The sequence below is a fragment of the Trichosurus vulpecula genome, chromosome 2 (assembly GCF_011100635.1).
Source record: "Trichosurus vulpecula isolate mTriVul1 chromosome 2, mTriVul1.pri, whole genome shotgun sequence".
NCBI lineage: Eukaryota > Metazoa > Chordata > Mammalia > Diprotodontia > Phalangeridae > Trichosurus > Trichosurus vulpecula.
Window position 1 is genome coordinate 215,342,031 of NC_050574.1, and position 72,089 is coordinate 215,414,119.

A 72,089-nucleotide genomic window follows, 5' to 3' on the forward strand; every position below is an offset into this window, starting at 1 on the left:
CAGCCTGTGCAAAAATCATGGAGACCGAGATGAAATGCTGAGTTTGGAGAACATCCAGGAACCATTTTGGCTGGAGTATATGAAAAGGAAAACTATGAAATAAATCTGGAAAAGTAGTTGAGAACTAGATTTTGAATATATACGTATATGTACATATATAATGTATATGTGTGTATATACACACACATACATATTCATAAAAGGCTAGTTTAATGTTTAGCAACTCTAACAGTTAAATGCTTCATAAAGTTTAAATCAAAGGAGAAATACTTGTTGACAATAAATGTCTTCAAAAGGCCTATTCAGAAGTGACATACGTATTGTATCAAATCCAACAACCCTTATTTAAAACCTACTCAGAAAGATCCAAAAATGTGAAGGAGATTGGTCTAGTTATCCACAAAGTGGATGAAAACATATTGAACAGATTACAACACACAATAGAACAGCTTGTTTAATTCATTCATCAATATGCTTAGGTCCACCTGCTGGACAATTTACTGAACTTAGAATTAAGTAGAAGAAGATTAAAATGAATTCCATCTAGGAAATTAATTTTTTGATAATCTCATATTGTCTTCTACTATAAAAGCCTACTTTTTAAATACATTCTCCCAATGATAGTATGTAACTGAAAGGCATAGAATTCCATGATCTTAGAAGAATTAAAATGCAAAATAAAAGAACAATGGAACTATTTGTTCTAGATGTACTCTAAATAGACTTAATGTCATCGATGGCCCTTTACACATAAGAAGTGGTAGAAAAGGCATCAAGTACACTTATAAGAAGAAAAGGAGTTGAGCTGTTCGGATAGCATGAATGAGAGAATACACAATATGGCCCCAAGTAGAGGTACTTTGATACATCTGAGATAGTAAAAGAATCAAAGGTAGGCTGCTAATAGCCATCATGTTGGCCAGATGTTCTGTGTAATGTGGATGAGAAAACATGAACAGGAATCATGTGGGATGAGAATGTGTGAAGGGATTGGCATATTTGTCAGCAGAGGGAGTACCTATGCTAGTGAAATCACAGCTCCATTAGAGCAACACAAAAAATAGATTTCCTAAAAAAGTTTATACATTCATTCTAATTCTGTATAGATTAACAAAAACTGCTTCACTAAGATTATTCAGTAGATTCCTCAATAATTAACTGAACTGTGGTATAGTATGTATTATTTAAAAACCTGACTGAAAAACTCTGAAGTCTTAGGCAAATCATTTAATTTCTCAGGGCCATAGTTTCCTCAATAATAAAACCAGGGAATTTTTATAAGATCTTAGGATCATAGATTTCAAGTTAGAAAAGATCTCTGAGACCATGAATTCCACCCCGTTTATTCTTTTTTCTTCATTTTTAAATAATATTTTATTTTTCCCTAATTACATGTCAAAACAGTTTTTTACATTGTTCCAAGTTTTGAGTTCCAAATTTTAACCTTCCCTCCCTGTCCTTTTCTTCCCTAAGATGACATGTGATTCACTATAGGTCATATTTGTAATTATGTAAAAGATTTTTATATTACTTATTTTGTACAAGAAGAGAAGGAAGGAAGGAAGGAGAAAGAAAGACAGAAAGACAGAGAGAAAGAAAGACAGAGAGAAAGACAGGAAGAAAGAAAGACAGAAAGACAGACAGACAGGAAGGAAGGAAAGAAAGAAGGAAGGAAGGAAGGAAGGAAGGGAAAGAGAACATATTATGTTTCAGTCTCTATTCAGACAAGATCAGTTCTCTGGAGGCAGATACCATGTTTCATCATGGGTCCTTTGGGATTTTCTTGGATCATTGTATTGCTGAGAATAGCTAAGTCATTCACAATTCTTCAACATACAATATTGCTGTTATTGTGTATAGTGTTCTCCTTCACCTGCTCACTTCATTTTGCATCAGTTCACGTGAGTCTCTCTAGGTTTTTCTGAAATCATCCTACGTGTCATTTCTTGTGGTGAAATAATACTTCATCACAATCATATGCTAAACTTGTTCAGCCATTACCAAATTGTTGGGCATTCCCTCAGTTCTTAGCCACCACAAAAAGAACTGCCACAAGTATTTTTGTACAAATAAGTCCTTCTGCCCCCCACCTTTTTTATCTCTTTGGGATACAGACCTAGAAATGGTATTGCTGGATCAAAGGGCATGCATAGTTTTATAGTCCTTTGGGAATAATTCCAAATTGCTCTCCAGAATGGTTGGATCAGTTCACAGCCCAACCAACATTGCCTTAGCGTCCCAGTTTTCCCACATCCCTTCCAATATTTATCAATTTTCCTTTTTTGTCATATTAGCCAATCTGATTGGTGTGAGGTGGTATCTCAGAGTTGTTTTGATTGGCATTTCTCTAATTTTTAGTGATTTAGAGCATTTTTTCATATGACTATAGATCATTTTAATTTCTTCTTCTGAAAACTTCCTGTTCATATCTTTTGACCATTTGTCAATTAGGGAATAACTTGTTTTCTTATAAATTTGACTCAGTTCTCTATATATTTCAGAAATCTGCCCTTTATTGGAGATACTGGTTGCAAACAATTTCCCAGTTTTCTGCTTTACTCCTAATTTTTGTTGCATTAGTTTTGTTTCCCTTCATTCTACAAATGAGACCATTTTGGCTGAAAGTCAAGGACTACACAGATAGTAATTTTTTGAGACAGGATTTACACTTAGTTCTTCCTAAAACCAAGTCCACAATTCTATCCACTGCCTCAGAGATTGCTCTAAGATCCTTACCTGCTTTAGCATTCTATGACTTCACTTAGATTTGTACAGTGTTTTAGAAGTTCCCAAGTACTTTCAAATGCTTCACCCCATTTGATCTATGCAGTAGTCCCATGAGGTAAGCAGGGAAGGTATTGCTTTTCCCATGTGATAGATGAGAGAACAGTCCCAGAGAGCTTAAGTCCCATGGCCAGTAAATGGCAAAACTGGCACTTGACCCAAAGTCTTCTAATTCCCAGTTGATTGTTCTTTCCTGGGATATTGCATCATTTGCAGAATCATAATGAGGTTGCCTGTGCTGGATAGGTGAGGGTAGCAATAGGTATCAGAATTCCTAGGCACTTGGGTGTTGTATAGGGATGGAGATGATATGACACCCAAATGAAGCAATGAAGGAGATAAAACTGTGGTCAGAGTATAATGTAGAATGTGATCCAGCCAGAAGATGGAGAATGGAGGAGGCACCATACCAATGGAGGGAGTAAAAGCTCAAAAGAGAAGCCTATATCAATGCATAAGATGGGAGACTAGAGCAGAATGGAACTGAAGTGTTGTTAGAATAAACCAGAGTCAAAGAAGCCAAGAATAAATGATTCAAATACAGAGCAGACAGATGGTGGAATCTTCCTCTGAGAGCCTCAATTTGAACTCTGGTATATGCATTCTTTAATGATGGGTTTCTTAAAGACAGCCACGCACTCTTCTGTTCCTTAAAGGGGAAACGATATAAAATGAATTTTAAGCATTATTACACATGCAAAAGCCCATAGTAATGGGTTTTTTGGCAAATTTTTATAAGAAGGATCAAACATATAATAAAAAAATATTTATTAAATCCCTACCATACATCAAATGTGCTAAATGTTTTATGAATATTATCTCATCTGATCCTCACAACAACCCTGGGAGGTAGTTGTTGCAATTATTCCCATTTTACTATTGATGAAACTAAGGCAGATAGATGTTAAGTGACATGTCAAGGGTAACACAGTATATGAGGCTGATTTGAACTCAGGACGTCCTACCTCCAGAACTAGTACCCTATCCATTGTGACACCTAGCTTCCTAGGAGAAAAAAGACTCATAGGAAGAAAGAAGGAGAAGGAGATGGAGAAGAGAAAGTGGGAATAGGAAAGAGAGGGAAGAGAGGAAGAAAAGGCAAGGGGAGAAGAAGGTGAGGAAAAGGAAGAGGGAAGGGGGGAAGGAGAGGGGGAAATAATGTACCATGAGAGAGGATAAAGAGCTAACTCTGGAGTTAGTAAGATCTCAATTCGAATGTCTCCTCTGCCACATACTAGCTGTGTGGCACTGGGCAATTTACTTAATCTCTCTGTGCCCTAGACTAATATAAGACTATAAGGTGCAAAGAAAAAGGTGCTAAACTGCATTAGCTGACGAAATTTCTTCACCCAAGAATTCACTATACCAATGAAACCACAAGTTCAGTCTCTACCCTGTCCAGAAAGAGATAACTTGTGGTTAACCTGAGGACCCAGCTGCTTATTTGCAAGGGTTTTAATTAAATTTAATTCCCAACTTTTTTTTCTCATTGTTGGGCCTGTATGGTCGTGATTTTTTTCCCCTTTTCCTTAAATGAACCTGCACCGGACTGCATGACCCTGTATAAAGAGTGATCCTATTGTAAACCGCTGGAGCAAGTGAAAGCTATCATAGGAGCCTTGTCATTTCTGCCTTTCCTATGATGAAGAGCTCAAACTTAATTTTTCATTAATGTAGGAATTTTTTGCATCTAATTTTACAAATGATGTAAGCTTAGGGAGAAGAGAATAAGTTTAACTTGCTCATTGGGCCAGGCTAAAACTCTCTTTGCTCAATCCTTACCCATTTTACATAAGCTACACTACATGTAGCAGTAGGACAAATCGAAAGTCAGCATGTATGTCAAACAGGAGGATACCTGAGTGGAGTAATTTATACAAGGGAGCCAATTTAAGCACCTCATTTAAATTTCATGGAAATGGCCTTACGTGTCCAGCAGCTGACTCTGGAATAAGGCAAGGAGAGCCTCCTTTGCTCAGTCCCTCATTTTCTCTCCCTGACAGTGTTTAAAGTCTAGCCTCTAGCTCTCCTTACTGAAAACAAAAACCAAACAAATCACATTTAGACTCTGGTAAACTCCTTCAAGCTCATGCATTTACTTGCAAGCTAACTGCCATTTGCTCATTAGCCCAGATCTGCTTTAATCAACTTGATCTCCCTTATAGGCCTTTAGTCAGAGAGGCTTGTGGGGTACAACCCTCAGTTCGGAATTCATACTTTTTCCCTCCCTGTCCCCCAGCCTAACCAGCTTATAAAACAGTCCCAGCACAAAAGCTCTGAATTGGATTTTCTGTCCGTGAGAAGTGTGTCTGTTTATTTTAGATCTGAATCTGACTCTGAAGGAATGAAGCCCGGCCAGACCAAACAGAAAACAGGAATAATTTCAGCGGCCCTCAAAGTCTGGAGGGGCTTCTAAGTCTTTCCAGTGTCAAAGTACTGCAATTGATTTTATAGACTAAAAACAACCGGGGACTTCCTTCCTCCATTACCCTTAATACTTCCATTTTCATTGGCCAGGAAAATATACTAACTCACTTCCATTATTCACTCTGAGCTAGACAACACCTTGGAGCTGCCTCTTTTTTAAGTCCTTTTAAAAAGAATTACTATTTTTTTGAGAGACAAGGGAGATTATATAAAAGTGAAATACATCATTATTAATAATTAACTATTTTAAAATAAAGGACAGTCTGAGGCTCCTAACAGAGATCCTAGTCTTTCAGCCCCCTCAGGATAGAGAATATTACTGCCAATTGGCTGCTGGGCAAAAGGAGTCTTTGGGAAGTTCCTCTGACACCCAATCAAAATGCAACTCACAGCAGAATTTGAAAGCCTCGGGTCACCCTTTGACTCTAATAAGGTAGACTTTGTGTCCTGATGACCATGGTATTGGGCCTTGTTTATACTCAGACCTAGTTGCAGCATTTTTTTTTCTACAGCTCATCTTTTAAATGGTTTGGCCACCTTCAACTTTACACCCACTTTCTCCAGGCCGCTGTGTTTGATCATAGATTTATAGATCATTTAACACGACTGACAGCCATTGCACCGACAGCCTTGCTGTCATTAAGCGGCAGCTACTGTCAAGAGTTCAGGAGCAGGCACAGCAGGATGATGAAAAGAAGCAAAACACAGAGGCTACCTCACTGTCACCACAGCGAAAAGGAGCATCTGGTGCACGAGTGGTGGCCCACAGAAAGGGCACTGCCGATAGCGGACATGGTTCGGCTGGGGCTTTGCGGTTCAGATGCTCTCACCGTTATTTAGGAGGTGCTAGAGATTCTGCTGTATGCTTCTAATGGGATTTTTGCCTTCAATAAAAAAGCAAAATTGAGAATTAAGGGAGGATAAAGTAGCAAGGCATTGGGAAAGGAGAAGGGTAGAAATGATTTATTTCGCAAATGCAACAAAATTTCAAGATTAAATACTCAATCCATGGAATTATCACTCATAGTAGAAATAAGCCAATCTGTCAAAGTAATTATTTTCTTAATAATGGGGGTTCACATACCACATCCGAAATAAAAGTATTTATTTTCTTCAAATATTACGTTTATCTCATAGAGATTTCATTTTTTAAAAGTAGGGTAGCACCTCATTTGCATAGGGCATCCCAGTATTCGTGCTTTGATAATCCAAACTCTTTGAATCATATAGAAATTTGTCTTATTCCTCCAGTTCTACTAAGCAGAAATATATGTATGTGAGCACAATTATTGTTTGCTGAACAAACTACATTTCCTCCCATTATTTTTTAGTGTGTAATATTAGAGGTATCTTTGCCATTAAGGTAGCCATTAAGGAAAATGCTACTGAATCTCCCAAGTGAAATGATGCTGCCACTCTGTTCATCAATTCTTTCCCAGGAAACTTGAGACTTTTACAACTTAACATAAATTAATCTGTCTCCATTAAAATGGGCTACATTTTAATATGAATTAATGATCATCAAATCAAAATCTCTTCAGGCAGACCGGGTTAACTTTTCATTCTGATTCTTGGCAGAACCACAAGAACAGTCAATGACTCTGAGTAATTTGAGAAGCACCTTTCTGAAAAGGGGACATGTAAAAATGAACTGCTGAAAATTCACATAATTTAGGGAAGGGACCCAAAAAAGAAATGTGATCCTTATATTAATGAGTAAGGGTATCCCTGGTAGCCAGTTATTCACTGCAAGGAGACTGCTAAGAAGTCCGGGGAGGATGTGACTGATACATTTTACTAAAGGGTACTCTAGTAATTGGCTAGTGCCAAACACATATGAGGGGAAACTAACACACATACAAGGTGGCTGTGCTCCAAAAATTTGCTTGTAAGTTAATAATCTGGAATTTGACAGATTTTCCCCATAGAATTCTCCCAATACTCAAATGAATCTAAGATATTATAAATTTGAAAGTTCCCTCCAGTAACGGAGATTACAACCCATTTATACCTTCTTAGCAGTTATGGCTGTGTCTACAGTCTCCCAAAAGTCACCAAGGGGAGAAGGGGAAGAACAAAGTGCTAAAGAACTACTTTGCTTTTTTCCCCAACATTGCTAGTGTGAAAACAGTGCACTATATCTCTGTACCTATCATCTTTTGCTCTTGCCACATGATCAGCCCATCTTTCTTCCAGTCACACAATTCCTTGATGGTATCTTTTACTCATATTCTTCTTTGAAGTTGTTTGTTACTTATATATTGCAGACTGCTCACACTCACCATTATGTTTCCATTGCTCTGTGTGTGAGGCTCATCTTTAGTTTTTTGGAGGCAGTGACATTGCATACTTTATTGTCCTGTAGCAACACTGGAAAGACATTAGGATTAGAAAGATGCATCTTTGCTCTCATGGGAAGCTTGGGGACAGTAAGAGTTTTGCAGTTTCCCCAAAGCAATACAAGTCACTCTTCTCCTTTTGAACTCTGGGTCATTTCCATATTACCTGCCCCATATATACAAAATTTTGGATAAATTCTAGAGGATGACTATTCAGATGTATATTGAAATTTGGGCAATAGATATTCTTCATCTACTTGGTGTTTCCTGTGCGGAATGGCAGGACAAACTCCTTTGAGTGATTATGTATGTCCTCCAAGAATCTCTATAATGCCTTGGGTCTTAAGAAATCAACAAAAAATGTCATCTATAAACAGGAACATCTGCAGAGCTTCATTATCCATGGGGAATACTTCCTCAGCCTGGACTCTGTACTGAACATAACTTCCATTACACTGGCAAAAATTTTTTGCTAAGCATATATCTCTGTGTTTTGTGCATCACCAAATGCAGTGTGTCAGGCACTTACTGAGAAGGTGGCTATATTTGTGGATCATATCTTCTTAGAAATCCTACTTCTAAGGTAGAGTTTCATTCTACTGAATCAAATAATTTACAATAAACCAAATGTAAACCAAATGAGATCTTATATTGTCTACATCTTTCAGTGAAGTTTGAGAAAATAATTATATGCTCCCATTGTTGAATATCACTTGTAAAAACATGCTAGGTCCCTTCTAATTCCTTCATCTATGATGGCCTTAGTTTATATATAATCTCCACAAAAAATTTGAATAGATGTTTTCTATGGAAATAGTGTTACAAATGATACATTCCCATAAACATCCACCTAGAGGTAGAACTGACAAAGAAATTAAAGCTTCAGAGAAAACATTTGGAAGAAGAATTTGTACCACACAATGAACACCAAACCTGACCTAAGTAACAGACTAATTGAAAAATAGAATGGATCAAACAGAAGTTACTGGCTCTAAGAAATAACAAGAAATATTCGAACAAAAATCAAAAGATGAAAAAAATAGAAAAAAATGTAAAACATTTCATTTTAAAACAAATGACCTATAAAAAACAGATCAGGGCAAGACAATCCAAGAATCATAGAAAGACATGACCAAAAATAAAAGAGTTTAGATACCATATTTCAAGAAATTATATTGTTTTAAAAAAACCTGCCTAGATCTCTAATAATCAGAGAACAAAGTGAAAATAGAAATAATCTATCCATCACCTCCTGAAGGGTACTCCAACATGAAAATTCACTGGAATGCCATAGCCAAAACACAAAACTTATAGGCCAAAGAGAAAATTTGGCAAGCAGTCAGAAATAAGTAATTGAAGTGCTGAAGAACAAGGGTCAGGATCATTCAAAATTTAGCAACTATTTCTATGAGGGAACAGAGAGCATAGAAGACAATATTTTACAAGGCAAAAAGATATAAGGTTAAATTTTTAAAAACAGAATATCATCCTATAGGAGGAAAATGGATCTTTAATGAAAGAGAAGAATTCTGAGAATTTCTGATAAAATCATCAGAACAGAGTGGAAACACTGAAATACAATAATAGCAGTAGAAGAAAACATTAAATAGAAAATATGAGTGAATATGTGGGAACAACTAAATAAGGATGAAATATTAAAATTCTAATGGAGGACATGACAGCAATTTTCTCAAAGAATTCTGAATTTGTCAAAGGTAATACAGAGAGTTAAGACAGAGAGCCTAAATAACCTAACCTTAAAGAATGTGTGCATCAAAGAACAATTCATACAATTATTAAATAATTTCATGAAAAATGACAATGAGACAACATTCTAAATTTTTGAATGTTGCCAAAGTAGTCCTTAGAGAAAAAAAATGATATCTCTAAACACTTACTAACAGCATGTGATTGATCCCTTACAGGGAGTAAGGTAAGAAGAAATAGGGGAGAAAATACCACAGAGATCAGGGTAGCAACCAATAGGTTGTATTAACCCAGTGCTGCTACCCCACATTGAGCTGTTACAAAGTACAAACAGTTCCACTATGCCTGGAAAGTCATAGTGTACATCTGACATCTTCTGATTATTTGCCTAGGAATTAAAGACAGATAAGATAGCCTGTTTCCTCTTCTTTAGTGACTGTCATTATCAAATGATCCCAGAGGAATCAAAGGAATGAAGTAGGGAGGGGCTTCCTATCATAGATATAGGGCAGGACATTCTTAATTCAGTACTGTAGTCCCTGAGTAAGGTGATGAATCTTTGTTCACTTAACTAAGGTTAAATTTCCTTAATTCCACATGGACTTCTTCCTTAAAGGGCTTCCAGTATATGTGGGCAACCTCAGAAGTTAAGCTTAGAGAAAATATAATTGAACTTGAGACCTAATTGGACTGGAAGAATTAGGATTTCTGAAGAATGGCCCTCCCTTGACCTTACCTCCTCTATCTTCCTCATGCCTGTCATTGAGGTTAAGAAGACACTCTCAGTTCTACATCTATTTTTTCTATTTGCATATGGACTTCCAAAGACATAGGATCCAGGTGAGTCTATCCGACTTTTTTCTCTTCTTTTCGTTGTTGAATGGCAAAACAGCCTCCAGACCAGGGGTCCTGCAACCTTGAGGCCACATGTGGCCTTCTAGATCCTTAAGTGCAGCCTTTTGACTGAATCCAAATTTTGTAGAACAAAAGTAGGTTCCCCACCCCTGCTGTAGACTGTGGTTTGTTTCCTATTCTTTTTTTCTCCCTCAGTATAAAGCACATGGATAAGATCCATAAATGTCCAGCTATACTGAGAATAGATAATACAGTGCCATTGTTACTGTAGGAACAATGATGAAGTTTATATTTCTAGGATTGTCTTCATTATAATGTGAGGAATTATTGATAGACTTGTTTGCTCTTGAGGAAATGATTCCATGAATGCTTCATGTGTTTAATTAGTTCATTTTATACTAGATTAATATGTTCATTACTAAGCTAAGAATGTCTCTTTAGTTTATGTTCTGGTAATCTACAAAACATATAGCTTTGTTAGCACACTAAGACCAAGGCTAAAAGATCCCAGGTATCTTAGCACTCTAGGAGAGTTGAGGGCATATCAGACTCATTAGCTGTTGGGTGTTGGAAGCCATCTTTTTTCTACCCAGCAAATCCTCAGGGTGGGAGCCTGTATAGAGCATGTAGTGGGAGGTGGGGGAGGTGGCCCATTCATCAGTTTATATAGAGAAGACATTCAAAAATCAGGCATTTATAACTGTTAAAAAGTACAAAGTTTGCTTCAAAGAATCTGGCCATTATTTTAGTTGCATTTTCCAAAGGAATTGACCTGATTCACTTATTTAACATAACATTGCTTAGTGGCCTTAACTGGGGACTATCTAAAATAAACTGGATGACTTGCTTCAGTTAAGTAGGACTTGGCAGAACCCAGTAGGGGTCCTGATGACCCATTGGATTCTTATAACATTGACTGCTTTCTCTCTCTCATCCTGTCAGCATATCATACAGTGAGCCCATTTTACATGGCTATACATTGGGAGCATGAGGTGCTCTGTAGCTTATTTACTCACAACAGACACAACAGGAGTTATAATCAAAGGAATGATGAGGATGCACAGTTGTTAAGGGAAATGGAACAGATGGTTAGAACAAATGACTTGATGCTCTTGGGTGACTTCAAATGTTCAGGTATTTGTCGGGGAAAATATGCAGAGCAGCAAATGTCCTCAATAATCTTTTTAATGTCACAGTAGATAATTTTCTTTCAGAAATGGTGGGAAACTAAAGGAAAAAAGAAGCAAATCTATATGAGAAATTGTTTGACAATAGAAGGCAATGGTCACATTGGAAAAGAAAGGGTTGGAGGGTAGGGCATAGTGAGAATTAAGGGACTATCCACAAGTCACAACCAAATATTATTCTTCATTCTTCATATACAATTTTTATGTTAATGCACTAATATTGTAAGGGAATATGTTACTCTTTGCTGTTCCTCCTCCAACAGAAACACACACCTTTAGGAAAGAGATTTATACTAAGCCACCTATGTACTTATCCAGTTTCCCTTCTAACCAATAAGCATGCATTTTAGAAATGATTGGTTGAGGTAGATGGTCATACAATGAACAGAGGGCTAAGCTTGGCATCAGGAAGGCTCAAGTTCAAATGTGACCTCAGACAATTACTAGCTGTGAGATCTTAGGCAAGTTATTTAACCTCTGTTTGCCTCAGTGTTCTCAACTGCAGAAAAAAAAAAAAAACTACCTTGCAGGATTGTTGTGAGGATCAAATGAAATATTTTTTTTGTTAAAAAAGCACTTAGCACAGTGCCCGAAACATAGTAGGCACTATACAAATGCTTGTTTCCTTACCTTTATTATTGTATTTCAGTGTTCCAAAGGCAATGAAAATAACAAACATTTCCATGTGGAGATTTAAACTAAGACTGTAGCTCCGTCAGCACCATAGCCTAATCAAATGAGCTAAAAAGCCACAGACTGAGATGTAAGGTAGTATAATGAATACATCAGAGCATGATGTGGCATTATAACCATGAAGAGTTAATAAACTTTTGGAAGACAAACTCTCTGGAACTAAAGGGCATAATGACAAACATGAAGTTTTTCATTAAAAAAAACACATCTGAAATTACCAAGGAATTGAACAGCTTAGGGCAAATTGATTATTTTAGTTATTGATTGATTTTTAAATCAGTCATCCTTATTCAGTATTCATCATACTTCAAACTTTAATTAAGGAAATAAACCAAACTCATCGATGTTAGAAGCATCTTGCCCTTGAACTAGACTCAAAAGTAACCACAGATCGATTTGGCTAAGTGTCATACAGGAAAAGTTTCCTTAAAAGAACCTTTAAATAGAGAAGGCTTGCAGGGAAGAATTATCATAGATTCAGAACTGGAAAGAAACTTAGAATATATCCCATTGAACCCATTCTCTTAACTTTTAAAAACAGACCCAAACAGTTGAGTTGAGTGGCTTGTCCAAGATGACAGAGGTAGTAATTGGCACAGAAGTGATTTGAAATCAATTCCTCTTACTCTAAATAAAGAGGTTGTTTTTGGGTTTGTTTTTTATTCGTTTTTCCCACTGTACTCTTTACTATATTGCTTCTTTCTTTAGCAATCAAAAGCCAAGTTCAGATGGAACCTTGGGAAGGAGATAATGAATGAGCCAAACTTACTGATGCTAAAGCAGAAAATGCTACAGGTCTGAAGGATGATGATGTACCAAAGGAAACTATTGCCAAGAGAAATAGAAAAGAAAAGAACAACAATGAGAATGACAAAAAGAATCATGGAGACTTCCATAAATTGATTACAGCATGTTTAGAACGTCTGTAGAAATTCATTTTCTTATAGCCAACTGGATCACTATCCTCTTAAAAAGTCACAAATGGAGGCCCTGCTTATCAACACCAAGTAAAAATGCCTTACTTTTCAGACAATCAACTTCTCTCTCATGGATTATTAATTCTATATGGAAATTCTATATTCTACAACTATTTTATACATTTTGGTCAGCCAGTTGGTCAAGTGGTATTTATTAAGCACCTTTTGTGAGGCAGATATGTGGCACAGTTAATAGAGTGCTAAACCTAGAATAAGGAAGACATGAGTTCATATCCAACCTTGTAATAACTTAATAGATACATGTGACCACAGGCAAGTCATTTAATCTCCGTTTGTCTCAGTTTCCCCAACTGTAAAATGAGGATGATAATAGCACCTATGTTACAGGGTTGTTTTGTAGACCAAATAAGAGAATATTTGTGAAACACTTTCCACAGTTTCGTTGTGAAGGTCAAATGAAATGTTTGTCAAGCATATAGCATAGTGCCTGACACAAAGTAGGTACTATATACATATTTATTTTCTTCCTCTTCCTTTCCCAGGCACTGTGCTAAGTCTTGCGGACACAAAGGCAAAAAGCAGTATTCGCTTTCAAGGAGCTCACAGTCTAACGGGGAAACCACATGCAAACAGCTATATTCAAACAAGAGATATGAGGGATGGACTGCAGGTAATCATGGAGGGAAAATCCTAAGATTAAGGAGGAAAAGCTTCCATTAGAAGGTGAAACTTTACCTGAGATTTGAAGGAAGCCAGGAGGTAGAGATGAGGAAGGAGAATATTACAGGGTTAGGGAACAGTGAATCAAAATAATTAGAGTCTGTGATGGAGTAAGTTGTTCAAGAACAGTCAAGAGTCTATAAGAAGGAATGTAAGATGAATGGAATGGTAAGAAGGGTCCAGATTATAAAGATCTGAAAACCAAAGGATTTTACATTTGATTCCAGAAATAATAGGTACCAGAATATATTGGGTGGAGGATGACATGATCAAATCTACACTTTAGGAAAAATCAATTTGAAAGCTAAGTGGATGTTGTTGTTGTTTATCCTTGGTTTTTGAAGAGGACCAATGGCATCATGGGTGATACCTTTCCTTGTGTGTGAGTTGGATTTAAGTGAGGCAGAACTATACAAAGTCTTTAGTCTCACCCTTTCTTCCAGATTCATCAAAATCCAGTGGCAAGACAAAAGTCTTGATGGCCTGGGATGCAGTAGATGACCTTGGCATCTTTGATGTCTGAACAAGCTGTAAGGGTTACACAGTACCAGCTTCAGCCACGTTCATGGACATTGGAACAAACTGTTCTTATATGCCCTTTCTGCCCAGCGGAGTCTTTACATGCTTGAGGTAGACATCCCCCTAACTCGCCAATGGGTTTAAAGCCTGTTGGTTACCCTCAATTTAGTTTATCACATCTGCTAGGATAGTTTTATTGGGGTATTGACACTGTACATGCTACAGCTTCTTGGAGACACAGGTGAGAGTTGGTTGACAGGTGGACACCAAAGGTGGCTGAGCAGCTCAGAGATGCTAGTGTAGTCCTTCCTGAATGCCCCATATACCAGAGTAAAAGGTAGCAAGGAGAAGAGACTTCAGTCAGAGAGAACAATGGCTATTAGAATAATCCAGAAGTAAGAAAATGAGGATCTGGAACAGGATGGTGGCAGTGTCATAGGAGAGAAGAATGCATAAATAAAAAGCAGTAGGAAAGTGGAAATAGCAGGAATTGACCACTGTTTGGATGTGGTAGGGTTGGGTAGAGAGTATGCTTTCAATGATGACATCTAGATTTTTAGCCTTGGTGATTAGGAGGAACAGGGAAGTCAGGAAAAGTATAGTGCCTTGGGAGAAGGTAATGAAGTTAGTTTTGCACATGTTGACTATAAGATGCCTTTGAGATGTCTGAAAGGCAGTTGGCAGTTCAAGATTGGAGGTTGGGAGAGAGGTTAGAATTGTATAAGCAGATCTAAGAATCAGCAACATAGAGATAATTATTGAAACTATGGGACCTGATTTTATCACTAAATGAAATAGTATAGAGGGAGAAAAAGAAGGCCTAGGGAAGACCCCAGGGGAATCCCCATGTTAGAAGGCATGGCATAATTGAAAATCCAGCAAAGGAGACAGAGAAGGAGCTTTCAGATGGCTGGGAGAGGGTACCGTCACAGAAACTTATACAGAAGAGGGTATTAAGGAAAAAAGGGTGATCAGTAGTGTCAAATGCTTAGCAAAAAGAGTGAAGACTGAGACAAAGGTTCTTAGATATGGCAATTAAGACATTGGTAACTTAAAAGAAAGGGATTTCAGCTAATTGATGAAGCCAGGAATCACAATTATGGGAAACCAGACTATAAAGAGTTGAGAAGAGAATGAAAGGAGAGGAAGTGGAGGCAACTATTGTAGATAGGCTTCTCAAGGAATTTAACCACAAAAGGGAGGTGACATATAAAATGTAGCTAGTAGGAAGAATCAGTTCAAGATTTCTTTTTTTTTAAAGATGGTGGGGGAGGGGGAAATGGCCATGTTTGTAAACAAAATGGAAACAATCAGAGAGTGGAAATAATAACTAAAGGCAATCTGTTGAAAAGGACAGGATGGAATGGACTCACTTAGGCTTGTAGAAGGCTTTGCCTTGGCAAGAAAAATGGCCCTGTCTTCATGTGAAACAGGGATAGAGGAGATAAGAGCAGAAAACATCTGAGTGATGTGAAGTGAAGAGGAAGGGACAAGAGGGTGCTCTTAGTGAATAGTCTCATTTATTTTTCAGTGAAGTAGTTCTTAGTTCTCAGCAAAGAGGGTAGCAGTGGATAGAGTGCTGAGGCTGGAATCAGGGAGACTCACCTTTGTGAGTTCAATCTGTCATCAGATACTTACTAGCTGTACAACCCTGGGCAAGTGACTTTACCCTGTTTGCCTCAGGTTCTTCATCTGTCAAATGAGCTGGAGAAAGAAATGGCAAACTACTCCAGCATCTTTACCAACAAAACCTCAAATGGGATTGCAAAGACTCAGACACTGCTGAAAATGACTGAACAACAACAAGAGGGTCGGAAGAAGGAGAACAACAGCAAGTTTAAGAATGGATGGAAAGGATTAGGAAAGTTGCTATCCTTACTGTCTTTATTTCCATTTCTAAATTATAAACTCTTCAGGAAGATGGTACAGTAAGTCAGAAAATTCCAAGCTCTAAAGATTTTCTTCCACAAAAGAGAAAACATAGTGCATCAGGGCAAACACATAGTGGTTAAAAAAAAAAAGAGAGATAAGGGGCAGATTAGATAATAAGAGAAGATCTGAAGAAAAAACTCCAGGACTAGGTTTGGTCCTTGTCAAGCGTGAACACCTCCAGGCTAGGGACTCCTTAAACAATAAGCCAGAAGCCCTGGAGTTAGCTGGGTCGGGGGGCTGTTTCAGCTCCAGCCACAGGAACTTTTACTTTTGATGCCCCCTGGGACAGTGAGGGGAGTTGGGCATCTAAGCCAGGGAAGATCAAGGGAACCTCTGCTGATAAGGAACACCAGACCCAGCTGTGCTGTGGAGACATAGCCCAAGAAAAGGAATCACTACACACCAGATGAGTGCAGAAGCAGTGGAGCAGGGATGCTGCTGGCTGTGGGCACTTATAGGAAGCTGCGGGTCATGGTCTGGGTTCACGGTCGGAGAGGAGAACTGAAGGAGGATCTGAGGCCAGAGGCACTCCCCTACCCCAGGAGTAGAGGTGATTACAAAAATTAAGCTATTATCAAAAAAAATGCACAGGCAAAGGAGAAAGAATCCAACCATATAGAGTTACTATAGGAATAGAGAAGAATGATGTTCATTTTCAGAAGAGGATAGTGAAGCAAAGAAGCCCTCTTCTACCCAAACAGTAAAGTCAAATGGTTACCTGCCCAAAAAGAATTCATAGGAGAACTTTAAAAAGACTTTAAAAATCAAATGAGAGAAATTGAGGAAAAGCTAAAAAAAAGAACAATTCAAGAAAAACAAGATTATGAAAAGAAAGTCAACCAATTAGAAAAGGAGATGCAGAATTTAAAGGAAGAAAAAAACTCCTTGAAAATCATTATTGTGAAAGAGGAAGCCAGTGAAGTTATGAGACCAAGAAATAATAAAACAAAATATAAAGAATGAAAAAATAGAAGAGAATGCGAAAAATAACTGATCTGGAGACTAGATTAAGAAGAGAAAACATAAGAATAATCAGACTACCTGAAAGCTATGACCAAAAAAGCAATCTTGAAACAATAATACAAGAAATTATTAAAGAAAACTGTCCTGATGTATCAGAACAAGAGGGGAAAGTAGAAATAGAAAAACAATCCACTGATCGCTACCTGAAAGAGATCCTATGAGGAAAAACCACAGAAACATTATAGTCAAATTCTGAAACCTCTAGCTCAAGGATAAAATATTATGAGCAATAAGGAAAAACCAACTTACACACGCTGGTGCCACAATTAGAATCACACAAGACGTAGCAGTGGCAACACTAAAATACCACAGATTTTGGAACACTATATATCAAAGATCAAAAGAATTGGGGTTCAGGCCTAAAATACCATACCCAACAAAACTAAGGATAATCGTGAATGAAAAAATGGACATTTAATGAATTGTCAGACTTTCAGGACTTTGTTAAAAAAAAAACCTGAAATGAACAGAAGATTTAACATACAAGAGCCAAGAAAATCATAAGGTCCATACAAAGGACCAATTACAAGGGACTCAATAAGAACAAACTATTTACCAAATTTTATGTATGTAAAATGTAAAACATATGTCTAAGATTGTTATTAGTAATTGTGTAATTTGTAAGAAAGATTGGGGAAGATCTGAGCATGATAGGACTTCAACAAGTAAAACCATTCAGGAACAGCTAAAAAGAGTAATTATCTTAAACGATGAGGTGAGCAAGGAAGAATTTATACAGAGGAATTAGATGGGGAGGGATGGCTTTCAGTTCTAGAAACCCACGTTCATCTGGAATGGGTTCAAGAGGGATCAATACAGATACATCCAGCAGAGTATTAAAGTCCTCTAAATTCAGAAAGAAAATGCTAAGGGTGGGGAGGATAAGGGAGAGATCTTTACAGGGGAGGGTGAGAGAATATATTAAAAGGGCAATATAGAAGAGTGTTTACATTCATGGGAATGGGAGGATAAGGAAGGGATTGTTGGAAGTGGGGTAGGTTAAATAATAGGAGGACAAGGTAGCAGGTAGAAGTAAAGTAGAGGAGTCAGCAGGGATAGAAATAAGAGACACTCAGAAACAAAAACAAAGATTAGGAGTAGAATCTCTTAGGGAAAGTATATATATGTATATATGCATGTATATATATATTTATGTATATGTGCATGTATATATCAATATCTATATATAAATATATCCATGCTTATTTGTAGTGGGGTGGGGGGATAGAAAGGGGGGAAAAAGAACAAAGTAAAAAAATGTACAGTAGAAAACAAAAGAAAACCTATGAGGAAGCAAAAATGCTTAGTATTAAATATATAGGCTTTCTTGAAATAGAAATTTATATTTTGAATCCTCTCTTTCATTCTGCTGTATACATGAAATGTCTTTTTCTTTCTTATTTTATTTGTTTTAAAAATTTATTTTATTTATATTATTTATTTATATAAGTATATATTTATGTTATTTAAGTTTTAATATTTAAGTTTATAATGTGCTTCTTTTTCTTTTCTTATCATGTATTTAAGTTTTAATATTCATGTCTAAAATTTTTAAAAAGAGAAAAATAAATTATAAACTCTTTGAGGGCAAGGAAGTTGTCTTTTTGTTCTTTGTAGACTGTACTACGCAGTGTTTTGCATAGAATTGTTAAATGTCAGCTAACAGAATTCAAATGAGCATCCCATTCATTTTTTTTCCCCATACATGAGCTTTTCCCACTCTATCAAATGCCCTTTTCACTCTTCAGGGTCAAAATTGCATCTTACTGTTAACACTTCCCAAGAGCTCCTTGAATTTATTGTGTTAGAAAAAAATTATGGATGATTTAGATAATGGCATGCATATAAAATTTTAAGAATCTGGGAAGGATAGCTAATACAATAGTAGACAGAATAAGAATTTGAAAGGATACAGATAGGCTGAAACAATAGGCTAGTCAACAAATATTTATTAAATACCTAAGATGTGCCAGAAACTGTATTAAGTGCAGAGGATACAAATAAGAAAAATAAAGACAGCCACTGCCCTTAAGGATCTTACAACCTAATTGGGAACGGGGGTATATTAGGAAGGCAGAATTTATGATTTCAAAGAGAATCTCATATGTGCCTAAAAGGTTCGGAACCGCAGGATATAAGGAATTCTCTAGGCAGAAGGCAGGAGAACTAAAGCATGTATTTACACTCCACAATAACAAGCCCACAAACCAGCGTTCCCATTTTGATATTTTCATCAAAAGCTTCCAGGCCCAATAAGTCCTCCTTATAAGAGTAACCAGGAGGCCACAGAGAAGCGAGATGGTATAAGGCAAAATTGTATACATGCTTCCCCTCTACGGTAAGAAGATTACCCACTAGCCTCTAGTCAGCTCTGCTACCGGCAGCTCAGCTTCGGCTGTAGGTGTCTCTGGCTCCAACCGGAAAAGGAAAGGAGGATCTTCAAGCTGTCCTCTCCCCTCTTATAGAGTTTTTGACATCATCAAGCGCCGCCTGAACGACCAGGGCCGATTGGTTCTTGACTTGGCCCCTCCCCCAGCGTAGACCACGTTAACACACCTCCCCTCAGCCAGCGCCACGACTCATCACACAGGAAGCTCTGGTCCTGCCCTGGAAGAGCAAGCCCCAGCGTCCAGGGAAGCTCAAGAGGCGAGCTGAGTCATTCAAAGAAAACAAAGTCCATTCTGGCTACAGGGGGTGGGGGAGGGAGAATAATATATGAAAGTGTATCAGTAAGGCAAGATTCATGACCTGGAGGGTGACCATGAACATGCCTGTATGGTTTGGAATCCAACAGTATGAAAAATTCTCTAGGTAGAAAGCAGAGGAAATGTAACATTTATTTAGACACCAGAGTATCAAATCCCAAAACCAATGACTCCAATTCAATATAGCAGTAATTATATTCCAAAACCAGTAAGCCCACCTCAATATAGCAACAAGGAAATTATAACACAGTATTATAGCAAGGAAGCAAGTTATCCTGTAACTTCCTCCCCCCTCCCCCACGGGCTAGGGCCTTCCCTAGGTGCTAATCAATAACTCTAAGTATTCTAATGATTGGCTTCAGTGAGGTCTGGCAGCAAGTAGATGGTTCTAATCATATGGGCTAAGCTTCTCAATTATCTTAAAATGATTGACAGAACAAAAGTATGAAGAAATGAAAAAGAGGCAAGACAAGCCACCAGGAATAGAAGGGGGAAAAGATTACCTTGGAAATAATCAAAACAAGGAAGGCCTCAAGTCTAGGATAACATGACAAAAGACCTACTCATTAGAATCTAGGTATATAGTAAAGTATTTTATATGAAATAAGGCAAGGTCTCAGTTCTTGCAAACAGAGTTCAAAGTCAGAATGACAAAAGTTGACTCATTTTTTTAATACTCAAGCTGTGAGAACTTACATATTCCTTGCCTAGAAGCTAGATTGACCCTAGAGCCTTGGATCATGCTAAAACTACAGGTAGAGAATAAGAGATTCAAGTTGTTGGAGACAGGGAAATTACTTTGCTGGTGATGGGAAAAGGAGGCTTTGAACTGCTGGTATTGGGCTAGAAAACCAAGGAACAGAGGAAGTCCTGTCAGCAGGCCAGGACATTTTGATTGGGGGAGATGAGCAGCATTCCACCAAACCTGAAAGAGCATAGTACCCAGCTAAAACCAGTTTTGACCACCCAAAAGTCAGCTGGGGCAGAGACCTAGGTTGGCAAAGCATGAATTGTCTAATGTAGAAGGAAACTAAAATGCCTTGAGATCCAGCTCTTAAGGAAATTACAATCAGAGGAGAGGGAGTGAGGAACTGAGTGATAAGGAAAATAAAAGAGGAAAAAAGACTGGAAGTACCAAAGAAGAAATCTCAAAGATTATGAACATAATCAGACAAATTGACAACAACAAACACCAATAACAACAGAAGGAAATATGGCCTCCAGATCTAGTAAACAAGTTTATGTCTTTATGAATAAATACTAAAATTGAAGGAAAATGATCCAATACTTGAAAGAGAAGACCCTGTGGAATTTGAGAACATAGAACCATAACATATTTTTTCCTGAGTGGTGTAAAATAAAAATGAGAATTATGAGAACAGAATTTATTTCCTGCACAGTAAAAATAATAAGCAAAATAACAAAACTTGAATGTGCAATGCCAAGTCTGACCAAAGAAACAAAACAGAGAACGAAACACGGGGAATGCAAGTACACAGAAGTGAAAGACAAGCAAAAACAAGCACATTGAAAGAAAACATGCTCGTTATGTTGAGACAGGATGTGTAGAAACAACTTAAGGATTGTAGGACCACAAGAAGAACACAATAGGACAAAACACCTTAGCACAATAATGAAATAAATAAAAAAGAGAACTGCCCCAAATTTCTGAACGTAGAAAATGAAATTCCAAAGAAAGAATTGACATGTTGCCTCCGGAACAAAAAAAGAAAAAGAAACCTAAGGCATCAAATTCCAATACACATAGAGGTTTTAAATTGAATAATTTAATTCAGAAACAAGTTCTACAAGCCATCAGGAGAAAAAATACTTCAAAAAGAAAGGAAAGGACATAATATAACATAATAATGTATAACAATAATACAAAGGTCATAACAATAAAATAATTTTGCAATTATTCATTCTAATTATTCCACACCCACTTAAAAAAGGAAGATGAAATGGAATGTGTTCCAAACAACATTGGAATTCAAGATGCAGCCCAGGGTAACTTATCCTGCAAATCTGAACTTAATTATGCAGGACAAAAGATAGATGTTCATTAATACAGAAGAGTTTGCAAAGTTTTAGAAATAAAGCCATAAGTGAAGAAATTATTTTCTTCTCAAACATCCCAAACAACAGAAATGCAGGAGGAGTAAATAAATGCACACAGCAACAGCAACAAAGTGACAACAAAAAGACCAATGAGAAACTTCTTTCTCAATGTACACAAGGAGACAAGGCTAAAGACAGAAATCTGGTACAAATAGCAGAGAAGAGGCGGACAGGAAGCACTGTAGACAGAACCTAGTGACACCTTGCCTGCAGGTGAATGCTGCTTTTGTGAAACTACATTACACCATAGGAAGGTACATGAAGTCAGGATAGGGCAGGGAACAGAGGGATAGAGAGGAGTGAGGGATGTGCTAGGCTCATCAAATCAAAAACTAGCAAGGAGGGAAAAGTGACCTCAGTGATCTCAAAAAGAGAAAAACTGAGAGAGGAGTGAGTGGGCGTGGTAAGACTGAAAGGGAGAGAAAAGGAAGAAAGATTATTTTGGAGGTGGGAAGGGCTTACACTGATGAGTGATATTATGGATGAAGGGAGATAAGGACTCTGTATTGAATGAGACCTGGAGGATTTGGTGCCTCTGTCCCAGGAGGAAGGACTGGAAAACACTGACACTTGGAAAACTAAGAGAGTATGGACACAGGGAGGAGGTTTCCAGGCAAATGTAGTGGGGAACTCAACAAGAGGGGCAACAGAAAAGTCCAGGGAGGGGAGAGGAGGAGGAGCAGTGTTCTCTCTGACACCTGCAATAATTGGCATTGTTCTGATAGTGAGGTACAATGGAAAAGAGAAATCAGTGGGGTAAATCCTACAATATAGAGAGCAGCTCCTAGAATGGATACCTTGGAAATTTTGATTGTATGAAATACAGAGAAAAGAGAAGGGGAGAAGAGCCAGAGGGAGCAGGGGCAAATTAAAGAAATTAAAGCAAAATCATTGAAGGAACATAATATGTTGTTTACAGCAGTAGAGGGGAAAATTTATAGCTTGAAAAAAGTTTTAGAGAAGGAACATATAACCATAAATCTTATTACATTAAATGTGAATGGATTAAACAATTCAATAAAATAAAATAAAGGGAGAGATTAGATAAGAGAAAGAAAAATAAAAACTACAATCTATTGCTTACAAGAAACACATTTAAAAACCAGACATACACTTTTGTGAAACTACATCACCACATAGGATGGTATATGAAGTCAGAGTGGGGCAGGAAACAGAGGAATAGAGAGGAGTGAGGGATGTGCTGGGGTCATCAAAGCAAAAACTAGCAAGGAGGGGAAGGTGACCTCAGTGGTCTCAAAAAGAGAAAAGCTAACAGAGGGGTAGGGAAGTAGACTGAAAGGGAGAGAAAATAAAGTATCTGGAGATATGAAATGGTACTACCACTTTTCTAAAATGGTTTGGAATTATGCAGCAACAACAACAAAGGGTGACTAAAATTTCCATTCCCTCTGAACCAGAGACTCCTGTCATGGGCTTATACTCCAAGGGAGTCATTGATAAGAAAAATATCTTCCATGTACTCCAAAATATTTATGGCAGAACTTTTTGTGATAACTAATTGGAAACAAAGTAGATGCCCATCAATTGGGGAACTGTAAACAAATTATGGCACATGAATGCAATGGAATATTACTGTGCTATAAGAAATGATGTGTTTGATGAATACAGAGAAACATGGAAGGAACTATATGAACTGAGGCAAATCAAGTAAGCAGAGTGAAGAAAACAATATGCACAGCATCTATAACAGCGTGAATGGAAAGAATGATACACCAAATAAAGTCAAAATAATGTAAGAAAATTATAAAGATCGAGTGGGACTCTGAAGAGATATGAGAAGATACTTTTAATCTACCCCTTTTTGGAGATGGGATATTCACAGGTGTTAAACACTGTACATGTTTTGTGACTTTTTTAGTTTATCAATCAGTTGTGTCAATTATTTTCCTCTCTAAAAATATAATTTGTCATATGGTTTGGCTCTTGGGGAAGGGTGGGATAAATGAGATACTATGGTGATATAAGAAAGAGAAACTATCAATAAAAACTTATTTAAAAATTAATCACATCTTTGGCAGCAAGAAAGTGGAATGATTACTCCTTAGTCTTCTTTTCTTTTGACTTTACTTGAAAAACAACAACAAAATAAGGGGTACAAAGATTCTAAAGAAGAGCAAGGTCCCTTTTATCACTGCTATAGTGTTGCCAAGAATCATCCTTATGCCATGGAGTAAGAGGATAAAGATCCTCAATATCCAGGTGACAGTTGCTGCTGCATGTTTTTCAGTCTTTTATTTGAACAAATGAACCAAATGGTTTCTTTCCGATTTAAAATGTACAAATGTATCAATTAATTTTCATTGATTTATTTTAAAATTTTGTTTAATTTTATGATTCAATAATTTTATGAATAATTGATATTTTATTACTTAATAAATAATATACCTTCACTATAATCAAAGAGAATCTTAGAATAGTCAACAATCATTCCAATTTAGTGGTATTATAGATTTGTTGCAATTTATGAACCAATTTCATTTGTCTCGCTTTGTTCAATGAATTCCTTCTTTCTTAAAAGAAAAATAAGGAGGATGAGAGATACTTTGTACTTTGATATGAGATGGCGCAGAAGTATCTGATGTAGAATACTGATATAAGTAAAAGAAGAATAACGACAACAAAAGGTTAATAAAAAGTTGAAACCCATGATAAGGAAGGATATCTCCTTCCTTATGAGAGCAATTAACTGTCCTTGACGAGTTCACCTAGTCAAGATGAACTACATAACAGGGCAAAGAAGAAACTTGCAGATGAGGCTGCTGAATCAATGACAGTGAGCTTTAAAGTCATGGCAAAAGAAAGAGAAACTTCACAATTAGAGAAGAGCAATTGTGATTCTCATTTTCAAAAAAGAGGAGACTGTAGGATTTACAAAGTATAGGCCAGTGAGCTTGAATCCTGTCAGAATTCTACAATGTATTATTAAAGGAGTGGTCGGTGAGCATCTAAAAACTAGCAAAATGGACATAATATGTGAACATAGATGACTTCATCAACAAGAAGTTGTGTCAGGTTAATCACAGGTCCTTTTTGACAGAATTAAAAGATTAGCAGATTAAGAGAATGGTATAGACATTATTTACCTAGATTTCAGCATACTTCACAAAATCCTGCTCCCATGTCTTATTATGGCTTAGAAGAGACCCTGTGTTCTATAAATGTAGGTGAGTAGGGTTATGTAAGCTTTGAAGATTGGATTTGCCATGTGAGAGAGTCTTTGAGGACAGTCCAAAAGATAGAGAGCATCTGCTTTTCAAGGCCCAGCATACTCAAATATAGCGAGGTTCATTGCCAATAGTCTGTCTATTAGGTACTGAATTACCTAGCCCTGGCAAAATAAGAAACAAATAAAAATACAAAATGGTCCTCGGGCCTTTATAGCCCCTTTGGACTTCTATAGCGATAGAAGCATTGTGTCACAAAACAGGTCAAATGAGGCCTAGCATTATATAGGTTTTCATATTAATTTAACTGTTTGTATTTAAACATAAACATCTCCTCAGCCAGGTTTTGTCAGCTTGGGCTCTATGTGTCCTTGAAACTCTGTGGTAGTGCTCCTGAGATAGAAAGACTGGAATCCTGGGGCAGCTGCGAAGAAATTTCAATTGAGAACCATCTCACCATTGACCCAGACATCACATTACAATGCCAAATGAGTTAAGTACATTTGTTGCATTGATTTTTTTTGAATGCCTAATAAACGCTACTGGTAATTGAAGGCTTATCCACTCACAACTATTCAGCAAACTCTAGTGGCTCCTTGTTGCCTCTATTTAACTTTTAAATCCCTGATCAAGCTGGCCCCAATCTATCTTTCCTTCCTCATTGGACATCCTTTCTCTTCTTACTTCCCATAATCTACATTCCAACCAAACTGGCTTTCTCTCTGTTCTTCCCATATGACACTTCATCTCCTGTCTCCATGCCTTCAAAGTAGCTTCCCCTCATTCACATTGACTCTCTCTGCTCAATGAATTCCTCTTTTCTTTCAAAACACAGTTAAACACCATTTTCTATCAGTTTTTTTTAGCTTTTTTGTGTCATTGCCCCCTTTGGCAATCTGGTAAAGTCAATGAAACCCTTCTCAGAATGTTTTATATGCACAAAATAAAATATGTAGGATTGCCAAGGGAATGAATTATATCAACATATTAAAGATAAAGATCCTGGATTAAAAACTTTTCCCATATGAAATTTTTCCTGATTCCCCAAATGGTAGTATCCTCACTTCCTAACTACATTATATTTCCTAAGTACATTATATTAATTTGTATTTATCCTTGTAATTATTTTGTATACCTTTGAAAACTGAGCTTAACGCTTCATAAATGTGACAATTCTCCAATTGAAAGCATCTTCATTACAAACTACAACACTAGGGAACAGGGATTTGATAGTAGCTATCAGAAGATCCACCTAAAAGAGGATGACGTAGAGATCAGGTTGGGGAATACAAAAGGAATCTCTGCTGCATCTGAATTCTACTTACTAAAGGAAACAGAAGCAAGAAATGTACACACATACACACACACACACACACACAAACACACAAACACCTCACTGTTTGTTGTACAATCTCCCAGTTTTGCAGCTTCCAACAAAAAAATCCTTTCTTTCTGAGAATATCTATTTACTTACCTATTCTTCATTCTAGTCAAATTACCTTGTTTGCTGTTCTTTGCACATAGCATTTCATCTCCTATGTCTAAGACTTTGCCTGGAATGTGCTTTCTCCTCTTCTCTAACACTTAGAATCCCTAATTGCCTTTAGGGTTTAATTCTATTAACATCTTTTGCATAAGGCCTTTCCAGATGACCACAATTGCTAGTTCCTCCCCTACCATTCCTTCTAAGAAAAAAAATGTTAAGAAAAAAAAAGAAACCACTATATATTTTATATGATAGAGCATTATGTAGTGGATAAAGACCTGGCCTCAGAATCAAGAAGATGCTGGTTTAAGTCCTTGATCTGATATATACTGACTAAGTATTCCTGGGTAAATCACTTTACCTCTCAGTCTTAGAGGTCAAAGGTGTCAAACATGTAGCCAGCAGGCCGCTGACTGCAAAAATATACTTTCTAAGACTATAAATTGCAGTGCACGTCATACCCTGCATAGGTAGGAGTTTCCTGAATTGGGAGATCCCTATGTCCATGAAATCATAGTTGCAGCCCATCTTGCAGATAGAATATAAGCTCCTTGGGGGAGTGTTTTATGTTTGACTTTGTATCTTTGTACTATACTTCCATGCTTACTACGTGGTAAGTGAATAATAAATGTTGGTTGATTGATTTCTATCCTCTCCCCCCTTGGGATACTTATGATTGTGTAAGCGCTGTTATCTCTGTCCACCATCTAGCTACCTGTTAGTATTTTCACAGGAGAATGTAAAATATGAAGTTAGTTCATACATAACATTCTTTACATATTGCTGTAATGGCAATCAAAGTGGGACTTTTCCTGTTTTTTTCTTTTGGAGTGCTTCTCAGCACTAAGGCAATCAAGAGCCTTTGTTTGAATCAAGAGTCTTTAATGATCTGCTTAAGTCACAAGAAAGTCTAAATCACATGAGTTTGAGTCACATGGTTGTGGTGCTCTCTGACCCTGAAGAAATGTATATATACTCTGAGGTTAGCATTTTGTTTTGGGGGCTCACTCACTGGAAGTGTGTTCCTGTGATTTGACCAGACGAGACTCTGGGTAAACATTAAGGAGGAAAACCCAGATGCTGGTGCTTTTCTCTCTGGTAACTATGTATGTATTGCTATGGACAGATGGTTAGAAGCCCTGTCTGCTGATTTGTGTTAATTGCTCTGTTCATATAATTTCTGCTTATAATTTCTGTTTGTGTTTTCTCTGAAGTTGAGTGCTGACTTCTCCCCCTGAACTAAGTGAATGATATATGTACATTTAATTAAAATGAGATTATAAACCTCTTAAAGTTGCTTTCCTTAAAAAAATAGAACAGAGAACCTCCGCTAGCAGCCCTCCTGTGTCCTGGTGTTATTGGCTTCACACCTCCACAGCAGCTGCAAGCAGTATTGTTGTTACTATTGCATTTAGCATTCTTTACATAGACCACTGATCCTTAAACTTTTTGTGTCATAGAACCCTTTTGCAGTGGTAAAGCCCTTTCTCAGAATCATGTTTGTAAATGTATAAAACAAAATATGTAGGCTTATAAAGAAAATCAATTACATTGAAATAGTTATCAAAATATATTTTTTGAAAAAGTTCATGGAACCCGTTAAAAACCCTTGAAATAGACTATAACCTTCTATTGTAGAGGTACCACATTACATGGTACCTAAAACAGAAAAGTATAATTCTAATCTATGATGAAGGAAAACAAAATCTGCTCTATTCTGGATACAAATGTAATTTTAAAACATCAGATTCTCCTCCTCCTTCCTTTCCTCTCAAAAAATTCCAACCATTTACTTTCACTGTATGATTAACCAGTTTCCAATGTTAAGATTGAGGAAATATGGGAAGAACAATGGAGGGGGAATAAAGATATATATGTTTTAGGCCTTGCTATGTCACTTGCTCAGGGTGTGATCTTGGACAAATCATGTCATGTCTCTGTACCTCATTTCCTCATCTATAAAATTAAAGGATTAGAATAGATTCTCTCCTTAAGTACTAACCTAGCTGTAGGATATTACTATCCTATGATATTCTTCTTTGATAAGAAGTTGGATGCGTTGACTACTTTATGCTGTAAGGGTACCATTAAAGATAGTTTAAATAATCAGTGTGGAAAAATGAAAAAAAATCAGAAGTATGATGATGGGAGAAGGAAATAAGAGACAATAAGTTAAACCACTGCTAGAAAATAAGGTACAAGAATCCTTGCAAAGACCTCTCATCATAAGAAAGGTAAACCACTCAAGGATTACATTAAGTAACAGGTTTAAGAAGAATATGGTCTGAAAAATTGAGTGTCTTCTAATAGCCATAAGTACGAGTTCCTAAAATGCCATACATAATATCCATGAAATTGTGTGGCATAATGTAATAACACGTTATGCTACCATTAACACATTATAACTATGTCATTTGGAAGGCTAATTTTTTGTGTGTGTAAAACCACTTAACTACATAAAATTGAAAGTAATGATTATTATAACTACTTCTACTTTTCATCTTTAGAAGTTCAGGTTTAAATACTCCATATGCAGTTTATGGGGATATGTATTTTTCTGAAGTGGCCATATAGTATTCCAAGTAATAATTGCCTTAAAATTCCTACATACATAAATCATAAGATCTCTTCACATGATATCATTATGAGAAGTCAAGGTAAGTCATCTAAAAAGTACTTACTATAGCATAAAGTTGACCACAAAATTTGGTAAGAAATTAAAAGAAAATGACAAGTTAATCATAGAATCTCAGAGTTTAGAGGAACTCATTGGACATCAACATATCCTTCCCCAATGTGTCGATTCATTCTCCAGTATTTCCAGTATGTGGTCATCTAGTCTCTGAACACTGTAACTAATGTAGAGCTTTTTATTTTCCATTCTATTTTCAGACACCTATAATTATTAGGAAGTTCTTGTTACCGAACTAGGATCTGAATTCTTGAAAGTTCTACCCAGTGATTCTAAATTATTCCCTCTGTAGCTTACTAGAACAAGTCCACTTCCTCTATTACTCCTTCCTTTGGAAGACTGGTATTGTCTCACCTAATTCTTCTCTAGGCCAAATCTCTCAAGTTCATCTAGCAAGTTCTCCATGGTCATGGTTTTGAATTACCTCACCATCTTGGTTGAATTCTTCTGGTTCCACTCAAATTTGTCAATGTCCTGCCTAAAATGTTATGGCCAAAACTGAAAACTATTATGCAGATATGATCTGACCAGCCCAGAGGATTTCTCCCTCGTTTTAGAAACAATACTTGCATTAATATAGCCAATATTGAAGTAATTTTCCTTGATTGCAACTATTGTCAGATTGAGCTTGCAATAAATGAAACTTCTTCCCCCCATCCCTCTTTTATCGTTGTCATATCTTCTGGAAGTTCTAGAAGCCCCCATCTTACCTATGTGACAGAGGGAATTTTGTTATGGATTGGACCCAAGCTACCAAGGTCCTTTCTAACTTAAACATTCTAGGCTTCTGTGTCTACTTATATTCCCACCATCCTCTACTTGTGTGGGTGATTGCCTTTTAGCACATTTGAAGGATTTTTACCTTTACTGTCATTAAATGTCTATCTTAATGATAGGTCTATCATGCCACATCGTCAAGGACATCTTTTTGGATTCCAATTCTGTCATTTTGTCCAGCCATGCCTTTTAGTGTCTTGGTTCAGGAAATCTCCAAACATGACTGCCATGTATTATCTTCAATCAAGTCACTTATACAAATGTTAAACATAACAGGCCAAGGTCATACTCCTATGCCATTTTACTAGAGATTTAACTTTAGGTTGGCATGGATTCACTGCTCAATCCTTTGGGTTCAGTCAGTTAATAAGCATTTATTAAGCATCTACAATATGCAGGCATTGTGCCTTACACAAAGAGAGAAGGAAGGCAATAAAAGTGATTTTTATCAGAAATGTTTGCTGCTTCTCAGAACAACTGAAATATATAAATGTTTCACTAGATCGAGGGAAAAAGTTATTTTAAAGGGGCACTGTCTCTGCCTAAATTGGTTTAGGTGAGATTTCTGAACCAAAGGAATTCAGACTGCTAAAAGAGCCATGTTCACAAAAAAAATCTATTCCACAGACCTATTACCTAATCTAGGACAAGAAGAAATAGTAGCAACTGGAAAAGAATAAAACCAGTATATTTTCATTCAAACTGTTCTGGGGCGGGGGCGGAGACAGGAAGAGACAATTTTATCATTTTAATGTATCTTCATCTAGTTTTTAAGTTGAATTGTTAAAAATTCTTGGGGCAGGGAAACTGGGTACAACACAGTTTGAAATCCTGTGCCAGGAATTCAAAACTTTCTACAACCTAGCATCTCCCTCTCTTTCTACCCTTATTTCTTATTAGTTTCTCCACGTACTTTTCACCTTCCAGTCAAACTCAGAAACCCCACCACTCCTAATATTTCCTCCTTTCCTTTATTCATGCTATTTTCATGCATTGAATCTTGGCATTCCCTTTTTTTGTTTGGGTACTGCTTGTCCTTTAAAGTGAGAATCAAATACCACCTCCTTTTGGAAGCCTTGCCTGAAGATCTAAGCTCATTTGCTATATTAATTAAGATCATTTCTCTTAAGACTTCTCTTAAAACTTTGTTTTATCCTGTGATGATGAAATGATCATTTAATAATATGCATCGCAGTTTCCATGTGATTGTGTTTATCTCCTTAGTAGAATATAAACTATGAGGGCTGAAATCACATCTTTCCTAAGCTCTGTATTTTCCCAGTGCCCGGCCTAATGCTCTGCATATAACAGCTCAGCAAATGTTTGTTGTTATATAATTCCATTAACATTAAAAATGAAGGGTTTATAAGATTCCTAAATCTATGAACACAGTGAATGCTTTAATAGTTATCAGTATGAAATCCAAATGGTAGACTTTAATACTCAAAGTAAAAAAAAATGAGAATTCACTCAATTACTAATTTCCTATTGTGTTCAAGGTATTTTAGGAGGCAACAGAGTTGATACAAAGAAAAATAAGACAAATAAGACTTAAGCTCTCTGACCTTAGAAAGTTTAAAATAATAATAAGCTTGAGTCAGTCTACCGAACTCATACTCTTAACTTGCCACATATCTTGGTCTTACAAATTCCCAATGACTTCATTGAACCTTTATGATAGGGCTAATACCCATGGATGGAATTTTGAAAATATTATTTGGGTCTATAGATACAGGAGCATCATAGATGGCATATTCACATCTCATCATATTCAAACTCTTAATGTTACTGGAAATAACTGTACTAGATTTGCGGTATTCATTTTTTATGAAATTTCCAATATTAATGTAGATTTATAACTGTATTTGTTGCCTTTCTGTGTGCTTTCACCATGAGATTTACTTTTCTATATTATTTTTTTTTTGTTTCCTCACATTCTTGTCTAGTTTTCTTTTTATTGTTCTTCTTTCCTCACTGGAGTTTGCAACACCTCCCAATTATTATCATCTGCAAATTTAATTAATGTGCTGTTTATTCCTTCTTCCAGGTAATTAATAAAGTTGTTAGAGAAAACTTGGATGAACACCAAGCACCCCACTAGATACCTCCCCCAAATCTGATGCACTGCCATTTATAATTACCTTTTGTTTATGGTCCTTAAGTACATTTCCAGTGTTCATTCTAGAAGCAATTTAAATCAATTTGGGATGACAGGGGGTATTTTGAGAAAGACACCAACTGTTTCTTATTCTCTTTATGTGACCGTTCATAAAACCCGCCGATGGCACAACATTTATATTTTTTGTATGAATGATATTGAGATACTTGAGAATTTAAATAAGGAAAAGAAAAATAAAACAAGTGTTTTTTATTGATGATCTTTTTTTTAAATGCCATTTCCAGATGACTTTCCCCTCCTATACCACTACTCAACAGTCTTGTCCATTGTAACAAATAAGCACAGCCAGGCAAAACAAAGCAATACATTAACTATGTCTGAGAATGTTTTCCTTATGCTGGGCCTATTGTTTACCACCTCTCTGCCAATGTGCAGGAGGCAAGTCCTTTGTAGTCACAATTGGTCACTATATGAATCAAAGTTCTGAAATCTTGTTTTCCTTTACATTACTGTAGCCATTATATAAATTGTTTTATAGAAATATTCCAAGGTTTCTCTCAAATCTTCATATTTATCATTTCTTATGGCAGCATAAGAAAGGCAGCCTGATGCTACAGAGTTGGCCATGAAACCAGCAAGAGCTGGGCCAAACTCCCACCTTTGACATATACTAGGCTGTGTGAAGCTTGTTAGGAGAAATTTCCTCACTCAGGAGATCCCTATACCAATAAAATGATGGATCTAGCCCTGATCCCTCTTCAATGTAATATTAATATCACACGTATTCATATATTAGAATTTGTGCCCTTGTCTTCCATTTATTTGCAAGTACAAAAAAATGCTATCAACATTTTTGTAGCTATAGGCCTTTTCCCTCTGTCTTTAACCCAGGCAGATCGTGTGCCTAGCAGTTGTGTCACTGGGTCAAAGAATAGGTGAAATTTGAGAAAAGCAAACTGAAAATTCCAAGAGAGGGAGCATTTAAGAAAAGCCCTAATTACATTGTTCATGTGTTAAATGAATACAAATGAAGGAAGGTCATTTGCTTTTTACATTTTGCACTTTCATTTAGCTTAATGAAGATATTCACTTATATAAATTTCCAAATTTAATTTTTCTAGCCATATACAATTGATACTAATTCTTTTGAAAGATATTTTGTCCTAGAATTATAGATTTATCTCAAGAAACTTCTACATTAGTACTATTAAAAGATGTTTCCAAAAGAAAACGTGAAAGTAAGTTCTAGTTCTACTTTACCCTCACAAAGACTTTATTAAGAAGCAAACCCATTTTTAGCTTCTTTCTCAATTTATAGTATGTACTACATATTCATGGGCAATTATTATTATTAATTGAATGGAACATGTAATCCAATCTCATCATTAGAGAGGATCCTGAGCCCTCTTCTCTGTCTTTATATCTATCTTCCTATCTATCTATCTATCTATCTATCTATCTATCAATCTATCTACCTTTTCACTTGGGGATGACAACAGCTCTCATGAGTTCACTTATTGTCTCTGTGTAGATGATGCCCTAATCTATCTCTCCCTAACTTCTCTTTTGAGCTCCTGCCCTGCATCACCAATTGCTTGTTGGACATTGAATATCTTGTTGTTATTCAGTCATTTCTGATTCTTTGTGATGCCAATTGGGATTTTCTTGCCAAAGATACTCGAGTGGTTTGCCATTTCCTTCTCTAGCTCATTTTGTAGATGAGGAAACTGAGGCAAACAGGGTTAAGTGACTTGCCCAGAGTCACACACTTAGTGTTTGAGGCCACATTTGAACTCAGGAAGATGAGTTTTCCTGACTCCAGGATTGGCACTCTATCCACTGTGCCACATAGCTGTTTTGTAGACATCTCAAATTCAACATGTTCAACAGTTCCCTATCTCCCACTATCTCCTAAATGTCCCTTTCGTCATTGAGAATACCACTATAATCTCAATCACCCAGGTCTGTAATCTTGGTGTTATCCAGAGCTCTTCACTTTCACTTGTCACACATATCCAGCCAAGTTACCAAATATTGTCATTCTTCCTTTACATCTTTTGTTATGTCTCCTTTTCTTTCCTCATATAGCCCAGGCTTCATTGGCTTTCCCCTGAATAGCCTTCTAATTGGTTTCCCTGCTTCAAGTCTTTCCATAGTCTAACCCATTCTCCATGTAACTACCAAAATGCTTCTAGAAAGCATTGGTCTGATCATGTCTCCCCCACTCAATAAACTTCCGTGGCTCCCTTATCTTCAGGATCATATATAATGTCTTTTTGGCATTTCAACTTGTCTGCAACTTGACTCCTTCCTTCTTGTCCAATCTTCTTTCAATTTAATTATCTTTACATGTCCTATGATCTAATTAAACTGACCTATTTGTGGCTATTCACACATGATACTCTATTTCTGTAACTTTAACCTGGCTTTCCTCCATGTCTAAAATGTTCTCCCTCCTCACCTTACCCTCTTAGAACCCTAGGATTGCTCAAATGTTACCATATACAGGATGCCTTTCCTGGTGCATCCCCATTCCCAGCTATTAGAAGTCTGCCCTCTAAGTTTACTTTCTATTTAATGTCTATGTATCCTGTATGGATCTATTTGTTTATGTGTTGTGTCCCATTAAGATATAAGTGCCTTGAAGGCATGGTATATTTCTGTCTTTCATTTATTCCCACAGTTTCGCCCTGTGCCTAGAACATAGGAAACAATAAATTTTTGAAGATTACATTTATATAGATGGCAACAATGCCAGATGGACCAACTTTGTACTCAATGATCAGCAATAAAGGAATTCTTTTGAACCAAGATTTTGGGCCAACTTTGGGTCTTAGAAGTAAAGACTGAGACAATACTAGAATCCTCAAAGAGTGGTGCCAGCCCCCGAAAGGAAAGGCTTATGTTTGTATAGTTCTGAATAAGTGTATTGATCGCATCCCTTTCTGCAACTGCATAATAGCAATCCATCAATAGACAGGAGTATTTGAGTCTTAATAACATTAACATGACTAGATAATTATGATATAACATATCTATAATATGGGTTTTATAGATTTCCTGCTCAATTACTGCAAATGGACAGTTAAGACAATGACCATTTGTCCTAGTTAAATCCAAGAAAGGATATTTGTTTATGGAGGTAAAGGATCAAGGAACATTAGAAACACAGCCAATAAACAATCCTAACAACCAGCAATGTCCTTTTGTATCTAATTATAGTAGGCAGGCTTTGAGTGGAATGGAGTGTAATAGCCAAATTAACACAGTTTAGAGGTTGCAGGTAAGTTTCTTCTCACCATACTTCACTAGCCAATTATGTTTCTATATTATCCCAGGGTAGCCATTTCCAGAATGTTTCCAGAGACATTGACCTCTACATATACAAAACTGTATACATTATAGTTAAAATACTTCTTTTGTTCAATATTTCTGTTATTACCACATTTCTATGACTCTAAATGAATTTAAAAGGGTTTTCATATTTAGGGGAAAGCATTGGATCTAGGGACAAAACACGTTCAAAACTTAGTTTTGCTATCTGCCATCTGTGTAAGTTTTGTGTAAGAGTGGGCTCAAAGCCCTTTTAGGCTTAATAAATTTAAGCTCTGGTTAAATTAGGCTTTGGTTGGTCCTATCTACATATGCAAAGGCAGGAATATACCTAGGCATTTTAGAGAGATAGTGACCTTACTGCCTGATCTCAACCTTATCTCTATGCCTTTCCCCCATTCAATAGTCTGTTGGGGAAAGCAGGAAGAGTTTAGAATTGAGAATAAAGTGGGGAACCTGAAAATTATTTGGTAGGTGATGTGTGAGTAACACTGTATGGATCATGACTATGTAAAGTGTAGCCTTCAGAATTCAGAATCAGTAAGTGTAGGAAATATTCCCCATAAACTAGGCGGAGATCTCAGAGAGATCCAAGTACTTAGATCAGGAAGTTTAGTGCAAAGAACTGATTAAGCCTGTGGCCACTAAATGGATGGAAGGACTCTATTTTGTATCCTAAAGAGTTTAGTGCCCAGGATTTAAAAAAAAATCTGCTGGCCACCTACCACCTTCTACCCAAGATTCTGGAAAGGAACAGACAGGTCACTCTAAAAAACATTTTAAATTTAAAAAGCTGAAAAGATTTTCTCCATTTTCTTAGCCCCAACCTCAATACAGTTACAGGTCCTGGATATGGGATAAGGGCATATGCTTTTCTAATAAAGCTATTTTAGAAAGAAGCTTTAGCTTTTGAACAAAAAAATCAAAGAGACTACTCTTCTGAAATAGAAGGCAACTCCAAGAAGATGACAGCATAAAAGAATTCTGTAACTAGGGGTCTTTTGAGATATTTGGAAACATCCAGCAAAGATATGCAGTATGGCAGAGACTACAAATAACCAATATCAAATGGGGCAGCATCCACCAGAGGTCACATGTCTTCTCTAGACTAGGAGGGTAAGACTCAGTGGCAGCAACATGAGTGCATCACTCAAAGACATCGGCAACCCTACAACATAATGTGAGTTGCCCTTCGGTGTATCTACATTGACTGCATGAATTCTGTATTTATGTGATGCTTTACATGTATTCCCTGGATAAATATACATGTTCTTTATGTATAGACATACATATGTATATGTATAGATATACATACTTCCATATGTGTATAGTATATATACATGTATATACACACATATATGTGTGTGTCTGTGTAGTGTATATATTTACTGCCATTTAATTAAACCTCTTTATTTTGAAAAAATGTATCTTCTAGCTAACTATTTTAGGTAAATACATTGGTGGGGGCTCATATGTTATGATTTTAGTGGATATTTTCCATAGAAAACCTTGAATTTGAGTCAGTCTTTTCTGGGAAACCTGTGTTATGCTTGGGTAAATTACTGTTTTAAAATTTACAAATATATAGTGTTTTAGGCTTACAAAGTACTACACAAAAATTATCCCATTTGATCCTCAAAAAAATCCTGTAAAGTAAGCTATATAATTGTCACCATTTTATAGCTACAGATCTGGGACAATATGTGATTTGCTTAGAATATTAATAGCAAGAAAGTATATTAAGCTGAATGCTAAATGATAATTTCCTAAATCTAAATCTAGCACCCTTTCCATTATAACAAGCTGCCTCTCACTTAATCTCTTTGTTTTTTCACTTTCTTGAGACAGTCTACAAGTTATTTTTAACCACTTTCCATATGCTAAGGCTAGGGATAAAAAGAAAGAAAAAAATTTTAGTTCCAGATCTTGACGAGCTCACATTCTGATGATGGAGACATTATGAAAATAATTAAGTACCTGTGGGTTATATACACTGAAAATAGAAAATCATATTAAAAAGGAGTTTCTTAATCTTATTTTGTATCATAGATCCTTTGGGCAGTCTGATAAAGCCTCCAGACCCATTTCTTTGAACGTTTTTAAAGGCATAAAATCCAACATATAGAATTACAAAGAAAGCCAATTATTTCAAAATATAGTTATCTTGTACCTATATAAATTCACAGATCTCATAAATTCTATTCATGAGTTCCTTGGGGGTCTCTAGACTGGAGTGGGATGAATGGGGTAGGAAGGACAGGGAAAAGCCTCCTATAGAAGGCAGGATTTGATCTGGATCTTGAGGGAATTCAAGAAAGCTAGGAATCTTATGAGGAAAGAGAACATTCTAGGCATGGGGTATAGACAGTGCAAATGCATGGATTTAAGAGTTGGAGTGGTATATATGAAGAATAGCAAGTAGAGCAGATTTGTTAGATGATAAAGTGCATGGAAGAGAACAAAGTGTAAGACGTCTAGAAAAGTAAAAAGGCATGAGTTTATGAAGGGCATAAAATGCTAAACAAGATTTTAAGTTAGATCCACGGAGTATTAGGAAGCCACTGGAGTTTATTAAGGGAGTGGGGCAGGGGCGGGGCAGGGGGACACAGACAGACCTTCAAATTAAGATCAATTTGGTAGCTGAGGGCAGGATGGGTTGGAGCGCGTGAGAGACTTAAGACAAGGATATATACCTAATTAGAAGGTTATTACAATATTCCAAGCAAGTGGTGATCAGGGTTTGTACCTCCTACCTTATCAATTTTATGCATTTAATGTTGCATATGAGATATTTTAAAATATAAACTTCATAACTATAGAGACAAAAACAGGAATTAAAATAAAAACAAAATTTAAATGACTGTACATGAAACTATACATTTATAATTTCTAGCATTGAAAAATATTTTATTTTTTCCAATTATATGTAAAAACAATTTTTTACATTCATTGTTTAAAATTTTGAGTTCCAAATTCTCTCCTCCCACTTTAAAAAGGTAAGCAATGTTATATAGGTTAAACAGGTAAAACATTTCCATATTAGTCATGTTGTGCAAGAAAACTGACAAACAAAAACAAAGGAAAAGAGAGTTTTAAAAAGTATGTACGCTCTGATCTGCATTCAGACTTCATCGTTTTTTTTTCTCTAGAGGTGGATGTCATTTTTTATCTTAAGTCATTCAGAATTGTCTTGAATTATGGTTTTGCAGAGCATAGCTAAGTTATTCACAGTTGATCATCATATAATATTGTTGTTACAATTTGCAGTTCTCCTGGTTCTGATCACTTCAATTTGCATCAATTCATGTAAGTCTTTGCAGGTATTTCTGAAAGCATCCTGCTCATCATTTCTTATAGCATAATAATATTCCATCACAGTCATATACTACAATTTGTTCGGCTATTTCCTAATTGACGGGCACGCCATCAATTTCCTATTCTTTGCTGCCACAAAAGAGCTGCTTTAAGTATTTTTTATATATAGGTCATTTTCCTTTATTTTAATCTCTTTGGGATATAGACCTAGTGTGCATAGTTTTATCATCTTTTGGACAGTTTAATCACCCTTTGGGAAAACTTCTAAATTGATCTCTAGAATGGTTGGATCAGTGCACGATTCCACCAACAGCGTATATGTGTCCCAATTTTCCATATCCTCTCTAAAGTTTGTCATTTTCAGTTCTCTATATATTTGAGAAATGAGACCTTTATCAGAGAAACTTGTTATAAATTTTTTCACAGTTAATATTACTAACTTGTATTACCCTCCATCTCATTTCCCCCCTTTTTATCTTTCTCTGTCTCCTTTCACCCCATCTCTCTTCCAAAGTGTTTTGCTTCTGACTACTGCCTCCCCAAATCTGCCTTCTCTTCTTTCACCCTCCCCCCTTCTCTTTTCTCCTTCCCCTCTTACTTCCCTGTAGGGTAAGATAAATTTCTGTACCCAACTGTATATGTTATTTCCTCTTTGAGCTAGTTCTGATGAGACTTTTATGAATGGATTCAAAAGTAAAATGAAAAAAAAAACACAGAACAACTTCTACAACAATAATTACATTGTAAAGACAAGCAGGAGGCAGCTAGGTGGCTCAGAGGATAGAGTGCTGGACCTGGAGTCAGGAAGACCTGATTCAGATCCAGACTCAGACACTTACTAGCTGTGTGACCCTAGGCAAGTCACTTAAGTCTCTGTTTGCCTTAATACACTAGAGAAGGAAATTGCAAACCATTTCAGTATCTATGACAAGAAAATCCCATGGACACTATGGTCACTAAGTGACTACAGGGTCGCTAAGAGTCAAACACAACTGAATGACTAAACAACAACCATAAACACAAGCAACTTGAAATTCATGAGAACTATGATCAATATAATTACCAACCATGAACCCAGAGGAGTGATGATGAAACTTGCTATCCTACTTCTGACAGAGAGGTGATAGACCGTGCAGGAATAAGGTGTACACACACACACACACACACACACACACACACACACACACACACACACACATACATATATACATATATATATAGGACATGAAGAGTGTGGAAATTTATTATGCTCATTAATACATACTATGTATTACTACTATATACTAATTTACTATGCTCATTAATACATACTTCTTACAAGAATATTGTGTTTCTTTTTGTCCCCAATGGGGAGAGAAGTAGAGGGAAAGAACATAGATTTTTGTTCATTTAAAAAATAAATTTAATTTAAAAGGAAACATTCCCTTCAAAAAAAGTTTATATTAATTTTAACAAGATAATAGCCAAAATGTTCTATTTATTTCTGAACTTTTCCATCTATTTTTCAAGATTTTACTGTTATTATGGTTGATCTTACAACCATTGGATCGCAGAATTAGAACTCGAAGTGTCCTTAGTGATGATATACTACAACCCTCTCAATTTTGTAGATGAGGAGTGTGTAGTCCATATGTAGATTTCTGTTTTCTGCCTGATTCACTCTGCTTCATTTCTCATAAATCTTTCCTTACTCTGTTGTATTCTTCATATTTGTTGTTTCCTGAAACACAGACTTGATTAAAGCCTTGAAATTTCATTTCAGAGGAGAGAATTGTTCATGTTTCTATATTCTATATGTTGCTTTGTTTGTTTCACACTTGAGTATGTATATTAATCAACTTGAAGAAAGCGTTTGACTACAAACATTTGGACTGATAACCGATGAGTAAGGGTTGGGACAAAGGCAGAGTATGCTAACCTCAATGGTGTAGTTATTAATGAATGTTATGAAACAAAAGCACGTTCTATTAAATCAAAAGCTTTTCAAATCTATTTAAATACCAGATGCCACCTCAGTTTTTAGGATGTAGCTTAGATATGTTAATATACAGCTTTAGAGTCATACAGGCTGTGTCCATGCAAACTGAGATTGCATATTATCAAAAAAAAAACAACACTCAAACCATCTGCACACATTCCTTCCTTTATGCAAAGTCATTACAACATAAAACTTATTAGTTTGCATTTATTAGGCCACATATATGAAGTCAGGACTCTAGAGATTTTTTTAAAGACAATGCCTTCAAGTTATTGTAGTTAAGCTGTGAAAAGAACTTAGAATTAGTCATAGAACTCCAGAATAATAGAATTTAAAGGAACCTCAGAGGCTCCTTGTTCAACTTGGATAAAAGTCCTACTAAACTCTCTAACGAGTGGTCATCCAGACTTTGGCTGAGACCACCAGTGAGAGGGAAAGGCAGTCCAATACACCTTTGCAAAATTCTACTCACTGTGGACTTCATCCTCACATCTAATACGCCTCATTAAAACTTTTCAGATTTGCTCCTACCTCTGCCCTCTCGGGCTAAACAAAAGAAATTAATTATTAAACAAGCATTTCTTATGTGCCAAGCACTGCGCAAATTATTGGGGATGCAAATAAAGGCAAAAAAGAGAGAGTTTTTAACCTCAAGCAGCTTGTATTCTAATGGGAGAGACAACATGAAAAGGAAGCTGAAGAGTAGGGAGTGATGGCAGGTATCCAGGCAAAGGCATGGTAGCTCAGCCTGGAGAATGAGGAATGGTTGCTCTGGGCCAGGGGTGGGGGATCCTGCAGCCTCAAGGCCACATGACTAAAGGATTCAGGCAAAGCGCCACACTTGAGGGCCTAGAGGGCCACATGTGGCCTCAAGGCCGCAGGTTCCCCACCCCTGCTCTGAGCCCTTCGCCAAAATGGAGGTTCTGGGTAGAACTCATCAATGAAGAAAAGGGAGCTGTCTAATTTTTCTTGCTCACTAACTGCCTTTCAAACAGAACAATAACTAGGACAGTGTGACTGAAATTTATAGATTTCTAACATTTTATCCTCTAGCCACATAGAAACAGATGACTATCATTTAATGAGCAAAAGTAGTTCACTCAAATATCAGGTAACCAGATGGTATAATTCTTACATAGGATCATCATACATATCTGTCTTCTACTACCTGGGCCTCTCTTCTCAATTGAATTTGCCTTAAAAAGTTGGTTTTAAGGGTGTATGTTTTTTATGGCTTGCTCTGGATATGTTTTGTAAAATCTGCCCAAGGGACCACGTTTGCTTCATAAAGTTGTGTCCTCTAAGTCTTTTCTTCTCTAGGTTAACCATCTTGCTTCTATCAGCTAATCCTCATGTCTTCAAGGCCTTTTGCTATCTTGGTCATTCTCCTTTGGACATCCTCTAATTTATTAATGTCCTTCCTAAAATTCCTAACACACAAAATGATCACAACATTCTAGAGGTGGACTGACCAACTGAGTACAGTAAATTATTGATTGCTTCTGTGATTTTTTTTCAACTCGCTCATTCTTTAGGATTAGATTATGTGCTTTCCAATTGTTTTTGTTTTATTTTGTGGGCAATCAGGGTTAAATGACTTGCCCAAGGTCACACAGGTAGTAAATGTTTAAGACTAGATTTGAACTTGGTTCCTCCTGATTCCAAGGTCACTTGTTCTATCCACTGAGCCACCTAGCTTTCCCCTACCCCCTTTTCTCAGGCAATTGGGACAACTAATCTTTAATCTATTATTTAATGTAATTTTATTGCATTATGGTCTGAAAATTGTGCATTTAATGTTTCTCTTTTTATGCATTTTTGTGAGATTTTTATGCCCTAATTCAGGGTCAATTTTTGTGAAGGTCCTCTGTACAGCCAAGAAAAAGGTATACTCCTTTTACTCCTCTTCAGTTTTCTCCAGAGGTCTATCAGATTCAACTTTTCTAAAATCCTATTCTTTTCCTTAACTTCTTTCTTATGTATATTATGACTAGATTTATCTAATTCTAAGAGAGGTAAATTAAGATTCCCCATTAGTATGGCTTTACTGTCTATATCCTCCTATAACTCATTTCATTTTTCTTTAAGAATTTAGATGCTATGCCATTTGATGCATGTGTTAATATTGATATTACTTGATTGTTTATGATACCTTTTTAGCAAAATGTAGCTTCCTTGATTATCGTTTTTAATTAGTTCTGTTTGCTTTTTCTTTGCTGAGATTGTGATTGTCCTTCTTGCCTTTTATATTTCAGCTGAAATATAACTTATTCTCTTCTAGCCCCTTATCTTAATTTTGTGTGCATCTTCGCATTTTTTGAAACAGTATTTTATTTTTCCCCAACTACATGTCAAGACAGTTTTAGCATCCATATTTACAAGATTTTTAGTTCCAGATTTGTCTTCCTACCTCCCTCCCCTCTTCCTAAAATAGGTTGTACATGTGCTGTCATGTAAAATATATTTCCGTATGAGTCACAGTTGTGGAAAAAAAGAAACAGATTAAAAGACAAAAAAGCACAACATAGAATAAAGTGTAAAATTATGCTTCGATCTGTATTCAGAGACCATCAGTTCTTTATTTAGATGTGGATAGCATTTTTCTTCATGAGTCCTGTGTACTTGTCTTGGATTATCATGTTGCTGAGAAGAGCTGAGTCATTTATAGTTGATTGCCACACAATGTTGCTGATACCATGTAAAATGTTTTCTCTGTTCTGCTCATTTCACTTTGCATCTGTTTGTACAAATATTTCCAGGTTTTTCTGAAATCCTCCTGCTCATCATTTCTTATGGAACAATAGTATTGCATTGCAATCACGTACCAAAACTTGTTTAGCAATTACCAAACTGATAGGCATTCCCTCAATTTCCAATTCTTTGCCGCCACAAAAAGAGATGTTCTAAATATTTTTTGTGGGTCCTTTCCCCTTTTTTATCATCTCCTTGGGATACAGACCTAACAGTGCTATTGCTAGATCAGAGTATGCACAGTTTGATTCTCCTTTGGACATAGTTCCAAATTCCGCTACAGAATGGTTGGATCACTTAACTCTTTAATGCATTAATGTTTCTAAATTCCCACATCTTCTCCAACATTATCATTTTCCTTTTCTGTCATATTAGCCAATCTGGTAAATATGAGGGGCTACCTCAGAGCTGTTTTCATTTGCATTTCTCTAATCAATAGTGATTTAGAGCATTTTTATAACTGTAGACAGCTTTAATTTCTTCCTCTGAAAAGTGCCTATTCATATCCTTTGACTAGTTATCAATTGGGGAATGATTGTATTCTTATAAATTTGACTCAGTTCTCTATATATGTGAGAAGTGAGGCCTTTATCAGAGACAAAAGCTATGAAAATTGCTTTCCAGCTTACCGAGTTCCTTCTAATCTTGGTTGTATTGGCTTTATTTGTACAAAACCTTTTTAATCAAAATTATCCATTTTGCATTTCATAACGTTCTCTGTCTTCTGCTTGGTCATAAATTCTTTTCTTCTCCATAGCTCCAACAGTTAAACTATCCTGTGGCATCCTAAGTTGCTTATGTTATAACCTGTTATATCTAAATCATGTACCCATTTTGATCTTATCTTGGTGTATGGTGTAAGATGTTGGTCTATGCCTTGTTTCTGTTATAATGTTTTCCAGTTTTCTTAGCAGTGTTTGTCAAATAGTGAGTTCTTATCCCAGAAGCTGGAGTCTTTGTGTTTATCGAACATTAGATTTCTATAGTCACTGACTACTGTGTCTTGTGTACCTAACCTATTCCACTGATACACCACTCTGTTTCTTAGCAGTACCAAATAGTTTTGATGATTACTGCTTTATAATACAATTTTATATCAAGTATGGCTGTTAATATAAGCAATTTATATTTTGTATTTTCTTGCATTTCTTTTCATTAATTCCCTTGATATTCTTGACCTTTTGTTCTTTGAGATGAATTTTTTTATTATTTTTTCTAGCTCTATAAAATACTTTTTGGTAGTTTGATCAGTATAGCACTGAGTAAGTAAACTAATTTAGGTAGAATTATCATTTTATTATATTAGCTCAGCCTACCCATGAGCAACTGCTGTTTTTCCAATTGTTTAGATCTGACTTTGTATGAAAAGTGTTTTGTAATAGTGTTCATGTAGCTCCTGTGTTTGTCTTGGAAGGTAGACTCCCAAATATTTTATATTGACTATAATTATTTTAGATGGAATTTATTTTTCTATCTCTTGCTGCTTGGCTTTGTTGGTAATATAGAGAAATGCCAATGATTATGAGCATTTATTTTATATCCTGCAACTTTGCTAAAGTTGTTAATTATTTCCAATAGTTAAAAATAACCTGTGAGGACTCAATCTTTTCCTATTTTTCCAAATAGTTTATATAGTATTGTAATTAATTGGTCTTTAAATGTTTAGTAGAATTCACTTATAAATCCATCTGGCCCTGGAGATTCTCCATTGGCCATTTGGTTTTTGTAACAACCAAAAATGTTATATGGAGTAGTTGCTAAATTAATGCTAAATAGGAATGCTAATTTAACATACTGACAACATTTCTGTTGACTAGGCGATGGATAATTATTCAAAATTATGTGATAAGTATTTCTGAAAGTAACCTTGTATAGTAATTGTTTAGGTAACTTTCATAAAATAAGATAATTTATCCTACAAACCCTAAAATTCATCATTTGAAATTTATATGCATGTATGATGAGTTTAAATGATTGCAATATAGCAAATATTTTGATGTGAAATATTTGTCTTAGGAGTTAATTTAGTAAGATTAAGAATACATATGTTGCTTTAATCCAGTATTTTTAGGAATAAAAAAATAAATTATTTTTTAAAAAGAACAAGATGGCCTAGCTATTAGAATTCTTCCCCTTCATTCTATCGTTTTTCCTGAATAAAATAATTAATATAGCCTTTAATCTCCCACTTAAGTATACCTAATTTTGAAAATTCCTAATGCATAAAATAATTTTCTGCATTTGATTCATCTTTCTCATTAAAATAATAATGATCCTTTTCTATAAATTTGTGTGAAAATTATTTTATGTTTTGGAAAAAGACTGAAACTATTCAAAAAGTAAACGTGACAACATCTTTACATATATTTGCATGTCATATTATCAATCTTCTCAAAAGTGAAACCAGACTCACCACCTTCTCTCACAACTGATGTTGCCCCTTGCCAACTGTCCAATACTATCATGGAAGAGCACAGATATTGGAAAGAATCAAGGTCTGTTAAACTGTTACGTGTTAAATAACAGTGCAAGAGTCTACTTTGAACAAGCAGTCTAGAAATTTCCCTCCAAATTTCTATTCCAGTGAGCAACTAGGAAATAAAAGTCATAGAAAAAGAGGTAGATTGCATTACTTATTAGGCCTATTTTTTATGTCATTAAGCATTTTAAGAATTTCCTTGTATTCTATATTCTTGGTAATGAGAGAAATGTTTCAGACCGAAATAGCAAGTTTACTAAAGTGGGATGGAAAAAGCATTTAAACAGTAACTACATTTTTGACAATTAGAAAAATAACGTGAAATCTAAAGTTCCAGTTACCAATGACAGAATGACATATACTGGGGCTGGGTCACTCAGTAGACATTAATGGGGTACTCTCTGGTATTTCAATATCACCTCTTCACAAATAATTACCCAGTTAATTAAGGATTTTTCTCTCTCTATTAGATGTGACTATGCAATGTCAACTAGCTTTCCACACATGCCATCAAGAAAAGACATTCTCAGTGGAGGCAAAGACAAAATGGTGGAGTAAAGGGAGGGACTAGCCTGAGCTCTTCCCCAAAACCCTCCAAAATGGTTTAAATAACTTCTCAAAACAAATTCTAGAGTGGCAGAACCCACAGTAAGACAGAGTGAAACACTTTTCCAATCCAAGACAACGTAGGTCATCACAAAAGGTCTGTTGCACCAGGGTGAAAGAGAAGGTCAGTACAGCACAGGCTGTGCCATGCAGACTTGGCCCCAACAAACCAAGAGCAGGCCTCAGGTGACTGAATCAGTGGCAGCAGTGATGATTTCCAGACCTCTTAGCCCACAGATGGTAAGAGGATTGGACAATAGTTCAGAAGGAGATATACTGGTGACCCTTTGCTAGTACCAGAGGCAGGACTCTGTTTCATTGCTTATACTTGGATCTGAATTGTAGTCCTCAGTCTTCCAGTGCAAGGAGGCACACTAGCACAATAGAAATTGAAGCCACAGGGGAACAGGGACCTTGTTCACAGTTCCAGGGTTGAAAAGAGTGCTTGTTGCTCACAAACCAGTGCACAGTACAGGAGAGTAGTAAACACACCTCTCCCTAGATCGTACCACCTTGGAAGAGCCAAAAACTTACAGATCCCTAGAATTGCCTCTGAAAACAGCTGCACGAAGTCCTGAAGTTTGGGACAGAACCCCCTCCACTTGGAAAGCAGAGCCCCACTTTATCATAGAGTTAAAGTCAAGAAAGAGGCTGGAAAATGAGCAACAGAAAAAAAATTCTGACTATAGAAAGTTATTATTATGGTGACAAGAAAGATCAAAACATACACTCAGAAGAAGACAAAAAAGTCAAACTTCCAGCATCCAGATCCTCAAAGAAAAGCATAAATTGGTCTCAGGCCATGGAAGAGTTCAAAAAAGATTTTAAAAATCAAGAGAGGTAGCAAAAAAAATTAGAAGAGAAATGAGAGTGATGCAAGAAAACCATGAAAAGAGTCAACAGCTTGGTAAAGGAGGCACAAAAAATACTGAAGAAAATTACACTTTAAAAAAAAGAATAGGCCAAATGGTAAAAGGCACAAAAATCTAATAAAGAGAAGAATGCCTTGAAAAGCAGAATTGGCCAAATGGAAAAAGATATACAAAAATTCCCTGAAGAGAAGAGCTCCTAAAAGCCCACTAAAGAAAATAATTACTTAAAAGTTAGAATTGGGCAAGTGGAAGCTACTGACTTTATGAGACATCAAGATACAATAAACAAAATCAAAAAATGAAAAAATAGAAGAAAATGTGAAATATCTCACTGGAAAAACCACTGACCTGAAAAATAGATCCAGGAGAGATAATTTAAGGATTACTGGACTACCTGAAAGTCATGGTCAAAAAAAGAGCCTAGGCATCATCTTTCAAGAAATTATCAAGGAAAACTGCCGTGATATTCTAGAACCAAAGGGCAAAAACAGAAATTTAAAGAATCCACCAATCACCTCCTGGAAGAGATCCCAAAATGAAAATTCCAAAGAATATTATAGCCAAAATCCAGGCCTCCTAGATCAAGGAGAAAATACAACAAGCAGTTAAAAAAATTAAAAATTCAAATATCATGAAGCCACAATCAGGATAGCATAACATAAGATTTAGCTGCTTCTATATTAAAAGATCAGAGGGCTTGGAATATGATATTCTTGAGGGCAAAAAAGCCAAGATTACAACCTACCCAGCAAAATTGAGTATAATAATTAACATTCAATGAAATAGAGGACTTTCAAGCATTCCTGATGAAAAGATCAGAGTTGAATAGAAAAATTTTACTTTCAACTACAAGTTACAAAAGAAGCATAAAAAGGTAAACAGGAAAGATAAATTATGATGGATATGATAAGTTTAAATTGTTTATATTCCTACATGGGAAAAAGATATTTATAACTCCTAAAAACTTTCTCATTATCAGGGCAGTTGGAAGGAGCGATAGACAGAAAACAGAAGTGTGAGTTTGATTATCTAAAAAAATAAAATTAAGGGATGAGAAAGAAGAATGCACTGGGAGAAGGAGAAAGGGAAAGGTAGAATAGAACAAATTATCTGACATAAAAGAGGCAATGAAAGAGATTTTACAGTGGAGGGGAAAATGGGGGGATTAGGGAGGGGAGCACATGAACTTTACTCTCACTGGAATTGGCTCAAAGAGGGAATAATATACACACTCAGTTGGGTGTAGAAATCTATCTTACCATACAGGAAAGTAAGAAGGAAAAGGGAAAAGAGAAGGGGAGGGCTGATAGAAGGGAGGACAGTTTGGGGGAGGTAAAAGAGGCAAAACACTTTTGAGAATGGACAGGGTAAGAGGTTAGAGAGAGAGAGTAGGATAAATGGGGAAGACAGGATGGAGGGAAATGGGTAGTTGGTAATCATTACTGTAAAAAAAATTACAGTGAGTTTCTCTGATAAAGACTTCATCTCTCAAACATATAACAAAGAGCCATTCCTCAATTTATAAATGGCCAAAAGATATGAGCAGGCAGTTTTCAGACAAAGTAATAAAAGCTATCTATAGTCATATAAAAAAACACCCTACAACACTATTGATGAGAGAAATGTAAATTAAAACCATTCTGAGCTACTACCTGACATCCGTCAGATTGGCTAATATGAAAGAAAATGAAAATGACAAATGTTGGAAAAGATGTGGAAAATTAAAACACCATTGTACTGTTGGTGAAGTTGTATACTGATTCAACCATTCTGCAGAGTAATTTGGAACTATGCCCAAAAGGCAACCAAATTGTGCATATTTCTTCAACCAAACAATACTATTACTAGTCTGTATCCCAAGGCGATAAAAAACAAAAAGGTAAAGGACCTATGTGTTCAAAAATACTTACAGCAGCTCTTTTAGTGGTGGTAAAAATTGGAAATTGAGGGGATGTCCCTCAATTGGGGGATGGATGAACAAGCTGTTGGATGATTGTGAAGGAATACTCTTGTGCTTTAAGTAATGATGAACAGGATGCTCTCAGAAAAAAAACATGGAAAAAGAACCAGAGAATATTGTACACAGCAACAGAAATATTACATGATGCTCTACTATGAAAATATAAGGAAGTGCTGCAGGGCTTAGGATGAATGGTGCTGTCCATCTCCAGAGAAAGAGCTGGTAGACCCTGAATGCAAATGAGAAATACTTTTTCTTCATTTTATTTTTACTTTTTGTCTGTTTTCTTTCACGTAATGATTTACATGGAAATGTGTTTTACATGACTAAACATGTAAAACCTATGTCAGATTGCTTGCCTTTTCAATGAGGAGGGTTGGGGAGGGTAAGAAGAGGATTTGGAACTCATAATTTGAAAAAAAAAGAATGTTAAAATTGTTTTAACATGTAATTGGGAAAAATAAAATATTAAATAAAAGAAGAGAGAAGACATTCTACTTCGATTCATTTTGCTATTTTGCCTCCAGGCATAAAGGAAAGGAAGAAGTATTTTTAAGATATGGCATTTTAGGCTTCTAGATTTTTAATAATTAAAGTCATAGATCATAGTATTACTCAGGAACATTGCACTTCCCAAGAATTCATATCATGCTGCCATGTTCCGAAAATGAAGATAACTCTAGGAATGCCCCGCCGCAGAACCAACCATAAAATAAAGAGTAACTACTATTAGTTTCTCAAAGAAGTAGTATCTACTATTAGTTCTTCAAACAAAAGTAAATACTACCACAATGGCAAAAATAAGCATCTAATAAAAATGCTACTGCTGTTGATGATGATAATAGCTGGCATTTACATTGTGCATTAAGATTTGCAAAATGCTTTATATATGTTAAATAATTTTATCCTCATAACAACCCATGTTGGTAGGTGTTATGATAATGAAACTAAGTACTATTGTGATTATGGAAGTCTCATTAAATTTGAACTCTCTACAGTCACATTTCTCTTCAAAACATAGTCCAAGCTTTACCTTCTCCCAGAAGTCTTTCTAAATTAATTTTAAGGATTTCCAGGAATCATCTTTTTATCTCTGTTCTTCCTCAACTCCCCAATTACTCAACGGTTATTTTGTTTGTAACTGTTTGTAACTTTTTGCTTTTCTGTCTTTTCCATTAGATCATAAGGAGAAAAGAGCTTTCTATATGCTGTGAAATTCTCTCATTCTGCTGAATGCAGTTTTTGGTTCAATCAGTATTTATTGACTGTCTTTGGCTGTTAGAACTGAACACTGAACCTAGTTTCAGAACTATGAATTTGGAGTATAAGTGCCGAAAATGTAAGGGCCACTTGCTATCAAAGTTCTAAATCAGTCCTAATCTACCAGAGTAATAAAAAAGCAAGTCAAACAAAAGAAATTCCCCCATTAGCCATGTCCAAAAAGTACGTGTCTCATTCTGCAGATTAAGTTCAGAATTTCTGTCTTCCAAATGTGGATAACATATGTCATCTTGACCCTCTGGAATCACAACTGGCCATTGCATTGTTCGGATATTTTAAGTCTTTCAAAGTTATTTGCATTACCATGCTGCTGTTATTGTATAATTTGTTCTCTTGATTCTGCACAATTCACTCTGCATCAGTTTGCACAGTCTTCCCAGGTTTCTCTGAAATTCTCCCTTTCACTATGTATATTTGTTAAAAGGTTCTCGTTATCGTCTCTCTCTCTCTCTCTCTCTCTCTCTCTCTCTCTCTCTCTCTCCCTCTGTCTCTCCCTCTCTTCTTCCCTCTCTCCCTCCCTCCTCTTTTTCTACTTTCCTCTTTCTGTCCCTTAGGCTGGGGGAAGTGGGAACAAAATAAAATAAATGCTTGTTAACTGCAAAAATAAGAGGAAGCAATAAGAGCAACATGATAATAAATTCAGAGTTTTCTTCTTTTTTCTCAGGTATTCACCTTAGTATTCTTTTCCATAGAAAAAAATTTTTAACAGCAAGAGATGAGACACTTCATATATTTCTCCTCTACATCAGTTACTTGGTTTATAATCCAGTTCCTCTCCCAACACAATACTCAAAACTAAGGGTTCAAGATCTGAGATCCTGGGAGATCTTACCAGATTTTAGCACTGTCTAGCTGTGAAGCCAGGCTAATACCTATCTCACAGGAGTGTCCAGAGGAATTTTTTAAAATGAATTTTACAAAGCTCTTTGGAGATCCTTGGATAAAAGGTGCTGCCGAAGCACATAACATTCTTATCTCCCCAGTTGCCACAGCGCCTGCGATTTCCCATGGCATTTTGTATCAACTTGAGAAAAAGCCAGGGTGAGCTGTGCAAAATACGAACATTGGCAACTGGAAGGGACAGATAGCCAATTTAGCTCACATGGGCTAGTGCTATCTCCTGGGATGATGAAAGATAGCCTGCATTGTAATTAATGGATGAGGATGTTGATTCTTTTTCCCAGACTAGCTGAAGCCATTACAAATTGGTAAAATTACACAGTTTGCATTCAGTAATCTTATTTGGCTAAAAAAATTAACTAGTAAAATAGCCCCTAGGAAAACTCAAAGGTGGCATAGTATCAAAATGCATAATGTGAACAGCTTGTTATTGAACTTGAAAAGTATCCTGCAGTAACTATTTCATTTATAGACTGCCTATTTCTGCAAAAGGAGGTAAGTAAACATTTTCTACCAAGATCCTGCTGGCTTTTGACTATGGATAAAGATGTTGAACAAGACATTGCTAGGGGGAGAACAGCCTTTAATTTATGCCATTTGCATTATTTTAAGTGTCAAAACAAATACTATATTTTGAATTCCTCTAATTCAAGTAAGCTACATTTTGGCTTTTTAAAAGCTATTAATTTCAGCTGCCTGAGTTCGTAAATATCAACTCTAATAATCATGTCTTTGTTTCCTTACTGAGGAACAAATTATGCATTCTATAATACTATGATGTGACATAATGACATCAATTTCTTTTGGGGAAGTGGGGTAAAAACAAACAAATAAAATTCCTTGAAATAACACCTGCTCTTTCTGCACCAATGGTGAGAGAAGCCACTGAGAGGAAGTACCACTCAAAGACTAGATAAAAATGTGGGGGGAAAAATCAATAAATATCTAAATTATTTAAAGCAAAGCTCCAACAGGGTGTCTTACTGTCATGCATCAGACCCCATATCTGAAAGCAGACAGGTGGATTGTCGACAGCTCGCATTGGTTTGGACGCTCTCTGCAGCATGCTCATTAGTAGCTCATGGTCTAGGCTCCCTGTTAGTAGAAAGGCAGGGATCACAGCAGGAAGTTATATCTCAGGCTTCTCACATTCCTGCTCTATCTTAGCAAAGCTTTGCAAATCCTTTTCTGGCAGCTCATTAGTAGGTGCACTGATGCATAAGAGACAGTCATTAGAAGTGTTTTTCAACATTGGCTTTTGATCAGGTGACTAGTAGCATCGTAGAGACATTTACTTACATTGTTTTCTATAAGGTATTCTGTTGCTATATTGAGAATGACATACATATAAAATGTGGAAAACTAGCTTGACCTTTCTGTGACAAAAGGGGGGAAAAAGCTCCATTAGTTCCCTGAATCTTGCCTTTATATTGTCAGCAATGACGTAACAGAAGCATGGAGTACTCCCTCAGCAACTGCGCTCTTTTAGCTTTAATAATCTAAGCCAAGTTCAAATCTATCATTTGATTTAGGGTTATGGCAAGAGGGACACTAGTGCAAGCGAATACAACTAGCATGCCATAAGCTTTATGGAGTCTTCTCTAATGTTGGGCATCCGTTTCTTTCACCATAAAGGCTGACATTCCATATAAGGACAAAATCAATCTTCTATTGCCTAATAAAACATCATAAAAATTTAGCCGACCAAATGGGGATGGCTGATTAACCTCTATAGAGAGTCTCCACTGTCGAAATATACTAAGGCCCCAGGGAAAAATTTGTATTAGGCATAAGCATAAGGTGTAGGAATCAGCATCAGGAAAGAGTATATAGACTATGAGGGGGAATAAATCACAACAGAGCCCCAAATATGTACGTCTATTAAGAGAGAGGTGCACTTTTTAAAAAAAGTAAAACTTAGCATTATGGCCACGGACATTTTCTCTGATATGTTTCCTTTTCACTGATGCTTAACCTTCCTACACCTATCTTCTTCTCACTCTTACCCCAGTCTTGCTAGACCTTAATTTCTTGAAGATGATTACTTAAATCAGTTCCTAGGGCAGATATTTGTCCATCGGTTTTTCAGCAATGGAAGGAAATCATGTTAGGCACATGCTCCAACATGAAATGAAATAAAAGGAAAAAGAGAAGCCCTCTTCTGAAAACTCTGAGGAAACAAAATACATCAGCTTAATCAGGCCTGTGCTTGGGCTGTGTAGGAACATGACATGCCAATTACATAAAGTTTCAACTTAGGGAAGACTCCTGCTGACTAATTCCAGTGTTGATTGTTTTCCGCTACATGGCTTTGAGGGCTTGTTAAGACTTAAAGGGAGGGAAAAAAGGGATAGAGAGAGGGGTAACAATTGTAGGAATTCTTTGCTTCCATCAAACTGTCTTATGATTGCCAGCAATTAGTTAAGCTTCTTGGCAGGAAAATGACAAGATGGAACTTGACCAAATACAATGTGTGGAGCACATAGGCATCTGCCCCAGCTGAAAGACATTACAATGTTTGTTAACCTTCGGGGTCACTCCTGATTCACTTCTGCAGACAGAAAACAAGATTTATATAACACAGATCAATACTGCCCTAAGACTTTCGCTATTGAGGATGCTCGATTGAGGCACTTCTCTTTATCAGTTTACCATGACACTAATGTATTTTGCCTGTTTTGCCTGGGCAGTGATGAATCTGTTGGCAAGAGAAAACAAATAAGTTCTGTTGTTGAGAGACATGTTGTCCATGATTTGTCTCAGCAGACATGCCAACTTGCTGGCCAATTCATTTCCTATTTAATTTAAGTGGCATATCTGTCTTCCCCTTTCAGGTATGTCTTTTGTCTACTGCACAACCATACTGGCAGTGTGAGAAAGGTTTGCAATAGAGTTCTTCAGGTGGACTGACATTGAAAACCCTGAACCAAATATACTATTGATATACATATATATATACACATATATATGTATATATACACATACACATATTCTTTCCAAAAGGATCTTTTTGACAAATAGTGCCCTGATCTAATCCAGAGTTTGGTACATTGGCTGTGTGAGGAAACATCTCAGCAAAGTTTTCCAAATATTTACTGGATTTGATATTGTTTCGGAATTAGAAATATCCGATAAATATCAGTCTTTACAGGTAGTGGTTACTTATTACTTTTGAAAGTACATTCATGTTTAGTTTGGAATGCTGACCAGATATTATTTAATGGTGAAACTCTTTGTGGCTTAAAATGAAAAATACTATATTATGACTGGTTGTACGCCTGGTCCAATTCCCTCTTTCTTTATTAAAGCAATTAGTTATACTCAATACTCATACTTTTAAGACACTCAATAAAATGTAAGGAGCATAGAAGCAAAGCCCAGGGAGGCCCATTGAAAAACAAGCTCATTCTTCAGCCATGCTTTAAATGCACCTACTTTAAAATGGGTAATACCACTTTCCAGTGTACATGGACCAGTGAAACATAGCTACGTGGAAATAAGAGAGTCAAGCAGGAAAGAGCTTTCCATCTCAAATCATGACAAAGCTGACACTCAAAGAAAAGTGTCATGTAGCAAAACTGAAACCTGAGAGCTTCTCCAACTAAGGCCATCCTTAAGCAATGGAATAGTTAATGTAGTCCCACACTCCACAAATGTGCCAACTAAATCTCTGTGGCAGAACACATTAATTATAGCAGTCAGTTTACCTTTCTCCTCCATAACATTTTTGATTAAAATTTCACACATTACAATGATATGTGTCTTTTCTACAAACTGTGAAATTTACTCAGCAGTCAATGGGTTCTGATTTTGTTCTTGAGAAGCTAATAGTACATAAAAAAAATGACTTATGATCTCTGACAGCAAAATCAAAGACAACGCCTTTTAGGATATACTTAGAATTTTATACGAGCCATGGTAGGGTTGAGCAAAACATTCATTAGTAATATTATCCACTCCCCCACCCCCACCCCAAAGCAATAACTTCTCTCTTAATATGTTGGTTCAAAATTTATAACTGTATGGCTTAATTAAGCTGTAGATTATGTTTTGAAAGGTATATTCAATTTAATGAATCCCTGAAGATGAATAATAAACAACAAAAGATAATCAAAACATTTATCTATTTAATGGATTTATATGGTTAGTCTGTAAATGTTATTTAACAGATATGCTAAGATTAAATATAAGAATAATGAAAACCAATAATTGTGAAAATAGCCAAATCATTACTAACTATATTGACATGCAAAACTTTCCTCAGGTTAGGTGACTAAACTACAAAACAGAATAAATGCACGTTTATTCTTATAAATATAAGCCTAACAGTCAGAAATCCAATTTTGTATAAAGATAAAGTACAGTGTGGTTTTAGATTAGTTGTTCTCCTGATTGGCTAAATCGCACCAGACTATTCTCCACTTAGAATCAGAGAATTTAATAAAGTAACCCTGAGCCATGATTGCTCCACTGTCCTATCATTTATCATGTCTAATGATTACATCTACATCAATCATGTCATGCAATCATTCTTCTGGAGAGCTCCTGGTTTTTCAGAGCTGTTTTAGTAACATGAAAATACATATATATGTATTTGGTTCCGGCTGATCTGAAATGCCTAAAGAACTTGAGATTACACTAGTTCTTAAACATATAAAAAATACAGCCAAAGGCCCTAATTAACACCTATTAAGACAAATCCATTCTTTTGATTAGCTGCTTTCCTTTTCTCCCTAACTAAAAGATTAAACAAATTGATGGATGAATAATAGCTTTTCTACTCCAAAGACAGAAATTCTCATTTCTATAGATTTGAATATTATTCTGTGGCTCTCTTAGTTAAGCTCTTGGTAGCAAAGAACCCACAACTTGGTAGAAATATCAAGAAAACAAAATTATTATTAGAAACAAAGGTATTAAATTAGCTAATTAGAAATTTGTTATAGATTTTAAACCAATCAGGCACTAGCTAAGCTCTAGGGATACAAATCCACAAGTAAAGATAGTCTCTGCTCTCAGGAGCTTATATTCCAATAGGAGGAGGCAATTCATATTGTAGAGGGGCTACCTTTGATTACAAGTCAAACTAACATGTAATCACAAATATCAAAGGTTAATTTTTTGACCTAAACTTTTAATGATACAAGAATAGAGTATAGCTTTCAGATTCCTATTACAGGAATACTGGGAAAATAAAAAGAAATAAGTTTCTAAATTCTGGGTTTTTCAGCATTTTTTGTACTATGGGACCACTGGAAGTCTACCGGGACCTCTCTTCTGAATAATGGTTTTGAATGCACGAAATAAAATACATAGAAATGCAAAGGAAACCAATTATATTGAAATATATTTTTTAAACACTCAAATTTATAGAGCTCATGTTAGGAATCCCTGTTCTAGATCTTTCTGTTAAATTTTCCCAGGGTTTATTTTATTTTGCAGATCTTGACAATACTCCTTAATAACAAGCATAACAAAGCTTTCTCAATTTGACTCAAAGGGAGGCAAGAATAGACAAATCTCTGATGTCTTCTACCGATACTATTTTCCAGTGGAGACTAATTCATACCAGGAGGGGAAGCAGGAGGTTCAGGAAGAAGCCAGCTGCACTGCTCTTGAAAGAGAGAGAAGCTACCAGGCTATCTGCCCCCTTAAATATTGTCAGTCTGGGATATGATTTTGAGGTTTAGGATAAACTTCTGGTCACTACTCATTAATGGGGAAATGAGGACATTAAGCTTTATATCCAGGGCCTGGTTCCTTTCCTACCAAATGCCAGTTCCACAATGAACACTCATAGTAAACAGCAAAGAAATACCTTTATCTAAGTTGAAAACAAAACAGAAATTAGTGAAAATATAGACAGGACAATATATATCAGTGACACAGAATGAAAAAGCTCTACTAGTGGAAGTGAGGTAACTTAGCTCAACCAAGAGAAAGAAAGAGAGTGTCAGATCACACCCAAGGTAAAAATTCTCTGAAGTCTCTATTGTGGTTCTCTGGGGACGGGGACATAATGAAGATTGCCAACTCCTCTTACAAGTTCTCTTAATCTTTTTTTAATTATTCTTTCAGGAACCCCCAAATGGGGTTGGTACCTTCCATCTTCTCTCTCAAAGCTGGAAGTCAGAAGAGTCCCAAGGAGATTGGACAATGTGAATCTTGTCCTCTCTCCTGCATTCACCAACTCCAATCATAGGAACCAGGCATGGCTCTTCACCCATATGGTGATTGCACAAGGACTGGACCACCTCCATAACACAAGCCAGGCCAGTTCTCATGATACAAGGCAACAAAGTAGAGTTACTAGAACTTCAGTCATTTCCCCAATAACCAGAAATGATCTCTAGTTTTTGAGGAATAGGACAACTAGAGGTCACTGCCTAGTCCCTTGAGATATTTCAACACTGATGATGTCATCCTGTTGTTAAATAGCTTTGTTTTCAGGAAGTTCATTGTAATTAGTTTAAAACCCTCTTACTCTGACTTAGGACCATTTCTTTCAGTCACTCAATTAGCATTTATTAAAGGCCTACCATCTACAGGCACTCTGTTAAGCCGTGGAGACACACACACACACACACACACACAAACCCCCAAAATATAGATCCTATTCTCAAGGATTTCAGAGTCTAAGGTACTATTGTGACCTTGTCTCTGAAATAGAAAACTGATTTTAACTCCCTTCATCATATTTGAGAACAACTATCCTGTTGCTGGGTCCTCCATTCCCTTCTCTATAATAAATAATCTCATATCAATTAGCCTGCCCATAAAAACCTTTTTCACAAATGCTTTCATTATTTTTTTTACTGCTTTCCTTAGTACTGTTTCATTTCTTCATATTTTTCTTAAGTTGCAGAACTCAAAATTTTAGATGGAGGGAAACAAGCATTTATTAAGCAACTACTATGTCCAGGCACTGTGCTAAGTGTTTTACAAATATCTCATTTTATTCTCACAACAACCCTGTGAGATGCTAGTGTAATCCCCATTTTACAAATGAGGAAACTGAGGGAGCCAGAGTTTAAATGACTTGCCCAGAGTCACATAGCCAATAAGTATCTGAGCTGTATTTTAACTCAGGTCTTCCTGGCTCAAAATTCAAGATTCCATCCACTGCCCCACCTCAGAAAAGGATTGTTCAGTGAGAATTGTGATACAGTGCACAGCAAGGAGCAAATGGTCTGTGGCTAAACTTTAAAATTATGTTTTCAACTTCATTAAGAAGCAAGGGAATTCCCTAACATTAAATGTAGCTGATTAACTTGACTAGCTTATAGAGTGGTGGCCTTTGTTTGGAACTATAATTTTATCTTCCTCTGGAGGTTATGTACATTCCCATTAACAATCTCATTGAAAAGGTTGGAGAACATTTACCAGGTCATTCATAGCCCAGTGGAAAGAATCCTGAATATGGAGAGAGGTTGAAATACTGATTCTGCCACTCATAATTTGTGTTACCTTAGGTAAATGAAAGTCTCGCCAGCACTTGGTTTCCTCATCTACAAAGTGAGGGGGGCGCTGTATTAGTTTATCTCTACGATCCCTACCAACTCCACATCTATACTCCTACAATGTCTCACTGAAAACAAGAATATCTCACAGAATTTCAGAACTGAAAATACTATCAGAATCTATCTAATCCAACTCATAATTACACAAGTAGCTCTTATACAATGTACCTGGAAAGGTTCATCCAACTGTCGTCCCTCACAATCAGTGATTAGATATTCTACTCTGCATTTAGCTGTCAAATTGATCTTCCTGAAGAGGAAATCTGGCCATATCACTCCACCAACCTCCATTTAACAATTTCTATTATCTCCAATAACAAATATGTAATTCTTATTATATTTGTTACCTGGCCCCTTCCTACCTTTCCAAATTTCTAATACTTTACTCACTCCTCTCCAAGTACTCTGCAACCAGTAATACTAGGCTCCTTGCTTTTCCTTGCACAAGACACTCCATTTCCCAACTCTCCCATCAAACAAACAAAGAAATAAATAAAGAAACAAACAAAGAAAAGAAACAAAGAAAGAAAAAGAAAGGAGGGAGGGAGAGAAGGAAGGAAGGAAGGAATGAAGGAAGGAAGGAGGGAAGGAAAGAAGGAAGTAAGGAATGAAGGGAGGGAGGGAGGGAGGAAGCAAGGAAGGAGAAATAAAGAAAGAAAGAAAGAAAGAAGGAGAGAGCGAAAGAAAGAAGGAGAGAGCGAAAGAAAGAAGAAAGAGATTATTTTTTAAATACACAGAAGAGGATGGGAAGTTCAGAAATGGACACGGATAAAGGGGACAATCTTATTACCACCATGTTAAGTTTAATATATACATATTATATACTTATATGTATGTAAGCTTCAAAAAAAGAAGTTTACAGTTTCAAATATAATCCTGTTTTGGTTTTTGTATGTTGAAATATTCGTGTTTATGTTTCTTAAGCTCATTATGAAAAAGAAAACTAAACCAAAATAACCAAAACTGCAAAAAGAAGAAAGGTACGCTGGAGCCAGACTATAAACGGCTTTCAAAGACAAACAGGGAGTCTGTATTTTATTATAGAAAGGATATAGAGCCACTGGGACGTTAGAGGTATCATGGAGGGAGAATCAACAAAACTTTGCAACTTTTTGTGTGTGGGCATAGGGGAGAGAGAAGAGTTGAATATGACTCTGGGATTGGAAACCCAGATGACATGAAGAGTGGTGATGCTCTTGGAAGAAATAGAGAAGGTAGGAAGAAGGGAGAGTTTGGAGGCAGGGACGAGCTAAGTTTTGTAAGTGCTGAATCTGAAATGTCTATTAGAGATGTCTTACAAGCATTTGATAGTGTGGGGCTAGAGTTCAAAGAAGAAACTGGATCTGGATATATAGAACTGGGACTCGACTGCACAGAGTGAATCATTAAGCCCATGGAAGCCATTCATCTCACTTCAAGAGACAGAAGAAAAGAAGCCTTAGGACAGAACTCTGGGGTAGACCCACGGAGAAGAAATGGGGCAAGGCTGATAACTCTAGAAAGGAAAGGAGATTGGGAGGGAGTGGCCAGATATGTAGGAAGAGAAACTGGGGAGATTAGTGGCCTGAAACCGCAAGGAGGAGAGAAGATGGACCCTAGTTCTCCCTGCTATTTCTTTTCATATGAATTCCTGAGACACACTTGGGCAATGCATTTCAAGAACTAAAAAGTATGGCATCCTTACTGGGCCCTATCAGGCACTTCAATAGGCAGAAACCCCTTCAGGCTAACTACAATAGCACCAAACCATTTCACCAAAGTAACAGTTCTTCAATTCTTTAAATTTGGAAATTTCTCCTTTTAATTCCAGTTTATAAATTAAGTATTTCAATGTTTTTCAAAGACATATGCAGAAGAAGCACCAAGTATCTACATGTGCAGAAATAAATAGCTTTCTAAATGTTAAAAAAGATCCTAGGAGAACACTTTTTGTCCACAGAATCTCAAAGTCAGGAAGTACATTAGATGCAACTGTGTAAGAACCTCCCTCTGCAACATTGATGACAAAAAGTCATCCAGCTTCTATATGAAGACCTAAAGTGAGGGGAGAATCCACTACCTCTCACGCAATCCTAATGCACTTTCACACAGCTCTAGAGGCAGCTAAGTGGTTCAGGGGATAGAAGCTTGGAGCCAGAAAGACCTGGGTTCAAATCTAACTTAGTAGCTGTGCGACCTGAGGAAAATCACTCAACCTCTGTCTGCCTCAGTTTCTCCAACTGAAAAATTGGAGTAATAATCATACCTGCCTCTTTGGGTTTTGTGGTATTCAAAAAAGATAATATTTGTGAGATGTCTAGCACATAGTATATGTTCAATGAATACTTGTTTCTTTTTTTCCTTTATAATAATGGTTAAGAAGCTTTTCCTGACATTGAACTTTCATTTTCCTCTTTTCACTGCTCACCATTCTCACTTCTGAAGCCTACCAGAAGTTTAATCCCTCTTCCACATGGTAACCCTTAAACCGCTTTTGAAAACATGTCTCATCCTCCCCCCACCCCACTTCTTACTGTCAGCCGAAGCCTTCTCTAAAGATTTCCAGTTCCTCCTATTGATAACTGATCCTCGTGGGGCCCGATCTCCAGGGCTCCCTCTGTACTCATCTCTCTCGTTTATCAAATACAAGAAAAGAAATTCGTTTAGGCCAGGGCTTCCTAAACTTTTTCCACTCACGACGCCTTTTCTCGTTTCTGCAGTGTTCCTCGGTGTTGCGTGGCCTGAGGGCATGCGCAGTGCGAGGTGCTGCATGCTGTGTGTTCAGAACCAAGGCGCAACACGAGCAAGCACTGCCAGAAACACCCCGGATACATTACATGTTTGATTTGTAATTAATTTGTGATTGTTGCATTTTCAGAAACCTTTTACTGTTGCTAAATTTTTCACGCTGTTATATGGGGTCATGACCCACAGCTTAGGAAGCGCTGATTTAGACTACCGATTAAAATATGTCTCCAAAATATGTCTGTAGGTATTTTGGGAAATATTTGAGATTTTTATCAGTGTAGGGAACTGCTAATGTGAAAATTCTCTCCATCAATGGAGACTCCAACTCCTATGTAATTTATAGTCTTAGAGAATTGCCTGGGGTTACTAAGAGGGTAAATAAGTTTCCTGGTCACTCAACTAGCAGTGTGAGAGGCAGGACTGGAATTATTAACTAAAAACTTGGATAGGTCACTTACTTTGCCTTCCACTGTACCAAGCTGCCTTTCCAATGATTGTTGTTGGTGGTAGTTTTCCTCCCGGAACTGAAATAATAAAAAATAATGAGGCCATCAAAAGAGGAAACAAACTTTTTTGAAATAGCCTTAGGATTTATCAATAGACCTGAGTCAAAGAATTCAAAGTTTTAAGAATCAACATTCCTAAGTAAAAAGACAAAATTGAGCAAAATTTATTATGCCAATTGTAAAAATCTGTTTTAATTTCACTGTTAGACATACCACCAAAGAAAGTGGATGTGTCTGAAATGAACAAGATGAAAAGACTGCGATCACCTGGTTTAAAAATACTAATTGCTCAAACAAAGTTAATATTTTACCAATGGGGTGGGTGGCTTTTCTTATTAAAGTCAGACCTATTTTAAGGGCCTTCGAGTTCTCCTGCTCACAATTCTTCCCAAACTTAAAAACAGTGCACTACAACCTCATTTTACAAGGAAGAGGCCAAAGGAGTTCCCACTCTGGAATTTTAAACAAAATTCAAATAAATCAACAAAGTTCCCTTACTGGGGTTAAGCTGTTTCCTGTAGCCACATTATCCCATGGCATTGCCTGGAAGAGATCTCAGCCTTGTTTTCAAGCTGACTTTTTCTGCTGGCTAGTCCTTGATCACTGCTAACGATCCCCAGCTGTACCAGCTCCCGGCTGCTTTAACCCCAATTGGCCTGGCCTCACATCTCTGCATCACTTGAAGGAAAAATGAAGCTAAGCTGACTAGCACCTCCCTAATGCAGTCCCAGATAATAGGTAGTAATAGACATTTAAATCTTCTTTTTGTTATTGTACATGGACCCAGAAACTTAACAAGTCTTGCATTGAAAAAGAGAGAGAGAGAAACCTAGTCTGTATGTCGACTCTGAAGCTTTTACATGATTCTCACCCCATTCATTATTACTAGGATGTTTACAAGCCTGTCAGCAATGGTGCGGTGGCTACAACCAAGGAGTGGTAAAAATCTGTTCTGAATTGACCCACACATGTGCTACCTCCCGATGCCACAATGTACCCCTTCTGTAAAATAGAGATCAGCAATACTGACTCCTTCCCTAGAAATGGTATTCATAAAGACAATACATTGATAGATCTTTCCATTTTCTTTCAGAGCAAAGATTAAGAAATGGTGACCATAAAATGAGGTGCTAAGAACATGGAACTGGATGGAAGAGGATCTGCTTGTATCTGGCCAATACCTAAACAGTAGTGATGAATAGCTTCCACATATCTTCAGGATGTATGTTCTTCTGCACGGCAGCAAGCAAAAGAAAAAAAGATTTTATGGATCATGGTGGTCTCAGAAATTTTTACATTTACATGTAGTTGAACCAGTAGCCAAAATGAATATTTGTAGAATGCTTCGTATGCCTTAGTAATGTCTGCTGACTGGCTAATATGTAATCAGGATCAACAAATAATCATCTGTTGTGAGTGCAGCTACTTTTTTCCTTAACTGATGTTCTTATTCAGGCCTTTCAGCTTTCTTCTTCTTTTTTATTGTTTTTTTTTAAACAGCAACAATTAGTATCAAAAACAAGCTAGGAAATATAAAGATAATGCATCACTTTTCAGGCTCAGCAAACACTTTTCACATTCTAAAAGCTGTCACTGAAAAGCAACAACTATCGGGTAAAGAAACAAGTGGACAGCTTCATTCAAGAAATGTCAACACATGAATATACTCATTTATTTGCCATGCATATACAGTATCTGGCTAACTGGCATTAACTATAAAAGACTTTCATATATTTTCAGAGAAAAGATCTATATCAAATAATTTCTGGTTAAATTTCAAAAAAAATAATAATAGTTAACATACAGAGTGCCTAATATGTGCCTTGTTCAGTGCTTTACAATTATTATTTCACTTGATTTTCACAACAATTCTGGAAGGTAGATATTAATATTATCCCCATTTTACAAATGAGGAAACTGAGGCAAACAGAGGTTAAGTGCCTTCCCCAGGCCGAAATAAGAATGTGTATCTACAGCATGGACACAGGTAATGTAATAACCCAAATTCTCATTTTCATTTAAAAAAATTAAAAGCAGAAAATTACTCTCTAAATAAGAGGCCATGTGCAAATTGAATAGATTCACATTTGTACATTTTTATAGGTCTCTCAGCACTTCTCTGTTTCTCTCTGTTGTTCTGTCTCTCTCTCCATGCATATCAACTGAATAAATTCACATCTGTGAATATATTGTGTATATTTGTAGGTATAATTTATGTTACTTCTTATACCTTGTTGGTCAGTCAAGGCAACAAGTATTTATTAAGCACCTACTGTGAATGGATCAGAAACAAAGAAATGCGAGCACAGTTCCTGTCCTTAAGGAACTGATAATCAAGTAGCCACAAGCAAGAATCTCTTCACAAATGAGAGATGTGAGGCATAAATTGGAGATAAAGCTTCTTACAGAAGGTGGGATTTTAGCTGGGGCTTGAAGGCAGCCAGAAAAACCAGATGAGATTCACATGTGTGTGTAGGTATGTCTCTACTTTACATGTATGCATATACCCATTATAGCATCGTTGATTGGTGGGATTCTAGACAGACTCTCATTGACCATCTAATCTAGCCTCCTCATTTTAGAGAGGAGGAGGTTAAAGTCAAGGAAGGTTTAAGAGGCTTGCCCAGGGGTAAAATTTGAACTCAGATTCTCTGACTTTAGGGCCTCCTGGCAATGAAGATATCAAGTTTTCATATGAATCTTCACTCTGATCCAATAGCCAGGCATATAAAAATTTTAAGTCATTTGGAAACAAATGTATATGGGTTGATTTAGGGCTAAGTGAGAAAACATTTGGCATTGCCCAGATTGGGGCGGGGGTGGGGGTGGGAGGTGGTGAAGACAGTATAGGGAGGGTAAGCTTTGCACAGGAAGCAGCCTTTGACATATATTCTATACTTATTCCATACTAAGCTTCCAAATAAGCTGTGATGGTGCTTAGTGAATTAGTTGTTAGTGCTTTGAGCTCTGAGGAAGAAATGCAGAACTGCATAATAATACCACTGCTACTACAAGGTGGTGTTATTTAGTATGTGTGTGTGTTTGATCCCCCTACTGCCTTTCCATCAGAAGCCAGATTCTGCTCCTGGGCACTCACTCACACTCCACAGTCACAGTCTGCCCTTTGATACTTACACCGTGTAACTCCTGTGGGAATAGTGCCCAAATAGCCAAGAACAGAATTTGGCTTGAAGGTTGCATATAACTAACTGACAGAAAATTTGCCCTATAATCTTGTGTTTGTGACATCACAATTGGTTTCTCTGTGAAAGATTATCCTGTCAAAACAGATTACTGCAGTTGAAGAATAACAGGTGTTCTCTCTCTCTCTCTCTCTCTCTCTCTTTCTCTCTCTCTCTCTCTCCCTCCCCCTCCCTCCCTCCCCCTTCCCCTCTCTCCTCTCCTCTCCCTCTTCCTATCCCTTTCCCTCTCTCTTTCTCATTTTTATAGGTCTCTCAGCACTTCTCTCTGTTTCTCTCTGTTGTTCTTTCTCTTTCTGTTTCCGTATTTCTGTCTTTCTCTGAGTTTTCATCTGTCTCCCTCCTTCTGCCTCTGTTTCTATATGTCTCTGACTGTCTCTGTCTCTCTGTGTGTGTCTGTCTCTGTCTATCTGTTTCTATCTTCCCCTTCCTCCAGCCCCCCTCCCTTGCTCTGTCTTCCACCTCCACCACCCTCTGTAATCCATTGGTAGCACATAGACTGTCTTGTTTCTAGCCCCAGATATTTTTCTACTTTTGGTGACTCTGCCCATTTGGATCAGGTGCGCTCTGTAAAGCACATTCAGACTCTGAGATTAAAAGGGCTATGTAAATTCAAGATTTATTCATTCATCTTAAGCTGATGAAGGCTGAACTCCTCACCGAAGGGATTTTTTTAAACTAAAAAAAATGGTTTGGATAGAGCTCTTCTTTCAGGTCTGCTGGGGATAATGTGTCCAAAGTAAATACCCCAAAGGCCTTCCTTTTACTAAGTTCACTGTCTGTATTATCCTCTCTCCATGAAGGATTAATTTTCTAAATGCCTATGAATTTCAAGCTAGAAATTGCAGAGCACAAATTAATAAAGAGTTTAGCTGTAGGGCAATCAGGGGCCCTTCCTCTAATCAAGCTCAACACAGGCAATGTGCTCTTTTAAGGTTCTAATAGTTTTGTCAGTGTAGGCTAAGTCACATGGGCATGTCACCACACAATAGTATTATTAAAAAAACAATTAATAAAATCCAAGAGCATCATTTTCCTAGGATGTTGGGAGAGTCGGGTTCTACCGCGCACTTGATGAATGAGAATAGCAGCATCTTTGCAGAGAGCATGAGTTTAACTATAGTGTGGTTACAGCCATGATAAGGGATGGGGAAACATTGAGTGTTCCCTTGAAAAGGGTAAATCTGGCCTTTTTAGCCACTCTAGGAACAATACTCGAGAGCTGGATAGCACCTCACAGGCCGTCTGGACTAACTTCTTCATTTTACAGAGGAGGAAATTGAAGCCCACAGAGGGTAATAAGCAATCAATTGTTAGCAACATGAAGTAGTGAATAAATATTTAGTTCCAGAGCCAGAGAGACTAATTTAAGCCTTGTCTCAGAAACAAATGCTGTGTGAGCCTGGGTGATTCGCTTTACCCTCTTATCCCCCACGCAGCTATCTAAGACTACATAAATGGTGATAGAGTTGCCAGTCTTCATTGGTAGAGGGAGTTCCCTTCCAGGGAGTCCCTACACTACACAATTAAAATTCAGGGCCAGTCACATCCACCATAGCAACAAAATTGCTAGGCACCGTGCCAAATGGCAGGAAAACAAAGCTATATCACCAGGTAGTAGGAACCATCAAAACTTTTTGTGTCCCTGCTCCCTTCATTTTAAAAAATGATTTAAGTTGTTTCTGCCTGCACTTTGGCATTGAGTTTATCAGACGTTATTTAATAACCAAAATTTTAAAACAACATTTTGTCACTCTTTTTGGTATTCCTCTTATTTGACCTTGGAAGTCCATTTTACTATCCTTGCCTCGTTTTTATTTCTCTGGTTTAGGCTCCATGACTGTGGGCCTGTGGCAATTTTCCATTTTTGTTGTTGTTATGCCGCTGTTTTTCTGACGGTACGGCCCACTGGCTGCTTTATTATTCTTATTTAATTACATAGAATAAGTGAACTCACAGGCCAAAAGTTCACTCGGTCAGAAACTAAGCCCCATGTGTTTCAAAGTGCGATGTTCTTTACTCTTTATTTTCATTATGGAAATAAAACATTTTACACATTGGTTAAATGCCAACAAATGCTTCTGCCTTTTAAAGAATCCTGAAGACAGTGGTCTTGGACTAGGTATCTTACTTACCTGGAAAGGCTTTTGTGGGATGGTGGTAAGTGAGTCAGAAGATCTGGTTTCAAGTTTTAACCCTGTCAATATCTGTTTGATTCTTGGCAAATCACCTAACCTCTTTCTGCCTCGATTCCCTTATCTGTAAAGTGGGGATAATAATATGTGAGTGATTTACTTCATTGTGAGGCAAGAACTTTTGTAGACTTCAAAGTGACATCCAATTTTTGTTAGCATCAGTGAACAGTAGAAATGACTATTTTGATTCATCTGGCTTCCTCAGTCATTTGTAAGATCTCAGTGGATTTATTGGATGTATGTAATTTCATGATATTCCAAATGCCTCCAATATCAATTCTCATATTTTTACTACTACTATGATGACAACTACTACTGCTATTCCTTCAACTGCTACTACTGCTACTACTGCTGCTACTACTACTCAGCTAGTCCAGTTCTTATCATATCTTAAAAGGGCAAAGTAGATTTTATGTCAGTATTTCTGAGAGTCCATATTCATCCTGTGAATTTCTCTGAGTGCATTGCCCCTAAAAGTTATGACTTACCTACACAACGGAACAATTGGGGAACATGCCTTTAAATTTTCTGACTGTCTGTAACTTGTGGAAGCATTGAAGAGATGCTATATGATGAAAGTTCTAGTTCTTAACTTTTAAAAATTATTTTGATAATTGTATTTCAATATAATTTATCTTATTTTTAGTCCTTTATAATTTTATGTTTTTAAAAACATTTGGGCAGCTGGGTGATGCAGTAGACACCGTCCTGGACCTGGAATTGGGAAGATATCTTCCTGAGTTCAAATCTGGCCTCAGACACTTACTAGCTAAATGACCCTGGGCAAGTCACTTAGCCCTGTTTACCTCAGTTTCTTCATCTATAAAATAAGCTGGAGCAAGAAATGGCAAACCACTCTGCTATCTCTGCTAAGAAAAGCCCAAGTGAGGTTGTGAAGGGTCAGACATGATTGAAAAACTACTGAATAATGAAGTATTTAAAAAACATTATTCTGGTAAGGGGTCCATACATTTCACTAGACTGCCAGAGGGGGTCATTGATATAAAAAAAAAAGATTACGAACCCCTACTATATAAGAATAATCAATTATTCAATCCTTTATAGATAAATTCTCCTTTAGGCACCCTCCACCAACCCCAGTAATGATAATAGATTTGTATCCATCCTTCCAAAGTATTTTACCTGATCTTCTTCCATAGGATCTCCCCTAATCAATGGCATACATATTTATGGGATCCTGGCATCATGCCAAACCAACCAAGCCACATGGAGTTTGAACCTATACCCTTCCACTCCTCTGCCCAGCACTTCAAGCAGTCATGCTAACCAGTCACAGATACACATGGCTAGACATATGCATTGCAGAACCTTGGCAGAGTTAGAACCTCTGCTGTAGATACTGGCCAGATAACTCTGAACTAGAGAAAGTGGGAGTAGAATAAAGGTAGGACGAAAGAGTCTGATTATTGTCATCAACTTCAATTGGAGAATTTGACATTGAACAAGGGCAGATTTAGCTTTTAGACTGTGAAAAGCTGTTATAACTATAGCCTCTGAATAGTTCTGTTTACCTTTTCCCAAATCCTTATGTAAGAGAACTAAAAGGTATCACAGAGAGAATGTGTGATGAATAATAATTATAATTGTAATAATGATATCCTACAGCACTTACTATATAGTAGGAAATGTGCTAAGCGTTTTACAATTATTATCTCATTTGATCCTCACAACAACCCTGGGAAGCAAATGCTATTTTTGTCCTCCCTTTACAGATAAGGAAATTGAGGCAAACAAAGGTTAGGTGACTTGCCCATGGTCACATAGTTAGGAGGTGTCTGAAGCTGAATTTGAACTCAAGTCTTCCTGACTCCAGGTCCAGTGCTTTATCCACTGTGTCACCTGACCATGAATGAAGGGTACAGATCCATGGTATATGAATATTACAATGCTAGCACTTCACATAGTGCCTGGTACGTAATAGGTACTTAATTAATGTTTGTTGACTTGAATGGAGTGGACTGGGGTAGACTATTGGACTTTAATCTAGGAAGACCAAATAATCTAGGAAAATACAAATATTATTTTTAAAGTACTTAACCAAGTACATGGCATTTAGTATACAATTAACAAATGCTTATTCCCTTTCTCCTTCCCTTTAAAGTCCTACATATTATACATACTGGTTGTGTGACTCTGGGTAAGTAACTTAAACTCTCAGTGATCTAAGTAACTCTCTAGTACTACAGATTACAGTAAAAGTGGCAGCTTTATTAAAAGAGGGAGTTTCATCATATACAAGTTCTTTAGACCAGTGAAATCCAGTCCTTATCTTGAATTCAGTACTTAAGGTACTGTGATTGTCTAAGCAGGTTTTGCCTTCTCTGATGAAGATCACACACACACACACCCCCACCCCCGCCATGGCTAGACAGACAGATTTTGAGCCTTGCTGTGGCCAAAAATAACAATAATAATCATAATCATAACCCCAAGGTCAATCTGGACATAAGCTTCTCAAAAGTTGGTAGTCTGGTAATTAGGTGACAGTCATACAATCTATCTTCAGGCCTATCCTTAAAACCATTCCACTTTGATAGGACCTGCCAGAAATCATACTTACTAGAATAGCCCTTCAAGAACCTAGACACCAATACTGTCACCATCAGAGTTGCCAATATTAGCCTAAAAGTAAAATACAGTGACCAAATGAAACTGGTTGTTCGTGATTGTAGTTATAGGGTATTCTCTAGAAAACTATGGAATGATGGAAATTACATCATTCTCTATTATGTATTTCTTACTAAGAATTGGAAACAAATTGAGGGTCATCACAACCAAATCATGAACTAAATTTGAGATAAGCACTTTAAACTTTTTTCAACCTGGTAAGAGTAAAAGCTACAAATGCTTCCATGAATAGCACAATGCCTGGCACATAATAGGAATTTAATAAATACTTGTTAACATGACAAATGTGTTTAAGTGATAAAAATAATAGTGAAGAAATTGCTCACTTAGGATATTCCTGGTGTCACAGATATCTTTCACTATATCCAAATATTAGAGGAATTCCCTATAGTTGATGAAATCTTCTAGAAGCTCCAATTTATGGATGACAATCAGCTAATTGAATTCAGCTAAAGAATACTACAGGATCTCATAAATGAAGCTCATGACTCTTCACTGCACAGTCCTTTACACTAGAAAAACAAAGATGAAAACAAATGTATATTGCCCAGATTATAACTTCAAATTAAATAGATAGCCTATTGAGGTAGTTCATCAATATAAATAAATTGAATAGGCTTGGGAGAAAGACAATGAACTGGGCCCAGAATTGATCAAAAAGAAGAATTTGGGCTGGGAAATTTTGCAGCACCTTCAATGATGCCTAAACTGTGTGCTGTTCCAAAAACCCATTTTTCTTAACTCTAAGATTCCTTTGTTGATATGACTGTGAATAATGGAGCACACTCAAAATTTTAGGTGACCTAAAGCAGTGATGTCAAGCTCAAATAGAAACAGAGTCACTAAATCAAACATAAGGACCCCCATGTGCAACATATTGACTTGTAAAACCACATATTAACATTATCTGTGTTCTGTTATATTTTTGTTTTGTTAAATCTGTCTGCATGCCAGAAGTATACCTCATGTTTGATACCTCTGACCTAAAAGATATTGGGAAGGTGCATGGATTGTAGGCTACAAAATAATACCAATTGTGATTTGCAGATGAGGTTGTATAAAGGGCACCAAGGGTCAATATGACCAAAAAGGAGGTTTATGGGCATGTAGCAAGAATGAGAGAAAAGAGATTTATTACTTTCAAATTGTTACTGTTAAACCTAGGTTTGGTGCTGTTAACCAGGAAACCAATAAAAGAACCAGAAAAAAAATTTCTAATGAGTAGGGTGGATCCTTTTTAGAGGATTTTCTGAAGGGCATGGGCAAGTTTGCAATATGCAAGAGTGAAGGGAGTACCCACACTAATGAGATAAAAATCCATTCAAATATTGAAGTAAAGAAATTTTTTCTCCTCTGTGTAGTAAAATCTCCATTAACTAGAATACTTATAAATCTTTCTTATTGAAGCATATTTTAATGAATACTTTTGTTTCAGTTTTAGTTATTGACAATACTTGCAAAATATGTTGAACCATACTCCTGTGGTAGTATGTAAAGTTCAAGGATTATGTCCGGTTTTGTCTTCGTTGATTTAGAACTTCATGATCTTCCTCATAGTTCCAATGATCATTTTAAATTATTGTAAATATAGATGTAGATCTTATCTAAATT